The sequence below is a fragment of the Mustela lutreola genome, chromosome 6 (assembly GCF_030435805.1).
Source record: "Mustela lutreola isolate mMusLut2 chromosome 6, mMusLut2.pri, whole genome shotgun sequence".
Taxonomy (NCBI): domain Eukaryota; kingdom Metazoa; phylum Chordata; class Mammalia; order Carnivora; family Mustelidae; genus Mustela; species Mustela lutreola.
In genome coordinates this window covers 49,396,870-49,468,958 of record NC_081295.1, presented here as the reverse complement: position 1 = coordinate 49,468,958, position 72,089 = coordinate 49,396,870, and the positions used below count along the sequence as shown (strand labels likewise).

Sequence of the window (72,089 nt, the reverse complement as noted above, 5' to 3'; positions counted from 1 at the left end):
TTTCTTTCATACAGAAAGGTATTTACAAACAAAAATCCAGGCACCAGATACATTCCTCGCTACAGGGGGGTTTCAGCTCCCAGGCCCTCTCAGTGGACACAATGAGGGAATCTCTATGTACAAACATACACACACTCATGTGCGCACACACATATATGGTAACGTCACACTTTTTTTCTATAACGACGTCTATATACTAAATACCGCGAGTTCACACCAATATCCTCAACTCCAATCCAACACCACAGGGTTCATTCCAGTCTTCCTTCCCATTCTCCAAGACTCCCTTCCATTCTCCAAGACTGAGAATCCTGTCTCCTGTTATCCTTCATATATTGACTCATTTGATGTGGGGACACCCTCCTCACTCCATTAGGATGCTGGCCCTCTGTACTGAACTTCTGCTGGATTTTAGTGGCTTATTCTGGGCCACCTCTCTCCCGCTTTCTGCCCCCTTGTCCTACTTGGGCTCTGGAGCCCTGTGCCAAGCTGCCCCACACCATGCACATGTCTTCCTCGTCCTACTTGCCCGGAAGTGGATGGCTGTTACTGCCATCCACCCACTTAGATGCCCTCCTCACTCTCCTCGTGGGCTGCCACCCTATGCCTGTTCACCTTCTTGTGTGGGTGCCCTCTTTGCCTTGCTCAGGCTGCCCCAACTCCCTCTCCCCACCCTCATGCACTGAGACCTGCTTCACTCAGTCACACCTAATGCTACACAAATTTTTAATTTTGAAGTTTATCCCCAAATGCCATTCAGAAAGGCTCTTACCACCAATGTGGGAGCACCCGTCTCCCCGACATCTTCCACAATGGAGCGTGTTAGCCCACTTGCAGACCTTTGCTATTTCGAAAAGTGAAAAGTTAAATATCTTACTGTAAATTGAACTGTATTTCAAAAGAAGGTACTTTTACAAAAAACAATTAAAACTCATATTCTCATTAAAACTCAAATTTATGATTCCATTAGCATTCTTAGTCTTTGATAGTAAACATCAAACTCAGTAAAAGGCTGAAATCCCTTCAGTTATATAATAGCATATTTTCCTCTGTTTAATAACTAAATTGAGTGCCAGAAACATGTTAGTCCCAGATTTAATTGAAAGGAATAGTGAATTTTAATGTCTAATGGGACAAGAAAAATAACACATCAACAGTCTGTTTTGACTGAAAGAGTTGTCAAATCAATAGCTAATTGTACTTATGTCACTTTATCTGGGGGAAAAAATTGGATTTAGAAAGGAAAAAGGCCTTATCACATGATAATAATGGAAGGCCTAGGTCATTTGATTTCATGTCAAAGTTTTGGAGAAAGTCAGAGTGCTACAGCATGACCTTGATCTCAAAGCAGCTGCCAGCACACATCTCATACTAACCAGTTGTGGTCTTTAGGGAGCATCAACAGTTCATTAGAAACCGCATCATTCACAACGAAGCCCTTGGTACACAAGGCAGCTAATGCAAGCTGTATTCTGTTTACCCAGTTAGCAGCACTGAGAGATCTGCCAGATTTCCCTGTCCATTGTCCCGGGTCAGATCAGAGCCTCATGCCTTTACCAGGCCACTGTTTTCCTCTTTTAGGGCATGGTGGAGGTAGAAATGTGAATTTTAACAAGCTCTAAAAATGAAATGTAATATATACCAAGGAATGATGTCACTTATATTCATAGTTAGCAGAATCTTAAGGGGAAAAAAATCCCCCTTCATGATAGATTCAGTTTTGTATAATTTCCTAGATTTCACCAGGTAATGAAAAATTGTCCAAGGCTTTCCATTTGGGGAAGCAAGAGGACATTCTTTAGTCACACCCCTGCAACTCGGACTCAGGGTTTGTCAGAAGATATTCTGGGATTTTTATAAAAGTTCACTTGACCCACTCCTTAAGAAGAGGACATTCACAAGGTTAAATTAATTCGGCAGCTGCTTTGAGGAGACTGAGGACATCAGCACCTCATGTATCCAGCATTATCAGATAGAACAAGGTTTTCTCTATGGATACATTTTCAGGATAGCAGAACTTTCCAGATAATTGAGGGATTTAAATTTAAATATTTTGTTAATGCTTTTTTCTAAGTGTCATCATTCGAGGGATTCTAGAAGTAGAAAGTAGCATAAAGAGGATCCTGTTTAAAGTTCTTATTTTTTAGATGCGGATACTAAGGTGTCACGGGGTTAAGAAATATGCCCAAGGTCCCGCAGTGTCCTGTCGGGAGCAAACTGGGGTCGGAAGGTCATGACCAGCTATCATCAAGCAGGCTATAGCTTCATTCACCATGATGCAAGAAGTAGGGTTGCAGGGGTCACTGAGATTAATTATGGGAGGGGTACCTAGGTGGCATGATCAAGACTCAAGGGCGTAAGGGAGAGAGAGAGTTGGAAAACGGTAGCATTTATTGGAGAACTTCTACTTATCCTTTAGGTCTCTGTTCAAATGTCACCTGTGTGTGAAATCAAATGCATGGTCCAAAAGAGGAAACAATGGTGAAACAAGTATTTGTGTGCTCCGCGCATCCAGCATTGTCTGACATATGGTAGGCTCAAAAGATAGGTTAGTGGAGTAGTTCAATAAGTACTTGAGTGAATGATAAATGAAAAGCAAACACAAACTGTCATAACTTAGGGCCATCTTGCAGACAGTGGAGATTGGCTAAGGATGGACAGGCCTTGGGGCTGGTCTTTTCCCATTGGGACCCAACTTTCCTGAGCCTTTCCAATTGCTTCTGATTTGGTCTCATCTCTCACTCTCAGCTCAAACTTGCAGAAAGCTAAGCTTATTAAATCACTAAACATAATACTTGGAAAAACAGCAACAGGATTCATGGATTCCCTGGGGGTAGGGGTAGGGGGATGAACGATTCTGTTATTTATTTTTATCATATTTTTATTGAGGGTCTACCATGTGCTTTGTGCTGTTAGAGGATCTGTGAATTCAACAATGTTCTCACCCTTGTGGATCTTACATTAATGTAGGGCCAGAGACTAGATAGAAGGGAGTATAATAAACTATAAACTTGTGATGATGATTAAGACAAAGCAAGGTAGGAAACTTGAGAAACAGGGAGGGACTAGCACTTTTGACGTCTCTCAGAGGAGATGACTTTGAAGCAGAAACTTGTTTTGTCACACCTGCAGCTTCTAAGAACATCAGTGTCAAGGGAGACGTGATGGGCTCAGGCGACTGGTTGGATCTGATGAGTGGAAGCAAAGGACCCTTCGGAAAGCGTTGTCTTTCTCTTTCCCAATGTCTCAGCTCTGAAGAGTATGTCCTGGTTCACGGGATCCAGTTTACGTAACTTTGTTTGGAATTTTTATTAACCAACAAACAACGTCCCGGTCTATCCGAGCCATTAGGCAATGAATTTTTAAATCGAAGGAGCTTCAGAGGCCAGTTTTACATCACTGCTTTAATTTCTTGTTTGTCAAATTGTATAGATTTCCAATGCTTCAAAAAGGGAGGGCAATTGGACAAGGAACACAGGGATGCCTGTAATTCCCTCTAGGCCTTTCGATGAAGGTTTTGCAGCGACACGTAATAAACGGCTTTCCTTTTCCTACACAATAGAGGGTGTGGGAATTTGAGGCTCTAAGTACTGTTGCCCTCTTCTCTGTCCTCTGGCGCCCCCACCATACCCCTGTCTATTTCAGATACTCCTCTGGAAGGCAGCAATGTCTAAGGTGAAAAGCATTTTATGCATCAGACAAAAAAAAAAAAAAATGCAATTTAAAATACTCTGGACTTCTTTCAGAAGCAGGAGACCCTTGAATGAATCTAGACTTGTCTCTGTGTTTTTATTGCCAAATTATTCATTAAGGTAAATGAAGGAATCCAATAAATGTATGTTATCTCTTTTATCACCTGCATTTTGAAATTAAATGTGCAAAAGTGCTTACAGTAGATGTTAGAACTCCTTCCTGAGGAAGTCACGTGATCACCTCTACCTCCCACAAATGCTCCTTTTTATAACCAAGAGCCATTTGTTTGCTCTTACCAGCAAATAGCACACTCCATCCTCCAAATGGCCACCTGCTCAAGACTAGCGTTTAATAAGGACTAAAAAGCTTTAGTAGCCAGTGATAATACAAAGGTCTTCATGAGGCTGATGGAATTGGATGGTCTCAAGAAACCATCAGAGTGTCAGTTTCTTAAGTGGATCAGACTGGATCGAAGGCTGTATTGCAGGCTCTTTCTATTCTGGAGAGATCTAAATCATTACAATACCTTCCATGATAAAGTTTTCTATATAGATCCTTGAAAGGAAATAAAGCACTTATTAACCACAATGTACCAGCCATCAGTCAAAATCCTCCCGCAGCCATTCATGGCCCAAGATGCACTTTATAGGATGCTGGAGAGTCTCATCTCTCCCAGATGTCAGTGGCAGGTTCTGGGAGGAGATGTCTGAAAGTCGCCTGAGATGGAAGGGATGTGCTCTTCACTTTCATGGCTCATCCTTTGGAATTTTTCTTTCAGGCGGAAGAAAATGTGTTTGAGGCATGGCCCCCAACCAGTCTGTGTTGGGGCTGCCCACAGGAGGGGCACCTGCTTGAGCAGAAATGACGGGGTGGGAACACGGGTCTTCTTGCCATCTATTCCACTAGTGGTCCTCGGATTTTATTGTATATCAGAATCACTGGGAGGCCCCACCTCCAGAGTTCTGATTCAGTGGGTCTCAGAGACCAACGGCAGGATAGGGGGTGTGGGGAGAGGTGAGAATTTTCATGTCTAACAGATTTCCAGGAGATGCTGAAGCTGCTGGTCTGGGACAACACTTGGAGACTCACACCCCGAAAGCGTCCTTTCAGAACTCCTCAGGAGGAGGCTGGTGGCTAGCTGGGAATAGGACCTTGGCATCTGCTTCTCTACCACCTTGGGTACCATTTTTTCTGATTCTTATTCTGCGCTGGCTGGTTTCTCCCCGTCTGCAGTCCTCGGCAGTCATTGCCATCCCCAGGCTTGGGTTCCCCCAGCCCCTGCTGAATCCCTCTCCTTCTCTTTTCCGTCTCATCACCTTCCTCCCATTCTCTGAAGCTCCTACCATATCCCACTCTCCACAAAGACTGCCAGACCAGCTCATACCCTCATTTTTCTCTCCTTCTCTTTAATTCTTCTGGGGCTTGCGCCCTGCAAGTCTCACGTGTTTTCAGACGGATTCGTGGGTTTTTCACTCTTCAGCTAGATTGTAAGCTGCGGGCAGACAGGGCTTGTAAGTCACAGTGGTATTCTCCGTATCGAGTGTTTACTACGTGGGAGACATTGCACCAAGCAGTTTCCTTATATTAACCCACCCACTAGGTACCCCTTTTGCAAGTGAGGAAAACTGAAGAATAGAGAGAGTGAACAACTCATCTAAAGTAACCCCCACAGGTAGTACTTCCTGGGGCCAGGATGAAAGCCCTGGCTGCCTCAAGACCCAGTTTGTTCTGAGGGGCCTTTGGCACCTCCTAAAAAATCACTCAGCAGAGCACCAGGCCTCCCAGCACCATGAGCTTTCTTTAAGTACAGCCAAGGTCCCGGGGGTGAGGGAGTGGGGTATGGGGAGGAAGAGCTGACTCCCAGGTGTCACTGAGAGAGCTGAGCAGACACACAGCCTGACTTCTCTTGTGATCATTTTACCTCAGCCAAGGCCTTTTGCATTATCCTGAGCACACACAGGTGAGGGTCACAGACTGGGCATGCAGAGTGGCTTTCCAGAGTCGATTTTCTTTGCACCGTATTATTCACCATCTAGCATCCTTTTCTTGAATGGTGGCCCATATTTCAATGGGTGGGACAGACTTATGAGGGCGTCCCATGCTCACTAAACAATCTCTATGCTGTAAGATTCACCACTCATTTGGCCTCTTCCTACCCCTGGGACTTTGCACAGCAGGGCATGCAGTATATACCAATGGCCAAATGTGAAAGATCTGATGAAGAAGATGAAGATGAAATATTGCACCAAGATAACATATTTATGACCATTTTCATAATACTACCTTTAAAAAATTAAACCAATTATGTTAATACAAAGTATAAATAATTCCTATGAAAATAATTTGCTTTGAAAACTGTACAGTATGGCAGTTATTGTCTTGCTATTCTTTTGGTCCAAAGCAGATCTTTTATTTTCTTTTGGCAGATCTCTTAATTCCCCTTAAAGGAACATGTTATCAGTGCACTGCAAGGCTTGAGTATGTGGATAAGGTTCCTCTTTTAGTGTAAGAAGCCCTAACATTTGTAGTTCAGAGAATGACACACAAGATTCATTACATATCAAATTTCTGAATATACTATGTGGTCATGCTTGTCAATATACTAATTTTTCCTCATACCTAAATCAGACTTTTCCCCTCTTAAGCCCTGAAGGATATTCTTCCATGGACTCCTGTTTTCTACTATTTAAAAGGGAAAATAATCTCACAGGTAGAGAGCACTACACTGAAAACCCCAGAGAACCATTTCAATCCGCATCCCTTTGCTGTCCCTGGGAGCAGCCACATGCCAATGCCAGCAAGTAGGCGGTGCTGCCGATGGGGATGGTCGGCCGGGCAGACTGTGCTCAGCTCACCCGGCCAGGCGCATGGACGCCAGGGTAAGGGACAGTGGAGTCGCTGTGTAAGTGACATTAGGAAGATGACAGAAGATGGCACCCCTCAGGGAGAATGGGAGTGAAGGAGGAGGCAGCTGGCCCCAATCCTGGCTGTGGCTATCCAGACTAGGGTAGAAGGTACTGAGGTGAGTAGAAGTTCTTCTTTCTCAAAAGTGGAATGAGAGACGTGCCGCCAATGCCAGGCCCTGGGAAGCAAGGCTCCAGTCTGAGAGCTGGCTTGTGGGCAAAGCTGTTGCCTGTAGGACCATGTTTCTGGTCTCACTACATAGAATGTCATTAACAATATTTTAGCCTAGCCTGCCACCATACACACACACACACGCACACGCACGGATGGTACTTTCTCAATCACCTGTGCTAATGTGTGAGAGGGATAAGGAAAACAAGTACTTGCCCCCACACTTCCTTTTCTTTCATGCTCTCCCTGTCAGCTCCACACTATTTTACCAGAGCTTCCAGCAAGTCATCACCTTGCGGAGATACCCAAACTGGTTTCTCTGGACTTCTAACTTCTCAGGGCTTTTTTCTGTGTTGGCAGGCGATGCAGGAACCTAGAAAGTTTTGGAAACCCCTGCACCAAAGGGATTGCAGATTTCTCTCTGGTGGTTTCCCAGAGGCTGGGTCCATAACTGGGCCTCTCCTCTTAACCAAAGCATCAGGCTTCCTCTAGAAACACCACAGTCTTTGGTGCATAACACATTTTGTTTCTGGTCAATTAGCTGTTCTTTCCCCCTCCTCCCAGGCTCGTCTTAGAAAAGCAGGTTAGCTCTGTGATGATCATGAGGCGAAAAGTGCGTAGGTGTGAATGCGTGTGTAAATTTAGCAGCGTTGCCACTTTCCTCCAAAGCTCTTTCTTCCTACTGAAATCAAGAGGAGAAAGTTTGTTAATTTCTTGGTTGAAACCGTTTCTGTCATTTTACTGTGTACTTAGGTTCCTGAGAGCAAATGTGTAGCTTTTTAGCGAATTGTATCAGCTTTTAGAACTGCAGATTCAGAAAGCTGCTCCAGATCAAGCTTCTAAACAAAGTGTCAGTGAGATCGATGCTGCTATATCTGGCTGCAGCGTCAGATCCCAGGTGCCTGAGTGAGTTTTGAGCAAGAAATTATTTAATAGGAAAAAAAAGTCTTCGTTCTTACCCAATTCCCTGAATATCAAATGCTTTTGCTAGAATTCTCTTGTCGTTGGTATAAAGAGTCATTTATCAATTGCTCTTCACTTTTGTTTTGATTTTACTTCCTATTTACATATGGGTGGGGGTAGCTGGATGGTCCTTTTTTATTTTTAAGAAATAGATTCTTTCTTTTTAAAGATTTATTTATTTGATACACAGAGAGAGATCATAAGTAGGCAGAGAGGCAGGCAGAACGAAGGGGGAAACAGGCTCCCCACTGAGCAGAGAGACCAATGTGGGGCTCAATCCCAGGACCCTGAGATCATGACCTGAGTCCAAGGCAGAGACTTCACCCACTCAATCACCCAGGTGCCCCTGGGTGGTCTCTTGACAACTCGGCTTCGTTGTAATATCTATGCCCTCACCCACAATTCACCTCCATGTCTCAGAGGAAAACCGGGAACCTCATTCCTCAGGAGTTCTTTCTCTATGTTCCTCTGGTTTAGATCTGGCCAGTGAAGGCACCCCCCCACCCCGCCCCCATGAGATGACCAAGGCAGTAAGGATGGAGAAGCCAGTTTTCTTTGGCGCCAGGTACAGGCAGACAGGCAGTCACTGGGGTCTTTGGCAGCTGGGGTGCGTGGTGGTGGGGGGGTGCTGTCCGGAGAAACAGCTTAATCACTTTGGCAGCCCAGCCCAGATTTCCCTGGAGATTCCTGCACTTCCAGACGTTCCCGGAGCCTGTGTCTACCCCTTACCTACCCAGCCCCTCTAACGGTGTGCAAGCCTTACTTCCCCTCCCATGTCTTGGTGGAAAACCTACCACAGCTTCCGTTTTCCAGATTGAACCCGGACTGATACAGGGGCAAGGGGTTCATTGGGTCATGCAGCTCTTTTCTTATAATGCAAACAGGGAGGAATTCTAGTATTTCTTGAATGCACATAGCTTAAATTTCCATGTCTTAAATACTGGGAACACATGTCAAAGATAAAATCCTCACCTTTAAGTAGTTCCAGATAAAATAGAGATACAATGATGGCCATGAATACATGAAAGTGTGTGTGTCAGCACAGTAACCTAAAGTGTGTGCCTCGGGAAGACTAGATCAGGGACTCTGTTGGAAGCTTGGAAATTATGTGAGTTTGTCTTTCTTCCCAAAATCTTCTGCCAGAAATCCTCAGTGGCTATCCTTCCCAGACAAGTGCTGTCCTCCTGACTGCATTCCTGAGCGGCTCTGACAGACCGTCCTGCCAGGGGCAGTGCTGGCACTGTCACCATGTGCCTGGGGCACAGGGGGAGGGAGACGTGTGAACACAGAAATGCAGTGTTTAATATTCTACGACTTCCTGCACATTCACGGGGGACTCCTGGGAAGAATTGGAGGATGACAATGACCATGAATAGTTTCATAAAAGGGGCATCTGTCAGAAAGATTTGAGCTTCAGGAGACAGAAGACGCTGGCCCAAACTACAAGGAATGAAATGTATGCACAGAGGTGGTGATGCACCTGCCCAAGTTCCTCCCACCTGCTCTGCTGTCTTTAGCACCCATTCTATTTTCAGGATCTCTTCCTGATGGAAGCAAGATGGCCGCCGCCTTCCCAAGTGAGACATCCAGAAACAAAACACCATTGAGTGGCAAATGCGAGCATGGCTTCTGGTGTTTGTTTTCTTAGAAACAAGGACAACTTTCCCAAAGTCCCCTCAACACACCAACCCTCTTACATGTCCCACTGGCCAGAAATGGGTCACAAGCCAACTCTAAAATCTGTCACTGGAGAGAGAACAGTATCAGACAAACTGGCTTAGTTCAGTCAGGATTGAACTCTGGACCTGGGAATTGGTCTCCACCTTTGTGTCACACTGGAGTGAGCTAGCCTGATGCTGGAGATTTGGAAAGTAAGAAATGAGAAAACATACGTTGGCTTTTCTAGAAATGGGTTAAGGATAACTACTTAATGTAAAAAGAAGCCGGGAGGAACCCTAAGACTTGCCAGGAGTCTGTTGTTCATGATATTTACAGACCTTTCTGTAGGACGCACAATTTGTTTTGCGCCACCACATTCAAGTATCCTTTGATTATATTGTACGTCATATACATTTGCATTCAACTATTTCCGGAATTCCACTTTCAATTCTGATCTTAATGAAAGGAATACTTCTTTACCATGACGAAGTCACTGTCAGAAGAGCAACTCAACATGGTACTGAGGTCACAGAAACAGGAGTCCATCTTCAATAACCTCCACAAGTTGGTTTGGTCTATTTTCCACTCGTATCTCCTAATCCAGGTACCAGCTGCCAGGACGGGGACAGATGGAAGTGGGAATCTCTGGGTGGACCTGCTGGGGCTGATTCAGTCTATCACTGGAGCCTTTTTCTTGAACATTTGCGAGAAGGCTGGAGCTAGGTTTTCATCATCGCTATGGTTGGAGCAAGCTGAGCCCTTGAGTAGGAGTGTTTTAAGTTTCAAGACAGAGGGACAACCAGAAAATATTCCTATCATTAAGACTATGCATACAGAGAACTTTCCATATAAGGAGGTAATGCCAGTCCTGACAGACCTGGAGATGACCTGGTCCAGTGTTCACTGGATGGTATTAGGTGTTCTGCAAAAACAGAGGCCTCATAATTAATTGTGCTAGGGAAATGCTGGGTTAAGCAAGGTTAAACAAGATTTTTTATGTCACAGTCTCAGAGCTTTTGATATGGTTGGGGTTCTCTTAAAGGGGACAATATATTCAGTGTTTCCCAAACATATATTCAGTCACAGAATACAAAGAGGAATATAGTGAGACTGATGTGTGAAAATCACTTTGGAAAATGCTTCCTAGGCCCTTTATTTTACAGATAAATCAACCGAGGACCTGCTAGCTGAGAGCACTTGTCTAAAGTCACCCTATCAGCCAGATCCCTCAGGAAACCAAATCATTAGGAGGTCAAAATAAAAAATATAAAGTAATAAATTGAATGTGGGCGGAATTAAGGAAGCCAGCAGGTGTGGTACAACACCCAGGAACTAAGAGCAGCAAGAAGCCATTGCCACCCATCCCTGAAGGGGAAGGGAAGGAGTGAGGAGTGGGGTTATCGGGGTCCAGGTAAGAGCTGGAGCCACAGCAGAGGGGCTGCCTGTCAAAACTGCCACATGGCAGGAACGAGGAGGATCAACTTCGATTTCGTCCTGTCCTCCCTTTGGCCAACCCTGGCTGGAAGCTAGAGGGCGAGGAGCCTTGATGCCTCCTGTAGAAGTCAGGCTTCAGGCACAGAACCGAGCCGAGGAGAGCCAATGGTATATCCGTGTGACAAGTGAGGAATAAGCAGCACAAACACACAGCTGGGTTTTTTGTCTTTTTCATTTTTTAAAATGTTTACCTCAGGTGTTGTAAACTTATCTGAGTTTACTTAATACAATTTAATACAAGATGATGGGTCAATTATATCTCAATAGAAGTGGGAAAAACTCAATGCATGTAATACCAAACAAAGACAAAACTGAAAATGGAAAGCAGTGGTTCCCAAACTGTGTCCTGGGCCCTCTTAGTTCCACAAGGCCCAGTTAGAATAATCCTGATGTTCATTACCTTTTTACTTTCATTCTCTCACAAGTGAATAGTGAGGTTTCCCAGAGGCTTCCTGACCAGCGCTGATGTCATTGTTCTGATAGCTAATGGAATATGTGCTTGTGGAGTCTTAGGTTTTAAACTCACTCCATTTTAATTTCAATCCCAGTAGATGATAAATATGACCCATGTTAAAAAAAAAAAAAAAATCTCTTTGAGGTCTTCAGTAATTTTGGATGAAAGAGGTTCCGAAAATGAAATGTCAGAACGGCCAGTGTGGAGGTAGTAAAGGGACCAGATGTGCACAGGTCCTTGATATCCTCACTTTAACCACTAAATCTGCTCTCAGGTTCTCTGGTGGCAAAGCCTGTAGGAAATGAAGCTTACATAGAAGTCACCTCTAGAACCTGGGGTATGACTCAGGTACATTTTCCAGCAACAAAGAACAAGAAGATTTTGCATGTAGCCCATGTACAAAGGTGTATCTATTTAAATAGTGATAGGAGGAATACTAGGTGATAAAAACAACAAAATATTTTTATTACAAGGGTGGTGTATTAGTTTTCTGCTACTGCATAACAAATTACCTCATTCTTAGGAGCCTAAAACAACACCCACTTATTATCTCATACCTTCTATGAGTCAGGAATCTGGGCATGACCTAACTAGGTTTCCTGCTCAGGACCACACAAGGCTAAAATCAGTGTCAGGGGGGCTGTATTCTCATCTGGCGGCTCATTTAGGAAAGGATGTGCTTCTAAGCTTCCTCAGGCTGTTGGAAGAATCATTTCCTTGTGACAGAATTCGTGGCAGCTTGCCTCCTGAAAGCAGGCAATGGTGAGATGCTACTTCAAGTCTTTAACTTGAGGGAGGGCCCAGAGACTCTTTTAAAGGGCTCACTTACTTAGGCCAGGCCCACCCAAGATAAATTCCCTTTTGTTTAACTTTATAATCAACTGATAAAACTGCTGTTAACTCCACTGGCATGAAAATAAAAAATAAAAACAAAAACAGATAAAATATAAAATCAACTGATTAACAACCTTAATTATATCTGTAAAATCCCTTCACCTTTGCCACATAAAATGATCACAGGAGTGATATTTCATACTTTTGCCACATTCTATTGGGTAGAAGCAGATCACAGGTTCCGCCTACACTCGAGGGGAGGGAGTTAAGGGCATGACTCAGGGGTGGTTACCCTATAGTGTGTCTGCCACGGGTGGGAACGGATTCAACCATAATTAAAAGCGTCTTAAAACAGATACCTGGGAGTTAGTTCAGGGCATGACAGAACTGCTGAGCAGAGACCTTGGAGAGAGTACCTTTTCCAGCAAGATCCCACATATGTGAACAGACTCTGAAGCAAAACACTGGGATAAAAATTCAAACTCACTTCCCTGGGCAAATGAGAATAGTAGCAAAGATGATGTAAAAGACCATGACTCAGAATCAAAACTGCACCAGCATCCTACAGTTCTGCTACTCTAGTCTAATCATCATTGGCTAATACAAACCATTCTAGGAAAGCAAACTAGAATCAAGAACCATTATCCTGAAGGGTGAAGGGATGTACATGGGTTTTTTAACCCCTAATACACATCTTCAAATTTTTTTAGACTGTATTTTGGTAGTTTCCCAAACTCTTCCTGAAAACTGTTGAGAGAAAAGCTAACAGGACTTTTAAAGGAATAGCCTACAGCTGGGATGAACTATTGAAGGAATTTTCTAGAAATAGACTAGCCTGGGCCTGGGGATAAAAAAGACATATGGATGAGGCCACCTTTAAGGCCATGATACAGAAACAAAACCTGTAGAATTAAGGGGAGCTAGTCCATCAAGAAAGGGGACCCCTCCATTTGTGAAGCTGTAACTGCTAGAGGCTCCCCACGCTCTGTACGCTGTCTGCTCAAAAGTCTGGACTGAGGGGCGCCTGGGTGTAGGTTAAAGCCTCTGCCTTCAGCTCAGGTTATGACCCCAGGGTCCTGGGATCCAGCCCTACATCGGACTCTCTGCTCTGCGGGGAGCCTGTTTCTTCCTCTCTCTCTGCCTACCTCTCTGCCTACTTGTGATCTCTGTCTGTCAAATAAATAAATAAAATCTTAAAAAAAAAAAAAATCTTGACTGAAAAGGGTGATGCAGATAAAGATAGAACCCCCTGAAAGGGTCAAAATCCTAAATCTTGGTAGCTGTCTAGTTACTAGTTACCTATTTACCTGTCTAATTATCTAGTTACTCACTAGGGCCCTCTGAGATATGAGGCAGGCCTGGCCCCAGATGGGGAAGGGGGGAGAAGAGAGTATAGGGAACCCCTCCAAAGGGAGGCAGAGGCCCTCAGCAGCAGACTTTACTGACTTCAAATGTTTTCCACAGTGGTTGCTCATTTTTGTTCTAAATAATTTGCTGATGGCAAAGTGGATATTTTCCCAACAATGTTCAGGAAATAGAAAACACAAAATTCTGTCTCATTTTCATTATATCCTGTAATTTAAGTCAGTCTGGATGTATCTGTATTCTTCTCCTTGTCCACTTTTTCTGGTATGGCTTAAATGTAATCAAGCAAAACCAATATACAAGTACTTACCAAATTTTAACAGAGCCATTTATTAATAAACTCAGTGAAAAGATAAACCCTGGCAAAGATTTTTAAGCCTGAATTCCATTAATTACAATAGTCATTATTTGGAATTTGAATTCAGAGGCACATTACCATGATGTCTTGAAAGGAATTTACATTAATTGCTTGGCTATATTTAATATCAACAAAATGTATAAAATGCAGTAATAAGTGGGGACTATAGTACAATTCTGTAAAAGAATAAACCAAAACTTAAGAGTACAACAAAACAAAAGAATAAATAGGATGTTTTCCTGGCATTTCTCTACAGGGTTGAAGATAATCTGTTAATCTCTTTCTCAGTTCCACACACTTTTATTTCCCTCCATGCCTATCAAAAATTTCTAAAACTACTCTAAGATTGGTTATCTTAATGATTTTTGCGCTCTCTCCATTTAAATGCGTTTTTTTTTTTTTTTTTTCAAAACAGCAGCTATGGGGCTCATCAAGGTAGGTGAATTGGTTATAATAAGGCAGGTCCAGTAATTAAATTATTGTCCTGCCACCCCTAGAGCTGCGATTTGAAAGGATGAAAGCTTAATTTTTCCACCAACAACGTCGGTTTCATCCAAGCTGTTCTCCAGAGAGCCATATGCATTTAAAAATTACAAGTTTAGATTAATCAGAAGAAAATGGAGTTTAAGCCCCTCAACTAAGTAACATGGATGGATCTGAAATTTAGGGAGCATCTTCACTATAGAAAACGAAGTCCACTGGAAACAGATCTAGAAATCATCAGGTACACAGAGCGGTATAGATATAAAATCCCCACTGTGTGGGTGTAAAGCAGAAATGTCTCTAATAAATTAGAGTAAATAGCAGCTGAACTGTCCCCGCCGTGGCTTATCTGTTCAACCTACCAAGGAAAGAAAGTTAGCATTAATTGGTACCCTCAACGCTCTCTCAAAGGAACAGGCACTTAGAGCAATTAAGTCAGATGTGGAAAAACAGCTCTGCATTGAAAGCTGACAGCAGGACTCGGGCACAATATACATAATGAGTGGCTGAGGATTTTAATGGATGGAGGCTTGGAGACTAATGGACAATTAATGTAAAACAGATGACTTCCCTCGGAGATGACAGTCTTTTGAAAGGCGCTTCACCTGCTGCTCAAACAAATGCTGCTAAAATGAAATGATAAAAGGAACATGGTCTTATTTAGCTGGGCTGGAGCGAGTCTGTGTGTCCCTGCTTTGTCCTTGAATATTCTCGAAAACCAGGTCAGGAACATACCAGTTCCTGCAGCTGGCGGTTCCAGCCACCCAGCCACCCCCTGCCCCCAACTGGCTCCCCCACCTCCTCCCACACGACGCCCTGGGTGGTCCGAAATTGCGGGGCTCTGTTTTCCACAGACCTGCCCTGGGGGAAAACGACAGGGCACGTAACACTAACAGCCTCGCTTTTAAAATGACAACAAACCACCCCAGCTCCAGAATTGCAGCAAAGACCTGCTGAAGCATCTTAGAAATTTTAAATCGTGGTTTCCTCTTAGCTAAGCCATTTTAATTGTGCTTACTGAAGTCAGAGAGTCAGGGACCTTCAAGTTTGAGCTTTAAAACCACAGCCGGCATCCTCCTGAGAAGGGGTCGGGCACCAAAAGCATATACTTAAGTCAATCGTTTGGAAAAGAGAAATCCATTTCCTATAGAAATAATGCTGCAATGATATTTAAATTTCCATGTGATCCCCTGTGAAGTCTATTTAACTTGGAATGAGGCTTAACACACATCACCTGAGCCTTGGGTTGCAGGGAGGAGAAAGTGGGTGTTTTTCTTTCTTTTTTTTTTTTTTAAGAGGGAAATGGAATTGGGCTGAGCTATAATTTTGAGATACAAGCTAATCCTTGACAATTTTCTATCTTCAAACATTCTTCCCCTGCATTCAGCCCTCAGGAAATCAGTGCCTTTATGTAACAGAAGCCACTAGGCACTCCACCCCAATCCCCACTCCAAATGCACCTATTGTAGGACCTCTTCCCTCTAATTTTTCTTCCATTTGCTCAGAACAGTACCTTCCACCAGAAGTTAGAGGTGAGCAACCTGTGTGGGCTCATTTACACCCCGGCATGGTGGCCCGAACACTAAGATGTCTTTGCCTCTTACAAATAAAACAAATTGCTTCTAATACTACTTGTATCACTAATTGGCAGAATCTCTGTGAGAAAGGTCCAGTCAAAATTTCAGGCAGATGAGCCATTCCATTTCTAAGTAATTTTAAAGTATCTACACGTGCAGGAGAAAGGTGCAAGATACTTGTTATGATGGTGGAAATTAGAAACCACACGAAAGTTAACAGGAAAATGCCTCACAGGGCGTTCCATTACACACGAATGGTGTGTGTCCACCAGAAAATGAGACAAAGTCACCCTCTGTTCACAGCCTGCCTGACTTCGCCGCCAGGTGTTGCGCAAGAGGTGCACTGGGGTGCGAAGCCCCGCCCTCGCCTCCCAAGTGAAAGGAGCTGTAGCGGGACCGAACTTCCTTTGAAGCCTCAAATACTTAATACATGTGGATTATTTTTTGCACAAGCCAGAAGTCCGTTTCGCGGATGTGGCATTTTCTCGAAGTTGCAGAGGCAAGAAATATCTGTTTTCTCCAATCAAATTCTATCTGACTGCCATCCCCTACGCCACCGAATTGGCAAGAAATTCAGTTGTGCTCTCTCCTCCCAGGATTTACGTAAAACTCTGGGAGGCTTATTTGGGACCAGAAAATTAGTGAGTATCTCTGTGTCACCCATGCTTCGGATTGTCACTGTCCAAGGTCCATCTGAGTGGGCTCTGGGCCAAGCAGCTTTCCTTCAAGCCCCATCCTGAGCTCAGCCCTGCCCTGGGGCACGGGTAAGTCAAGAAGTATAGGACCTACAGCCCTCCAGATTTTCCCTGGGCATTGGAAAGTTCCCTTCCCTTAGTTGCAAGGGCTTCCCATGTTCTCTCAGCAGACACATTTGCTCATCCCTCCTCACACAAATACACACTCCACAGCATGTCTCGATAAGCTCAGTCAGGCTTCTGAAAGTGAAGGGAGCATTCCAGGCTGCCAGGAAGAAAAGTTAACCTCAACACAGTCGTTCTCACATGTGCGGTCCTGGCCTGCCCCGTAACAACTGAAGGTACCCTTATGGTTTGAAATGCCAATCCCTGGACCTTGCCCCAGACTTGCTGCATTAGAAACCGTGGGAGCAGAGCCCAGCAGGCCATGTTGTAAGCACTGTGAGGCCTTAAAGCAATGTGGGCTGTCTGCTTAGACCGCCCCCCCCCCCCCACCAACAATCACCAAGAGCAAAAGGGCTTCAAGTCCTGCCTACCTCCTTTAGGTGGGGGAGCAAAGGAGAGGTAAAAACAAAAGAGCTCTCATTCTTTCTCATGCTTCTACAACAATAAAATAGCAAAATAAATACCCTAATGATCTCTCGTCTTTTATAAGGCACTGTGTAAAGTACAGTCTGGATTTATAAAGGAAGAGGAAAGCTGAGAACTCATCACATCCTCACCTCTCCAACAAATCCTCACCCCCACCTTCCAGGTTTAAAAATTCAGGAGGCTTTATCCTGAAAAAAGAAGCATGCTGAGAAATAAAGGTCAAGTGTTCAGACTAGGCTGTTCCACATCACCATGGAATGTAGAAACGTGTGAACACCCTCAGAATTTCAATAGGCTCTCCTTTTGCAAGGACTTTTATGCTAACCAAGGTGGAACCAGCATCTAACTTCCTTGTGGTAAAGAACTCCCTACCCTCCCCCAATATATTATGCCAGATGATGATAATTTCTATTGCATCATCTTATTTCAACTTTGTTATAAGGTTGGATTCATGCAAAAATGGAGAGTCATTCTCATTCTTAAGCCCAATTAAATCGCCATTTCCTGATTCATCCTCCTGCTGCCCCAGATATTCCAATATATTTCAGACCTGAAATTTTCTGAACTGCTTCTTTTCCTAGTCATTTTAAGATCCTAGTATTAAAACATAATTACATGACTGAAAATACTTTTTGAAGCCTGCTCAGTGAGACTTTTTTTTTAATAGTGAGGTTTCCGAATTTCATGCCTCAGAGGACGATTTTCTGAGCTGTGTATAACTGGAGAGCATCTCTCTGAGCCCATTAGTCACCTTACAAAATTACATGAACTCCTTCAGGCCTCCCGGGGTAGCAACGATTTAGCAATAAATGAATGGATTATGCTTTATACAGTCAAATTTTAAAACAGCTTATATTAACAACCAAGACTGTTGAGGGTTTTTTTTTGTTTGTGTTTGTTTGTTTGGCTTCTGAGATTACAGTCACGGCTTTTACTATCAAATACAAGATTCACTTTTTATAGAATCAAAAAGATATTAAAAGCCAAATGGAGAATTGGTCTCTAAGTTTTACTTGAGGAAATCCAGGCCAGAGATCAATTCAGACCTTGATCAAGGTCACACAGCCCGCTTTCCGTGCAGCAGGAATTGGACGCACGCTTTCCTCCAACTGCCAATCCTCATTTCAGCCAATTCTTAATTTTCCACTAACGGAAAAGCCAGCCCATTACCTTCCAGCACACGACTGCCACCTCGTGGTGATAATGGTCATTGCTGCTTATGCTTAGATTCCAAAGCCGGGAAGGAAACAAAATAAGAATTAATTCATCTTTAAAATTTATCGAGAACCTACTGCTCTGTTACGCGCTTTATTTACGTTATCTTAGTTAATCGTTGTAATATTATGAACTAGGCATTTTTATCCATGAAGAAACGAGACTCAGTTGAAGAAATTTACCCAAGTTGAAGAGTCTTTGTCCCAGGAGTTGCATGGCATTGGTTCAGGGAGAGCCCGTAAGACCCATGTACGTTTTCCGGGAACAGGTAAGGGAGAGGCACCTGCAGTTTTCCATTCACACGGATTTGTAGTAAGAACAGTGTGCAGGTGCCTGGGTGGCTCGGTAGGTTAAGCACCTGCCTTGGGCTCCAGTCATGATCCCAGGGTCCTGAGAGGCCTCTGTCTGGCTCCCTGCTCGCTGCGGAGTCTGCTTCTCCCTCCCTCTGTCCCCCTCCAGCTCGTGCTCTCTCTCTCATTCACTCTCTCAAATAAATAATAAAAAGAGAAAAAAAAAAAAAAAAACCAGCGTGAAACCTGCAACTGCCCGTGTTCTGCGAAGTGGAGCTGAGAATCAAATCACCACAGCACAGGAAAACCTAAGAGATAAAGAGAAACTGAACCCAGTGACCCCCTGTGCCCCCAGTTCCAGCTGTGTTTGAAACTAGCTCTACTCCAGGCTCTCTAAGGATTAAGTCAGCGTGAGGTGGGGGTTTTGGTATCCTGGGCTGAGAAGTCCCGCTCCTTCTTCCTCAGTTTCTTCTCTTTTCCTACTTCCAACTGTCAACAAATCAATATTAGTGTTATCCCTAAGCTTGTAAGGCATGGGTCCGTTTTCCAGTACTTATCATTCTGTTCTCACAGGTACAGTACTTCCATGAAAACATAATATTGAACCGTAATTTTTGGATGAAATTTTCACATAAATTTTAAAGTACAAAATGCCTCGGAAATCTTTTCTTTTTCATCCTAAATACCAGCTTCTCAAGAGCAGCAAGGAAGTCTACGATCTAAAGTAATTAGTTCTTTCATTAAAGCAGAAGCTGAATAGAGCTTTGGGGCTGGTGAGGGAGTCTCACCATCTGTGCAAGATTCCTGTGTCATTATGGTTTAAAGGAATGTCAGAGTTTTTGTCAAACAACACAGAGTCCCTTGAGAAGATCACTCATTTATTTAAAGTAAGGTCATTCCTAGAAATCAATTTAAATGTTTTTAAATGTTGTTAATTTATTCTTGGATGATAGAGATTAACTCCTTTAATTATCATCTCATCTCTTAAAATTACATATCTCACTCTTAATTATATAATTTCTTTATTAATGTTCAGGTAAGAAATGTACTACATGCAATTTTCTAAACCAGAGAACTTCTTGGGAGGTGAATCATTACAATTTTAGTGGTAAAGTAAATAACTTGATCCCAAAAGGCAAAACCATCTTTATAATTTGCTTTTCCAATGTTACTATCAACTTTTGGAGGCTGTTTGCTGATTAGTTTGAGGGTTGGTGGTCTGGCTGATGGCTGCTCTAGGCAAGGTTCAAATGCTTACCACAGAATATCCAATGAAAATGTTTTGGCTGCAGCAAAGGGAAGTTTTGGTTTTTTGCTTTTTGCTATTTGAGGCCCCTGTATCAATGGGAGGAAAACATTTTGCAAGTAATATACGGAGCTATGAATAAACACTGGAGCTAAGTGCTACTTTCTTTTCTGAGTCATTTTAGTGATGTTTTAAAACTCTTTTTAAAATTGTAGACCAAGGGGCATCTGGGTGGCTCGGCTGGTTAAGCGTCAGACTCTTGATTTCGGCTCAGGTCATGATCTCAGGGTTGTGGGATGGAGGTCCATGTCAGGCTCCTGGCTCAGTGGGGAGTCTGCTTGAGATTCTCTCTCTCTCTCTCTCTCTCTCTCTCTCTCTCTCTCTCTGCTTGCCCCTCCCTCAACTCTCCCAAATAAATAAATCTTTAAAAAAATAAAAATAATGAATAAAATAAAAATGGTGACCAAGATATCTCCAGATTGCTGGCTCCTCCCCTCCCCACACCTTCCCTGGTTTTCACACTCGAGTTTCAGGAACAATTAGAAGAGAAGGTCAGGTAGGGATCAATCTATCATCACCACCACCCACTCCCACCCTCTGCTGCTGTTCAAGGAGATCATCTTTACTCTGAGCTCTTTTTTTATGTACTGGGATTCCTTGATTTTTTTCACTCATTGAACCATTGTCTCTTGAAAACCCAACTAATCTATCAAGCATGATGTTAAGGTATTATGATCTTCCCTGAAGAAAGTCAAACTACCCTACTTTTATGTTCTAGTGGAGAACAGACAATGACAAATATACAGGAGACTAGAAAAAGTAATACCAGTAGAATGGAGTACTGTGAAAAGAAGAGAGTGGTAGTATACTAGAGGGCTGCCAAAGGGGTCAGGCATCCTTAGAAAACAGGCTGAGGAAATGCCTCACTGAGAAAGGGATATTCGAGTGTTGTATTTGAGCCACCAGAAGGTTGTAAACAGGGGTAGGTGGGTGGCTCAGTTGCGCATCTGCCTTCAGCCGGGATCATGATGTCAGGATCCTGAGATCAAGCCCTGCATCCATCAGGCTGCCTGCTTCTCCCTCTTCCTCTGCCCCTCCTCCTGCTTATGTTTGTCTGTCAGATAAGATCTATATCATCTCTAGATATATACACATATATCTATAGATATGTTTTTAAAGAAGGTTGTAAACAGGTTTGATATGATCCAATTTTTTAAAAACTGTGTTTGTGTGTTTGGTGAGAGGAGACCAGGGAGAGTAACATGAGGGTCCATGGGAGGCAAGTGGGATCAGCCCGGCAAGCAACCATCTGGCTACGATTTAGATAGTAGAACACTGGCCATTAAGATAACAGAGAAATAGGGGCGCCTGGGTGGCTCAGTGGGTTAAAGCCTCTGCCTTTGGCTCAGGTCATGATCCCAGGGTCCTGGGATCGAGCCCCGCATCAGGCTCTCTGCTCAGCAGGGAGCCTGCTTCCCTCTCTCTCTGCCTGCCTCTCAGCCTACTTGTGATCTCTGTCTGTCAAATAAATAAATAAAATCTTTAAAAAAAAGATAACAGAGAAATGGACACACTGGGCATATTTTGGAGGCTGACAGAACTTGCTGTTGGTTTGCATAGGATAGAGGAAGTAGAGAAAACAAGAAGCACTCCCACTTTTTCCGGTTTTGAGCAGTTGGATGAGAGGTGAGGCTCTTCACTAGGATAGGAAAGACAAGAGAAACAAGTGGGGCTTGAGAATGTAGGAATAAATTTTTGTTTTGGGTAGTTCTGATTTAAAATGCCTCTTAGATATTTAAGCTGAGATGCAAAGTAAGCAGTTTTATAGAGAGTCAGAAGCTCAAAGGAGGCGGCCCTAGAGATCTAATTTTGAGAGTCAAAGAGCTAAAGCACTGGGGTGAAAGAGTGCCAGGAAGGGACCCAAGACCATGTTCTAAGCACTCAAGCGATTAAAATTTGATCAGAAGGGGAAAGAGCAAGATGAAAAGAAAACCTGGAAAAGGCAATGGATTTTTGCAAAACAAGCAAACTCCCACATTCCCCAAAAGACTAAAGAAATCTGGGGCATTGGGTGGCTGAGTGGGTTAAGCCTCTGCCTTCAGCTCAGGTCATGATCTCAAGGTCCTGGGATCAAGCCCTGCATAAGGCTCTCTGCTCAGCAGGGAGTCTGCTTCTCCCTCTTTTTCTGCCTCCCTCTCTGCCTACTTGTGATCTCTCTCCATGTCACATAAATAAAACCCTAAAAAAAAAAAAAAAAAAAAAAAAAAACCTGAAGCAATTACAATGGATATTCCCAGGATTAAGCCTCAGGAGTCCTTCAAATTTCCTTTGGGCAGAAGCAAGAAATCTTGGCCAGTGAGTCAAGAAGAAAACTAGGAAAATTCAATGAATTCTGCTGCTTTAAAAAAGCCCCAAAGTACTCTAACAGGTAATTTAGAGTGAGTAATCCCATTCCCTAAATGCTTTACTCTGGGGGACAATGCTGTAATCTTGGGAGCCACAGTCACAGATCTATTTTTTAAGATTTTAGTTATTTGAGAGAGAGTGAGCATGAGCAGGGGGAGGGACAAAGGGAGAGGGAAAAGCAGACTCCCTGCTGAGCAGGGACCACAATGCAGGGCTGTGGGGCTCATTCCCAGGACCCTGAGATCATGACCTGCGTCCAAAGCAGATGCTTAACTGACTGAACCACCCGGGTGCCCCATGACTCTGTGTATATTCACACGGCTATTGTTCCCAAAGTTGCCCCAATACCCGGGAGCCTAGATCAGAAGATGTCAGTTCGGCTACTCTTCCAAGCTGACTCCTCTGCCATGCCAAACAAGGATTTCTATACTGAGCACATACCCATTCAGAAGACCCTATGGTGAGTTCCCCTTCAAGAGTGCCTCTCAAATTTCCTGGCAAATAAGCTCAGTCAGCACCATTGGCCATCCATAAGATAAAATTTAATAATGTTGGACCACAGCAAGGAAAGAATGGGACTTCGCTCTTTTGTTCCTAGGAAGTTCTTTGGACCAAAAAAATTTACAAATATGCAAAACTTCACCAGACATCACATTACATCTCATAAAGGGGTCTCATAAAGGGAAGACTTGGTGAAGCCACACAGGATTTTACTGCACCCTTTCCTTAGGTCAGAGGGAACCTTCTTTCTTAGAAGAGTCGATCCTCAATATTTGCAGATTTTCTATTTGTGAATTGCTTACTCAATAAAAATCTACTTGTAACCCCAAAACCAGCATTCCTAGGGATTTCATTATCCTTCATGGACATGCATACAGCAGTAAAACAAAACAAAAAATTGAGTTGCCCTATGCACACATTTTCTGTTGAGGTCAACTCTGTCTTCTTGTTTCCACTCTTTTACTGTGAGCAAATATTCTTTGTGTGGTCTGTTACTGCCACATTTTCCGCATTTTGTTATTTGTTGGTGAGTTCCCTTTTTGTTGGTGGTTTAAAGGCCCCCGAGGAATATTGCTCAAGTTCTCTATAGTGTACCTAACCACAAGAAGACTGATGTGTCTTACAGAGAAACTATGTGTGTTGGACAAATTTCATTCAGGCACCAATTAAAGTGCTGTCTTCCATGAGCTGAATGTTAATGTATCAACAGTATATATTAAATATGTTGTCTTTAAATAGAAACACATAAAAAGAAAGCTGTGTATCGATCAGTTAACAAGATGTTGTGACTAGAGGCTCTTGGGAACCTAACCCTGAATTAGCCTCAGAAGCAGTGTTTCAGGATTCACTAACTCAGTGTTCATGGGGACTTTATTGGACTTAAGTATCATGAATCATGAACATCAACCGTATTTTCATTATCAACAGGACACCAGTCAATTGACTTTCCTAAAGGAAGACACCTACATCCAGGGGACCAAGATGTCCATCTAATGTGCACAGAAAAGTGCCTGGTAAGTTTTAAGTGGCAGAGGCTTTCCTTTTAAAAAGGCAAAAAACAAAACAAGAACAAAAAAAACAAAACAAACATTTCAAACATTGTTTAACCAGTCCCCCACCCACATTCCTCCCTCAGTAAATACGTATACACCTACATATGCATATAAATGTGTGTGTATATATAAGCCAATATAGATGTGTGTATGGGGAGATGAAAAAAAACTAAACACCAATTCTAGACTAAAATTGATATTAATGAAAGCATATGGAGTAAATCCTGGCAGAGGATACAAATTTTAGTGAAATATGCTCAAACAAGAAAATTGCACAGATACAAAGATGGTTATTTTGATACTACATGTTATTAAGAATTAGAATCAAACATAACCCAGATATTAAGAAATTACTTCACTCTTACCTCGCACAATTATGTGAAATATTTTTCTCAGCAGGAGAAAGAAAAGCTTATATTTTCTATTTCTCCTTTGGAAATATCAGTGGGTGATTATTAAATAATGATCCAAACACATGGTAAATTCTTAAGTAACTTCATAGCTGTGTTTTAGAAAAATACTTAACATGGGATGATACTGATCTACAATGAATCTTCAGAATTGTACACATAGCATGATCACAAGTTTCTAAAAATTATATAAATGCTACAAATACAGTGAGAAGAAAATACTACAATATTTGAAGTTGTAAACTTCAGCTATGATATTAAAGGTAGGCCTTCTTTTCTCTGTACTCTTCTGTATATCCTATGCTTTCTATAATAAGGATATTATTACCTTACATAATAAAAACTATTATCACTTGTGATTTCTATACCACTGCTTTTATTGTTCAAACCTAAAAATTATTCACTTTTGCTTTTATATTAAAAAGCTACAGGGCGCCTGGGTGGCTCAGTGGTTTAAGCCGCTGCCTTCGGCTCAGGTCATGATCTCAGGGTCCTGGGATCGAGTCCCGCATCGGGCTCTCTGCTCAGCAGGGAGCCTGCTTCCCTCTCTCTCTGCCTGCCTCTCAGCCTACTTGTGATTTCTCTCTGTCAAATAAATAAAATCTTTTAAAAAAATGTTAAAAAAAAAAAAAGCTACATTTTTATCATTTACATCTCAAATAATTAACATTTCTTTAAACTTTCCAAAACCTGAGCGAAGTGCAACAAGTTCTAGTCAGGTCTTCACTCTTCCAATAATGAATGGCAACGTGAACAAGCCCGTGCAGATATTACAAAGGCTCTTTGGGGTTTGGAAATGTGATGCAATTTTCATGCAGAAAATACATCTTTCCGATGCTGAATGTCAAATGAGGCTGTCTTCCTGGGGTAGGTACCTTCCCTCCAGCAGGCAGAGGGAAGAGGCTGTGAGGTTTCCAAGTGACAGAGGAATGCTGGGAATAACTTGCAAAGTAGATAACCTTCTTAGCATATACCAGAAATCATGTTATAAATTGAAAGGAATGAAAAATAAGTATCTTTAGAGAAAATGGTCTTAGACCCACTGGCAGGAAGACAGATACAAGCACCCAGTTACATAATATCTCGATCCCCAGAGCACACTCAGCAGCAAACTGCCTTCAGCAGTTGTCTGACTGATGTAAATAGGCTGAACAATGTTCTTTTTAATGGTGCATATTTTGGCATCTGTTCGGAACTCAGAGTCAAGCCTTATGTAGAGCATTACAAAGAAGTCATTGTGAAGATTGGGCTCTTTTTTATATTAATCATTAAATCCATGAATTTCTAATGGATATTTAGAAACTATATACTTCAAGATGCTCTGGGTTCATTCTGAAACACTTAAAATAGGCATGGGCTAGTTTCCTCTTGCTCTATTTGTAAAAACTCATTGAACAGTTGTAAACCCATCAGTTCTTGGCCATTGACTTCTATTTCTCTGCTACTGTTTTTTCCTATATGTGCTATTTTTGTCCTCTTAGATGATCTGTTTGGGTTGTGCTTGTTTACCCCTTCAGGGCTGGTTGAGCCTGAGGGACATCCTGGAGAAAATTCTGACTCAACAAGCCTCTCGTACTCTGGGGTTACAGAGGATGACTGGTTACCCACACAGACTTTGAGGACAGATAGAATGTGAAACTTTGAGGTGCTACTTGGCAGTACCCAGCCCCAACCTGAAATGAGATCTTAAGGCCAGAGAACATAGAAACTGTCACACAGCTTCAGGCTGTGACCAGAGACCTATCCCTGACATGGCTCTATCTTCCACAGTCCCAGGTTTTCTCTCAGATCCAGAATCAAGGGTAAAAGAACAGGTATCACTGAACTGGATCAATTCTTTCCCCTCATATTCAAGTTCTAGCTCTTTGGGAAAAGGCGATTCTCTTCTAGAGCTCTCTCCACGAGTGTAAAGTCCTAGAAATAAGTCTCTCAGTTGGAAGTGTCTGTGCTGACCCTGTGGGATCAATCGGTTGGGTGATAAACATCAGCCTGTGTCCTGATTTTGTATCCAGCCTCGGGCTGCCCAATAGTCTGGAGCTAAGGTGAGTGATTTCCCTGGAGAACTCAGAGTACTGGTACTTAAAATCTCAGCTAGGCAGAAGACAATTGCTCCATAAGGCACTACATGTGCTAAATGTTCAGATTCCCTTGGAAAAACTTTTTCTAAGCTTATATAAATGACCACGTGGACCTAAGTTTCTTCTAAGTTCAAGGATGACGTCAGAAGTTTTTTTTCTTTTTGCTTTTAAATTGTGTGATGTTTTATTTGTTCCTGATGTTACGGAACCTGGACTGGATCCTGACAGAAGAACCAAGCAGCACTTGGAGACTTTCAAGGATCAGAGGTTCATGTAACACCAGGGGGCTCAGAGGAGACGTTTCTCCAAGGATCTGAGCCCCACCCCTTTAGCATAAGCAGGGAAGGTCATTTGTACCCTTCTACTTCCACATAGTTAGTACTTATCCCACATGTGGGAAACGAGGTAAGGAAAGAAGAACCTGGAAGGGCTTTGAGACAGTGATTGGAATTCCCTTGATTTGGTCGGCCATCTTAGGGTACAGTTTCTCCCTTATCACTGACATTTGATTATGAGTTGTTAGAGTTACCCTAAAGAAAATCTGTTTAGATTTCAAATACTAGTACTATGATGCCACTTGCTTCATTAACTTTTGGGCACTTGAACGCCACAGCAAAACAGATGGAGACCACCAGCTCTACCCCAATGACATGTAGTCTCTGCTGAGGTGATAAGCAATGCCTGTTTATATTAGAAGAGTCATCGATCATGCAGGTCCCAGAAACGCTGAAAAGGGGAAAAGGCATGGTTTCTTTAGAAGGAATGAAGTAATGGTTGAAAAGATGGCTCAGGGAAAGAAATTATTTTAAGACGTGAAGTTACTGCAGAGTTTTGCTGAATGCCAGGAGCTTCGGAACTGGCAAACCATTTTTACTTCTGTGTAAGACACCCTCTGGGAGAAAAAAGACATTTTGTTGGGAAGCTGCAGGACAGTTTGATTAACTTTCTTTTCTAGGACAAAGGCTACCATTTAACGCAAAATCCTCAGGAGCCTACTCCAAATTGAGCGACTCAGGCAGTGATATTTATTCCATTTGAATTCCATTTGAGTGTATTGATTCCTTCATCTGGGAAATAAACAATCAAGAAGGAAGCAGGGGCAGTTGTGGAGGCAGTAACCCTAGTCTTCCAGGTCTTCGCTGTAAACCTTAGCTGCCATTCACAAATGCTTCTAGGCTGTTTCTTAGGTAAAAAATTACTTCTCTTCTAACTCCTTTTTCTGCCTTTCATTAAGCTACAGCAGCCTAGTGGCTAACAATAAAGAAAATTATACTAAACAATTGGAAAAAATTTTCCCAGGGGACTAGCTAAATGAAAATATGTTGGGTTTTCTAATCAGCATGAGCTGAGAATGGTGTTATTATCTGCGCGGTGGTCTTTTGGACCATGCAGACCTGGAATGCCAGCACTTACTGGGAACCCCGAGCTGTAGGGAAGACAGCTGTGATTAATGATTCACAGCACCCCAGGTACACGGAACAAGAAGTTCACTTGCATTTCCGTTTACAAAACAAAATATATCTGGTGATAAATAATGCCTTCAACCTTGATTTTTTTTTCCAACTAATCCGATTCATTAATCAAACTAAGCCATTATTCTAAACCCCAAGGCTTAATATGCTACAAAAAAGTTTCCACGCATAGTGAGGGAGGATTGATTTGTGGTTGGGGTGGGAAAAAAGAGTAGTCATTTCTTTCCTTTGTTTCTCCAAAGTTCACTATTTAAAACACATATAACATGTATTGTTTAAAACCCCCGGTTTCTTGAACTAGGAACACCTGATTGCCTATCAGTATCTATTTGAATAACATAGGCCACAGCTCTGGTCTGAACGTGTCCCCTCTCCCCCAAATTCATACATAAAAACCCTAACTCCTTAGGTGATGGTGTTAGGAGGGGAGACCCTTGAGTGATCAGGTCATGAGAGCTCTGCTCTCAGGAATGGGATCGGTGCCCTATGAAAAGGTTATAAAGCTAGCTCTCCAGAGAGCTAGCTCACGTCCTTCTACCATGTGAGGAAACAAGGAGAGATCTGTATCCCGAAGTCTCCGACTCAACCCACTGGCATCCTGATCTGGGACTTCCAGTCTCCAGAATTCTGAGAAATAAATTTTTGTTGTTTATAAGCATCCCAGTCAACGGTATTTTGTTATAATAGCCTGAACAGATTAAGACAGCTACACTCAGAGAAACTATAGAGAAAGCCAGTGTTTCCATTTGTAAGTGTGTGAAGACATGAAGAGGAGGAGAAGCCCACCTGAGAATAGAAGAGCTTAACATAGGACACCTGGGAAATCTCACTCCGGCTGAAGTGAAAAGGACTCTTGGAAATCCTATTCATAAACAATGATAGTCTCATGTTTGTAAAGCCCTTTATAGTTTACACCATATATTCAGGTTTTAAAAGTTGTTCCTCCTAGGGCGCATGGGTGGCTCAGTTAAGCAACGGCCTCGGGCTTAGGTCCTGATACTGGAGCCCTGGGATGGAAACTCGCATCAGGATCCCTGCTCGGCAGGGAGTCTGCTTCTCTCTCTGACCCTCCGCACTCTCATGCTCTTGCTCTCATTCTCTTTCAAATAAATAAAATCTTAAAAAAAAAAAAAAAAAAAAAAAAAAAAAAAAAGCATAGGAGGGGCGCCTGGGTGGCTCAGTGGGTTAAAGTCTCTGCCTTCAGCTTGGGTCGTGATCCCAGGGTCCTGGGATCAAGCCCCGCACTGCCCCGCACTTTGCTTGGTGGGGAGCCTGCTTCCCCTCTTTCTCTGCCTGCCTCTCTGTCTGCTTGTGATCTGTCAAATGAAAAAATAAAATCTTAAAAGAAAAAAAAAAAGACACATCACTGTGAAGTATCTGGAATTATTAAAAAAAAAAAAGGCAGAGGAAGACCTACACTTCATGCTGCCTACTATTTATAAAATTATATAGAGGTTTTTCATTCTTCTTCTTTTACTAAGAAATTTAACTGTTTAAGGGCTTTCAGTTTTCCTAATATAGTTTCAGCTTTCTCCTCTGGAATAGATATTGAGGGTAATAGATTTCCATCCCTGAATTTAAATGAAACATCAAAAATAAAGTAAAACCCAAAACATGTCACTAGAGTTAAGAAACTAAGACATTAAAAAAGATTACATCTCAGTAAGTTAGGAATAGAGTGGAACTTTCTCAACTTGAAAAATAACCACAAAAAGCCTACAGCTAACATACTTCATGGCAAAAATTGAGAAGCTTTCCTGCTAAGATCAAGAACAAAGATTTGGATGGAACTAGAGAGTAAAATGCTAAGTGAAATAAGTCAGAGAAAGACAAATACCATATGATTTCATTCATATGTGGAATTTAAAAAACAAAACAAATATGCAAAGAGAAGAAGAAAGAGAAGCAAACCAAGAAACAAACTCTTAACTGTAGAGACAAACTGATGGTTACCGGAAGAGAGGGGAGTAAGGAGATGGGTTATATATAGGTGATGGGGATTAAGGCGAGCACTTACTGCGATGAGTAACAGGTGTTGTCTGAAAGTGTTGACTCACTAAATTGTACACCTGAATCTAGTATTACACTGTATGTAAACTACCTGGGATTTAAATAAAAACCAAAAAAAAAAAGAGAACAAGACAAGGATGTCCCCTCTCACCAATCCTTTCCTTTTTTCCGAATGTTTATTTAAATTCTAGTTAGTTAACATACAGTGTAATATTGGTTTCAGGAGTAGAATTGACTGCTTCATCGCTTGCATATAACACCTAGTGCTGGGGCGCTTGGGTGGCACAGTGGGTTAAGCCTCTGCCTTCGGCTCAGGTCATGATCTCGGGGTCCTGGGATCAAGCCCCTCATCGGGCTCTCTGCTCAGCAAGGAGCCTGCTTCCCACTCTCTCTGCCTAGTTGTGATCTCTGTCAAATAAATAAATAAAATCTTAAAAAAAAAATAACACTCAGTGCTAATCACAGCAAGGCCCTCCTTAATACTGATCACCTATTTCTCCCATCCTCCACCCACCTCCCTCCATCAAACCTTGGTTTGTTCTCTATTGTTAAGTCTCTTTGGGGGGCGCCTGGGTGGCTCAGTGAGTTAATCCCCTGCCTTCAGCTCATGTAATGATCTCAGGGTCCTGGGATAGAGCCCTGCATCGGGCTCTCTGCTCAGCAGGGGGCCTGCTTCCTCCTCTCTGACTCCTCTCTGCCTGTGTCTCTGCCTACTTGTGATCTCTGTCTGTCAAATAAATAAATAAAACCTTTAAAAAAAAAAAGTCTCTTTGAGTTTGCTTCTCTCTCTCTCTCTCCTTTATTTTTCTTTACCATATGTTCATTATTTCGTTTCCTGAATTCCACGTATGAGTGTAATCATATGATATTTGTCTTTCTCTAACTGATTTATTTTGCTTAGCATCATACAGACTAGCTCCTCCCATGTTGTTGCCAATGACAAGACTTCATTTTTCTTGATGGCTGAGTATTATTCCATGTATATATAGCACACCTTCTCTATCCTTATCAGTCAGTCAATGCACACGTGGGCTCTTTCCATATGTTCAGCTATTGTTGATAATGCTGCTATAAGCATTGGGGTGCATGTATACCTTCAAATCCATATTTTTGTATCCTTTCACCCCTCCTTTTCAACATTATACTGTAAGTCATTGAAAATTCAAGAAGACAAGAAAAGCATAAAAGGCAGTTTGGGAAAAGGAAATGAAACTGTCTTTTTAATAAAAAGATTGTCTTTGTAAAAAATCCAAAAGAATCAACAAAAGGACTGGAGCTAATGGGAGATTATTCCAAGTTTGCAGGATACAAGGTTAATATACAAAAGTTAATCACATTCCTACATACACCAGTGATGAGCAAATGGAATTTGAAGTTAAAAACATATACCATTTACATTAGTACCCCTAAAATGAAATACATAACTATAAATCTGACAAAATATATACATGATCTATATGAAGAAAACTATAAAACTCTGATGAAAGAAATGAAAGTATAAATAGAAAGATAGTGCATGTTCATGGATAGGAAGATTCAAATTTGTCAAGATGTCAGTTCTTCCTAATTTGATCTGTAGATTTGATACAATCTCAACTGAAACCCCAGCAAATTATTTTGTTGATATTGACAAACTCATTTTAAGGTTTATATGGAGAAACTAAGACCCAGAATAGCCAACACAATATTGTAAAAGAAGGACAAAGTTGAAAGACTGACACCAACCAATTCCAAAATTTACTAACAAGCTACCATAATCAAATGCGATATTAGCAAAAGCATAGACAAATATATCATGAAACACAATAGAGGGCCCAGAAATAGACCCACATGAATATTGTCAACTTATCTTTGACAAAGGAGAGAAGGCAATACAATGTAGAAAAATACTCTTTACAACAAATGGTGGTGAAACAACTGGATATGCACATCTGAAAACTTGGATCTAGATACAGACTTCTAGCCTTCACAAGAATTAACTGAAAATAGGTCATAGACCTGAATGCAAAACACAAAAGAATGTAACAGAGAAGAAAATCTAGATGACCTCAGATTTGGTGATGACTTTTCAGTTACACCATGGAAGACATAATTGATAGGGTGGACTTCACTAAAATTTCAAACTTCTACTCTATAAGAGACACTTCTACTCTGTAAAAGACTGAGAAGACAAGCTACATATTAGAAGAAGATATTTGCAAAAGACATATTTGATAAGGAATTGTTATCTAAAATATAAAATTAGTTCTTAAAACTAAAATAAGAAAACAAAGAACCCAATTTTTAAAATGGGCAAAAGAACTGCTAGATATACAGATATACAGATATACAGGAAGATATACAGATGACAAATAAGCAATGAAAAGATACTCAATATTATATGTCATTAGGGATTTGCAAATTCAAACAACTATAAGATACCACTACACACCTATTAGAATGGCCAAAATCCAAAGCACTGATAACACCAAACATTGGCAAAGATGTGAAACAATAGGAACTCATTCATTGGTAGTGGGAATGCAAAATGATACAGCCACTGTGGAAGACAGTTTGGTAATTTTTTACAAATGAGTTGGAAGCATATTCTCACAAAAACCTGCACACAGATGTGTAGAGCCACTTTTATTCATAATTGCCAAAACCTGGAAGTAATTAAGGTGTTTTTCAGTGGGTGATTGGATAAATAAACTGCAGATTATTTACTAGTGTTTTGCTAAGGATTTTTACATCTGTATTCATCAAGGATATTGGCCTATAGCTTTCCTTTCTTTTGGAGTCTTTGTCTAACTTTGGTATCAGGGTAATACTGGGCCTTGTGAAATGAATGTGTTAGTATTTCCTCTTCTTCGGTTTTTTGGAAGAATTGGAGAAGGAGCAGTGTTAATACTTATTTAAGTATTTGGGACACCTGGATGGCACAGTTTGTTGGGAATCTGACTCTTGGTTTCAGTTTGGGTCATGGTCTCAGGGTGGTGGTCTCGAGGTCCTGGGGTGGAGCCCCATAGTGGGCTCTCTCCTCAGTGCAGAGTCTGCTTGAGACTCTCCCCCCTTCTCCGTCTGCCCCTCCTCCCAGCTCTCTCTCTGAAATAAATAAAAATAAATCTTTAAAAAAAAAATACTTCTTCGTATATTTGGTAAAATTCACCAGTGAAACCATCTGGGCATAAACTTTGCTGGAAGATTTCTTGATTATCTACTCAATCTCCATACTAGTATGAGTCTGTGTAGGCTTTCTATTTCTCCATGATTCAGTTTGGATAAGCTGTATGTTTCCAGGAATTTACTCATTTCTTTTTTGTTATCCAGGTTGTTGGGGTATAATTGTTCACAGTACTCTTTTGTGATAGCTTTTATTTCTGTATCATCAGTTGTAATGTCTCTTCTTTCATTTCTCATTTTATTTATTTGACTCTTTTTTCTCTTTTTCTTAGTACAGCTTAGAGTTTGTCAACTTTGTTTATTTTTTTCAAAAAACCACAACTCTTCATTTTGTTGATTTTTCTCTACTTTTTATTAATTTTATTTATTTATGGTCTAATCTTTGTTATTTCTTCCTCTGCCAACTTTGGGCTTGGTTTATTCTTCTTTCTCTAGCTCTTTAAGGTATAAAGTTAATGAAGAGGAAGCCACTAGAACCCCTCTAACTACCAAAATGGTAAACTCAAAGTCATGTTGCATTACTGGAAGAGGAAAGGTGCAAAGTATCCTCACCAAACAGAAATAGGAATTGTGTGTGTGTATAATCTCCTAATTCAAGATACTGAGTTTAGGGGTGCCTAGCTTCTGTCTTTGGCTCGGGTCATGATTTCAGGATCCTGGGATTGAGCCCCACATGGGGCTTTCTGCTCAGCGGGAGCCTCCTCCCCCACCCCTTTCTCTGCCTGCCTCTCTGCCTACTTGTGATCTCTCTGTCAAATAAATAAATAAAATCTTTAAAAAAAAAAAAAAGATACTGAGTTTATTTTTCAAAAGAAGAGCAACTTGGGGGCCAAGCACAAGAATTTGTGGCCCTCACCCTGCTCGAAGGCCTGCACTGTTCAGCCACGGCACGAGGTTCTTTGCAAAATCTCAGAATACAGTTTGTATTTCTACACTCTTTTTTCCATGTCCATTCCAAGTTTTTGTAATTTACTGCTTTAGCTGGTAGCACATCGCTTAGCACTATGCTTATCCCTGAGTAGGTGTTTAGTAAATATCGGTGGTTGAATACATAAAGTCAGGTGTGTCATATTTTCTGAGTTAGAGGCAGAGCCTGAGCTCTACCATAGGATGCTTTCAGGGGTTGAAATGAGAAAAGATAACCACACAGCAACATTGAACCGTTTACCACAGGTGATAATTTAAGCGGGGTAATCTATCTTTAAAAATATATTAATTTTCCCTCTGGTTACTCTTTGTTAGTCAAGTATCATATCAACCTAGGAGTAAAGAAATGCAGAGACCTAAAGTGCTGATCAAAATCTGTAATTAACAGTCACAAACATTTCACCCAATGCACATGACCCACTTTAACCTCAGCTGTATGAACTTCGTAACTGCTCTCTAAAACCACAAAGCCAGCTAATTCAACCACTTTTGCCCCATGTATCTTGCGGTCCCCAAATCCATATTGTTAACAGGAAACCTCCCAACCTCAGAAATGTAGCTCCAGTACTCAGGCTGTAGACAATATAAGTTTCTGTCAGCCCAGGAGACATTATTTTGCTGGTTTCCATCAACTTCATTTTGTCTGTTTTGTTTCTCTTTTAAATTTTTATTCATATGTTTCATACTTCCAGCGAACAAAGGGTCATATCAAATGACTGAAATGGAATTTCCAGAAATTCCAGTAAACTGGCTTGATGAACATCTTCCTGTTCTGATTTTTGAGCTCTGTGGATATGTCCCTCAGTATCACTGGAATTCATAAATATTGTGCCTACCACTGGCCTTTTAGACAAGGAAAATGGGGTAGGCTCGCCTCCTCTCCATCCCCTCACTCCTGTGCCCAGAGGTCTGGGTCTCTGCTATTGTCATTTGCGATTCAGTCTGTTCTGTTTCTTCCATCCAAGCCTGTGATCAGGCCCTTCTGGAGTTTTGCCAGGCACCTCAGTAGTTTTGGGCTTCCAGTGTCTATCCCCTAAGGCAGCAAACTCAATCTATTTAGAGAGCTGTTAATTAAGTGAATTATGTTTGGTCAGGTATTTATGAGCAAAGAAAATCAGAATGGAAATGATAAGTGTGCCCTTACAAAAAGACTGAGTAAGCTATATGTAAATTTAAAAGAAAAAAAAAAGGCAATCCAACCAAAAGAATCTCTCTAAAAGGGTTTTTCCTCTAGTCTAGTTTAGTTTTTCCCCTTAACCATTTGAGAGAAAACACTTACTCTTCAGTGACATCATTCTCATCCCAAATACGCTTGTAAATTTGGGCAAAATGCAAAGAAGAACTGAGAGGAATGTAAATACTGTATGTTCTCTCTACAGAATTGTTCAGGGAAATGCCATTCACTTAGAAATAGAGTTCTAGGAAGTAGGTCTGCCATCTGTAGCCCAGATGATGATGATCGTGGCGATGAATTAAACATTTAGAAATAAAACCTAATGGTTGTTACTGTTTTCAAGGATAAAGCAACTGAAATATTGTTTCATTACTCATAACGCACAGAATAGCTAGAATTTGTTTATGCATCATGTATTCATAACTTAGGAAATACATTTAAAAAGATACAACGACTGTGGCTTTTTGAGTGTGTCTTGGCACAATCTCCTTAGAGGCCGTGGGGCATGCATAATGTGCTAGGACATGGGAACCATGCCAGAAGCACGAAAGCATTAGGATCATCATGATGACTTCTCTTTAATGAAGAATTGCGCTCTAAGATTGATTATTTCCTATATTGTTGCCCCTGAGTATGGTTCTACACCTATCAATCAGTTCCTCGTGAAGACCCCCATCCCCTGCAGCTAGGAAAAGACATTTGTAAAACTGCTCATGATTTTTTCTGGAGGAAGGCGTGAAGAAAATTAAATGGGTGTGATCAAGAACATCAGGCTGAAGTAGACCTATAAAAGGGCAATGAAAATATTCAGTATAGTCATGAGTTAGTCGCAAAGCAAAGGCCCATAGAGGGCTGTTGGCGGGGCGGGGTGGTGGTGGTGATGCTGTGGTTAAGAAAATAAAAAAAGCAAATCTGGTTTGGTCGGTGGGGCAGTAGGAGCAAGTAATGGTGGTGGAATCCTCATTTCCTGCACAAGTCAAGACACAATTCTAGTTTCAAGTGGGATTTTAAAGCTTGTTTGTACATTCTAGAGGGTCGAGAAGGCGATCTACAGTCCAGAAAATAAAGCTGGATAGAAAGTGAGTGATTGAAATCAACCAGGATTTGGGAGGTGGTGAGGCACTGACATGCCTTGTGGTGCCCAAATATAAAAATAGTAAGTTGAAGCGGGTTACTCACCTACAACTTAATACTTGATTAAAGGTTCCAGGTTTTGAAAAGTTCAAGAATGTCCCAATCTTCTTTCCAGTCTATCTGGTTTTTTGTTGTTGTTTGTTTGTTTTGTTTGTTTTTTTTTTTGTTTTTTTTTTTTACAAATCTGTGTACTTCTCTGCCACTAACCAAAGCAACGGGTTTTTTCAATCAAAGAGCAGATATTTGTGGTTGAAAATGCTAGCAAGGGAGAAGGTAGAGTGATCCTTGAGTGGGTTCAAGGTTGGTACTGAAGGTCTGGGGAAGGTTTGGTACTGAAGGCCAGTTGAGAAGAGTCCTATCCAGTGGTTTCTGAAACCACTTTCATGAGAGAAAATTATTACATTATCAGGAATTTTGCCTGCCAGCTGTTACATAGGGCAATTATTAAAAATTCTATTCACCCTAAAATGAAATAAATTATATGAAAAACTAAGATGATAAACACTCAAACTCTTCCACTTCTTAATTATTTCACAACATTTTACTCTTGTCTGTGCTTTGGGGGTAATTTTGTTACGTTGTAGCTGTATGATAGAATACTCTAGAATGAGCTGCTGCGGATGCTGTCCTCAGTGACATGAAGCTGGTGGCCTGAAACTCTGCTACACTGAAGACCAGTTCCCAGGACAGTCCCTGGCCTCACTGTAGCATACTTTCTCCAAGAGTGGGCCTGCTCTTTTTATGTCAGAGCTGACGTTAGAGGCAAAATAGAATCCCATTAGAAAATAGATGCCAGGGGCACCTGGGTGGCTCAGTGGATTAAAGCCTCTGCTTTCGGCTCAGGTCATGATCCCAGGGTCCTGGGATCGAGCCCCACATCGGGCTCTCTGCTCAGCAGGGAGCCTGCTTCCTCCTCTCTCTGTCTGCTCTCTGCCTACTTGTGATCTCTGTCTGTCAAATAAATAAATAAAAATCTTTAAAAAAAAAAAAAAAAAAGAAAAGAAAATAGATGCCAGAAATCTAGAAACGTAGAAAAGAAGTACCCAAGTCAACATTTATGATATTGCTGTCTGTGATTTTTGAATATTCATCCATTCATTTATTGGTATTTATTGAGCACTTTCTACCACTACACCAGGCTTTCTGGATACAATGAAGTAGACAATGGTGTACCTTCCCTCAGGGAGCCCACGGCCCAAGATGCCACCCGAGGAGTATACAGAGGATTACAATAGAGGTTGGTAAGGGAGGGAAACACAAGATCCATGGAAGTAGGGAAAAGGGCAAACTCGTAAGGCAGGTGTGGGACTAACACCACAAACCAAGCAATACTTGGTGCTAGCTAACGTGGGTTCTTGGGGAATCTTCCAGGAAGAGAGCTTTAAAGTGTGTGCTGTCCCTTAACTCTTCCCAAGGCTCTGAGAAGCATGGCTGGTACTTTGGGAGAGGCCTGCCTGTAGCTTAAACTGGGGAAAGTTGGGAGAGGCTGGTGGCACCTAGCAATGGCATCGCAATGGGATTTCCGGGTCTCAGAAGACAGAGGGAATTTTTAGAAGAAGGAGGCCTGATCTGAATTTTCCAGTGTGTGAGGATGGGTGAAGGGACTGGACAAAAAACCACATTAGGTGACAACCACCCTACCATTGTGGTTAGTTCCCATCTGAAGGAGGACTATTTCTGGAAGAGTTCGAAATAAACTTGGAAGGGAAAAGAGAGAAGAGATAATAGTGTAGGAAAGGGATGAGAAGCATTGCCTCCCTGCTGCTGATAAGATTTTTTTGTTGGTCCCTGGGCCAGGAGCTCTGAAATAATGATTAAATTCTCTTCCAATTCCTGGACAAATACTTCTAATATCAGACAACTGAGAAGTAAATTGAAATGACATTATTAGAAATAAGTGTCTATGTATAATAATTTTCAGTCTCTTTGCCTCAAAGAAGAAATTTCATCATCTGTATTCATTGCTTTTGAAACTGCTAAACTGAATCCTATATTTCTTCATGTTAAATTGAAGCCTGTAGTTATCAAAATGCTGACAAGTTGAGTTATTGGTTATTCTCAGGGCCCATGCAAAGACTTTACCATTAATAACATTCACTGTGTACATTGATAGAAGAGAATTATTTAGAGCTACCAAATGTGTTATTACAACTTATCCTGTATGCCCTAAAAGAAGTCATTTTTGACTTATGGGAGGAAAAAAAGGATATTTGCACGGGCTGACAAATGACAAAATACCACTACCAATAAAAGAGGGAGAAATGTAGCAACGCAATTCTATAATAACTCAGTTAAAATCTGCTACTCTGTCTTCTTGTTTTTTCAGCAAAGTTTAACATGCTCATCTCACAAGAAATAAGAGGTGAAACCAGGAAAGGAGAACTCAGATCAAGAAATATGTTGCAAAAGCTAATTTATCATGTGAGCTTAAAAATCCTTGTCAAGAAAAGAAATCATCCATCTATTTCCTTTATTTCATACTAAAAATATCTCAAACTACCAGGCTACGTATATAAGACTGTGTCATGGGCTTTTAAGGGGGGAAAAAAAAAGAAAATGTTTTAAAAAGTTCTAATTTAAAATACAAAAGGAGTGGCTCAGGGGTGAATATGGGGTTACTACTACAGGATATGGGAAGCCTTATTTGGCAAATAAGAACTTCAAGCTTCCTTTTTAGGATGTGGTTGCCTACCTAAGTCATTTTCAAACTTTTGTATATATCAATCCATGAACTATATTGAGAGGTTCAATGGGGACTATTCTGAACACATCCTTTTAGATGTGATGCTACACAGACTATATCTATAACCATATATATATATATATATATATATATATATAACCATTTTTATATCTGTACATTAAATAACTATATCCCACAGCCCCACAGGACAGAAACATAAAATGCATGATCCAAGAATAAATTGGGGAAATAATGATATCATTAATGTCACCTATCCATGCAGGTGATTTCTACTGCAAGGCTCCTTTATCCCAAGTACTGCGCTAGGCAGAAAAAAGACTTAATTCCTGTCCTCAGGAAGATATCTTATAGAAAATCACAATATAATAAGGTAAATGATTTTGTCAAAAAGGCATGGAGGGTAGTGCCACAGAATTACTCAGAATGGACGAATTCACTTTGCTTAGACCCAGGGAAGCCTTCACAGAGAAACTGACACTTAATGTAGTAGGATTTTGCCAGACAAGGTAAGAGGAAATGTCTGAAAGTAATAAATTTCAATTAATTCTGAAAACTAAACACTACAGAAGCATGATCAGAAGATGTCCTGAATGCCAGTAACAGACCATATGAATGAACTATGAGTGACTTTCTGAGGTCTTAGGTTGTTTGTTGCTATAGCAGAGCCTGTTGTATTCTTTCTAATACAATTGTGTGATTGTCTTGTGGGGCCATAGGGTCAGAACACGGTACATGCAGACGAGGATTCAGTTTCCTTGAAAGGAGCAGATACTCTCAGAATGATCAGGCCTGAGATAAGAAATAAGGATTTTGTAAGCAAGTTGGGAAAGAGAAAACTTTCCTTCCCATTGGGGCCATTGGTCTAAGGCAGGGAGATTCCTCTAGCATTTCTGCTGCTGGGAGTAGTGTAAGGATTGGAGAATGTAACAGGCATAGAAGCTTCCAACACATCTGGAGAGACGGGAAGAGCCAAGAGCTCCTGTAACAGGCTTGCGTTTGGTCGGCAATGTAAGTTGTTCTTAGGGTCGCATTCCCTTCCATTGTCCCCAAATCCTCAATAAAGCCTTGCTTAGAGGTACAGGTTGGTTCCAGCTGTGCTGTGGGCAATTAGAGACAGCTCCGTCTTGTTTCCATCACACCAGTGAAGGAGAGAGCAGTGCCCCTACCCACCGAGGTCACAGGTAAAGAACCATCTGGCCCAGCTGAGGGCTGGAGAGTAGGGAGTAGGAAGAAAATATCACAAGCAGCACAGTAATTGATTTGATATAGTTCCTTCCTGTCTGAGGCACAAGCAAAACTCAAGTGCTAAGCACTAAAAATAGCCTCTGTCCCTGGCCTACCTTCCAGATCTCAGTGAGTTGCAAGCTGCAATTTCATGGTGCAAATGGAAATTTTCCACAAGGGTTACTCAGTAGGAAACATGTCATTCTGTCTTCCTCATTATCAGCTCCTGTGCTATAACAACATTATGCTGCAGTAACAAGTAAGAATCTCAGTGGCGTAAAATAAGAAAGGTTTATTCTTTGTTTATCTCTGCGTCTAATGAAAGTCAGATGTATCCTCTGCTCAAAGCCATGCTCCTTCCTGGACCTCAGTGGAGAGGGCAGCCACCTTCAGAAACGTGGCCAGTCATGATGGCTGCGGGAAAGAGGGCCTGGCCAAGTGTGCTTAAAGCTACCACCTGGAAGTGATAGATGTTACTTTCCGCAAGTTCCACACGCAGGGAAAGGGAGTGGTGTGAGAATGGATGTAGAGCTTGACAGTTCCTACACACCCCACACCTTTCCCAAGAAATCCCTTGAGTCCCTCTCTGAAGAGTATGTTGCTTTAAGCGAGCAAACAATCATCACATTTTTAAATGTACTGAATACACTGTTATCTTTCCCGACAAGAGAAATTGTGTAAGGAGGCATTGGTCACAGGGAAGATGAAGAAAGAGACAAGAGAGTTAAGTGGAGAAGAGATGATGCATGAATTGTAAGAAGATGATAGAGAAAGAGAGAAGGAGCATCAAGACAGTTGTAGCCAACCCCTTAAATGGCTTGGCTACAACTTTCTACCTCTCCAATTCTCCATGGCTGTTCATTTCTTGAAGTCCTAACTCTTTAATCAAACAAAGAAAACCTCTAAGAAAAAAGGAAGCAGAAAGGCAGGGCAGGAGGATGTGGGCAAATCAAAGACATCAGAGTGTGGGCGACTAAAGAAGGCTCGATGGGAGGGGAAAAGAGCCAGGAACAATAAGGAGCTAAAGCAAATGGCGGCCACCCAGGTAGAGTCTAAATTTCAAAAACCACTCGACCTGGGGGAAATGCCACACAAGATGAAGTGATACAGTTCGTTATCGCAGCCCTTGAAATGTCAGATTTTCCCCTGGCTGCATTCGGCCTGATAATGTTTGCAGACCTTGTACTCGACATCGCATATGTGACCTAGGGAAAAAGACAGCCAGTAGAGAATGGATTATCTCAGAGTTAATACCTGGGGGGCTTTGTGTCATGACTTGAGGCGTGTGGCCTGCCCTGAAACAGGGCCTGGCTGGTCAAGCTCCTAGGTCTAGCCTTTTGCCACCCTTTTAAAACACATGCTGTCTCAGCACTTACACACAGCCCTCAGCTTTGAGCCTACTTGGTAAAGGTGGTGTGACTGTCTTCCAACGAAAATCTTGCTCTGACCCATGAGAATTGTTTTGGTTTTAAAGTTTTAAATTTTTTGCTGCTCCAGTGCTAAAAATATCAAATGTAACCAGAGCTGCTTTCAGTAGCACTCTGCTAGCCAAGACTATCAGACTATCAGTATCTCTATTAAATGTCAGACTGTCTTTTCTCATAAAAACCATGAAATTGTTTAATTGGAATCCACTGCGAGAGAGCTTCTGCCGCCTTGAAGAGACCATGTGTAATGCCTGGGGGGGGGGGGGTGTCACAAGCCGCCCCTCCTCCCATGTGCTATTAGATCTTGAAAGGGCACATTTTAGCTCCTATTTGCCATTTTTTCATGACTTCATTGTGACACTGTTTTTTAAAAATTTACAAGAAGTAGAAATAGTTTTCTCAGGAGAATTCACTCACTGTTTGTTACTAAGCAAGAAACCTTTTGGTACAGCAAGCAGCTTAAATTCCCTTTCAGTGTTCTGTTGAGCAGCTCCTCTTTTTCTGAAATTGATACTTCTTTTTTTTTTCATTTTTATTTTTTATAAACATATAATATATTTTTATCCCCAGGGGTACAGGTCTGTGAATCGCCAGGTTTACACACTTCACAGCACTCACCATAACACATACCCTCCCCAATGTCCATCACCCCACTCCCCTTTTCTTCCTCCATCTACAAATATATTATTTCCTCAGAAACTGTCATATTTTACATGGAACAGCCACAAACCTAATCAATATCTCTGTGTGAAAAGAAAATTGGGGTTGGGGATGTTCATTCATAGATACAAAGGACAGATTGGTGGTTGCCAGAAATAGGGGACTGGGAGTGAAATGAGTGAAGGGAGTCAAAGGTACAGATTTCTTAGTTATAAAAATAAGTCATGCAGATGTTACAAACAGCATGATGTCTGTGGTTAGTATTATTGTATTGTGTATTTAAAAGTTGTTAAGACAGTAGATCTTAGAAGTTCCTGTGATAAGAAAAAATTATTTTCATGACTATGTATCATGACAGATGTTAACTAGACTTATGAGGTAATCGTTTTGCAATATATACAAATATTCTATCATTACATTTCACCCCTGAAACTAGTATAAAGTTTCATGTCAATTATACCTGTTTTAAAAAGGGCTCAGCCCCATGGGTGCCCAGTGTGGCAAGCCCCACGGTCTGAGAGAAGCAAAAGGCATTCCTTCCCCCAGGATGATGCCTATTGCAGGCTGTACGTCTTGGTGAGCAGAGTCTGGGCTTCATCCCAATCCCCACATGCCCTGTGGCTGGGCACCTTTGTCAAGCACACAAACCGCACAGGTGTACATGTCAACTCTAGCAGGTTCATGTGTGACAGAACTGGTCCAGAGGTGGCTTCTTCTATAAGCCAGGCTAGTCAGAGCCCTTGTGGGGATTTTGTTCCAACTAGACCCAAGAAAGTTAGACTCTCTGTTGGTGAAAGTCAGAAAATGAATTGCATGAGCTATCAGTGATGGAGATTTCTACTATTTGGAGGAAAAAAAAAGCCATTGGTAGTGACAAAGAACGATGCCAACATACACAAAGAAGTCAGAGCAAGAGATAGCAAGCATTCCATCAGCACTGAAGCTTCTGGTTCCAGCAGTGTCTACGACCAGCAGCTTCCCTGCCCTTCTCATGGGTGCATGGTTTGGTTGTTCAGCCCTCCCTTGGATTCGATGAGTCAATAGACATCCTTTTTGCTTTAGCTTCTTTGAATTAGATTTGCATCTTGGCAACTTGAGGGTCATGCAAAGACGCAAAGACACTACAGTGAGCAGCCATTATCATGGCAGCCAGTGCTTCCAGAGGTGGCTCTGTCTTACAGAGACCGTCTCCCTGAGCAGCTCCAGCACAGAGGAGGGAACTGCGACCTAGACAGAAAGAGGTATGTGCTTGTTAAATGATTAAGGAATGACAATTCCCCATTTCTGTCTGTATGACCTTAAGTAAGTCTCTAGACCTCTGCTGGTCTAGGGAACTTTAGTATTTCATATTTAATATTTAATAACTTTAACATTTTGTATTACATAGATTTGTTGAAAAAATGAAAGGAAAAGGAAACAATGCATGTCAGTATTTGGTATAGTAACTGGCATCTAGGGCTCAGTAACTGTTTGAGATAATTATTATTCTTTTATTATTTTCAGTGTCAGATGGTGCTTTACATAGGATAGGTATTTGTAAGAATTACAATGGGTATAAAAATCTCATTTTAGCCCTGACTTCATACCTGATATTCTTTGACCTTAAATAAGATGTTTTTTTTAAACCTCAATTTTCTCATCTGTATATGGAAAAAATAAATTTTTTTGTAGGTTAATTGAAAGATAACATGAAATAGTGTGTATGAGCAAGTTTTATAAACTCTAAAATTCTAGCCAACCATAAAAGATAAAAGATTAGAAAGATGAATTTAAGTTTGCTTCTTTTCAAAGATGTTGAGATATCAATATTTTAATAACTAAAAAAGAAGTGAAAATTTGAAAACTGACATTCATCTATTGGATACAATAAGTAGTGCATGCCCTAAAAATAGAGTTTTTTTTCTACATTGGAATCAATAAAATTCTTTTCATTTTGATTTTTTAAAAATGCCTCTTTTAAATATTCTTGTTTTTGTTGAATTAGCCCACATGCAAAAAAATCTTGCTTTCCCTTCATGAGAGACTGAGAATTTTGAGAATACCCCAAGCTTAGCCTGGGAAAATAGCAATTTTAAAATTACAAATCAAATTTTGGCATGATGTTTAAAACATTAGCCTGCATACAACAAAAAGAAACCTTGGATCAAACCATCTGTTTTCTTCACATGCTAGTATTTGATAAATGGAGATTTTAAAAATAAAACTGAATACAATCATCTCTTGACTGTTTCAGTGAACGAGTAGCCTGAACTAAAAAAAATTTTTTTTAATTGTATTGCTTGCTTTTTCTAGCAAGTTTGAAGATATTATTGAAGAAGATGTTCAGCAGAATAAATTCAAGTTAAAGAATAAAAATGTGAGACAAATTTTGAGAATGACAAGTTGAACATAGCTCTACAACATCCCATTTCTCTTTTAATTTAGAACATCACCATTTGTTCTCTGACCCACCCCCCTCCCCTCTTGGAAACTGGAGGCTTCAAGATCAATGTCTTCTTTAATTTTTCTATGAATTTTTCTATGGTCAGACCTTAAGTAAAATTTTCCACAAATGTCATATAAGATAGCGAATGCATTTTTCCGAGTTCCTTCCAGAAACACACAATGAGAGAAGTTCCCCCAGCAGGCATGAAGCTCTGGCTTCACCATAACCTGTGATGTGGCTGTTAGACCCTGCTCTGGTCATTGGCAAAGGGGAGGTTACTAAGTTCATATAACCCCTTGAAAGAGGTATTTAAACAAACAAACAAACAAACAAACCAAAGAGCTAAAATAATACTATCAGGGTGCCCAAAAAGCAGTCTTCAAAGCAATAAATATTTTCTGCACTTCTGCAATCCCTTTCTTCCATAGCATGGAGATGCAACCTAACTAATGAAGTCATCTGAGGTGTTGCCTGTAAGAATTTTCTTGAAATTTTGACAATTAGTTCTCCCATTTTTTTTGCCTCAAACCTTTATAAAAATGAAGATTATTTTGATCAGAAAGATGGAACTAGAAGGTGTTATGCTAAGTAAAATAAGTCAATCAGAGAAAGACATATGATCTCACTCGTGTGTGGAATTTAGGAAGCAAAACAGAGGGTCATAGGGGGAAAGAGGAAAAAGCAAAACAAGACAAACCATAAGAGATTCTTAAGCATAAGATACAAACTGAGGATTGCTGGAGGGGAGGGAGGTAGGGGTGATGGAGTCACGGGGTGATGGACACTAAGAAGGGCACGTGATGTAATGAGCACTGGGTGTTATATAAGACTGATGAATCACTGACCTCTACCTCTGAAACCAATAACACATTAGATGTTAATTAACTGAATTTAAATAAATAAATAAAAAGAGAAAAGCCAGTTTAGGTGGGTGTGGGCAGGTAGTTAAGAGAACAATTTTAGACATAGTATGAAATTATAAGAAAATCCCTCTTGAAGTGGGTGTTTATTGTAAATTTGCCCTTTAGACTCTGCTTCTCTCAAAAAAAAAACAAAAACAAAAAACAAATCAAAACCATAAAACAGGAAAGGCCTGGTTAAGATTATCTCATATACCTTTATGAGGCCTCAGAGACTTGGGGGCCACTGCCCCTATCACTATCAGAGATGGTGGTGAGGTGGGGGACATGTGTTCTTAGCGTTCGGCAACAGTACAACACCCAGGAAAAGGAGATTGTGGTGAAGTAAAACAAAGTGATTGTCAGGCACTATAGTAACCCTGGAATGTCAAGACCAGCTACATAGGTTGGGGAGACAGGAAAGGAAACCAACCCAGAGAGCACCTCACATTGGATTCTATCATATTTGTATTTAATAATGTATACTTTTCTCATGCTACTGTTGATGTCCTGAGGCAGCTTCTGAAAACATGGCCATGATTGGAAGCCCTGACTGAGAAGATGTCCTCGCCGGCTCCTGGAACAACATTACCTTTTGGCAAGTAAGACAGAAGGGCGCCCCTAGAAACTGGTCTTCAGGGATATGCTCAAGTTAAAATGAGGTGAAGTTTTAGGAGCAAAGAAACCACGAATTGAAGATGAAGACTGTGTGGACCTTGATAAAGATAGATCAGCTGCTGGTTTGGAGGGGCCCACCCAAGGAAGGGGTTGTACAAATGGAACAGATTAGTCTTTGTCTGAAGCCAAGGCAGTGGGAAAAATTGCTGCAATCAAATTTAAGGCTAAGAAAAGATGTGCAGTCAAGCCTGATCTAGAAGAGGATATAACTTCCCTGAAAGCGAGGCTTTGGGGAGATGTTGAGATAACCATGACCTAAGATATCATCAGCAGAGTTGAGGTGAGGATCGGAAGTACAGTAAACTATTTCACAAGAATATTTTTGCAATTCTTCAGTCTGTAAAGGCCAGAGAAGACTGGAATGCACCTGGATTGTGACTGGCCCTGTGGATCCCACGTTGTATACACAATTTCCCATCCCAGCTGCCTACAACAGATATGATCAGGAACCATTCAAAGGAGAAGAAATGGACTTCTTCAAAACTGACATGATGGTTTTACCTATCAGGGTAAGACACCAAAATCTGTAACAGGATGACGCAGCTTTCCATAAGACTCAGACTCCTGAACAGCTAGTTCTGAGACCAGTTTCTCAAGCCAGGTTTTCACCAAACCAGACAAAAGCATCTTTAGCCCCCATTATCATAAGTTAAGCAGCTATCACCTCTTTAATAACCAGGCTCAATGCAAAAGACCTTCTCCAGGCTCTGAAATTTGTCCCATCAAGTGAAAAGCAGAAACAAGACTGTCAATGAGAAAATGAAGCTGTGATTCAGAGTAGGAAAGAGCAGATGTAGCCAGAAGTCACTACAGTTCATGTCTGGGTTCCTTATGGAGTAGAAGACCAGCCTGGTGAATGCATGCCTCAGACACCAGCCTCATTTCTACGTGCCCTGGGGCTGGGGCAGGGGCAGGTTGTAAGAGTTTCGGTCAGGGTCCTGTCTAGCAGTTCAAAGATTGGCCATGGCTTTTGTCTGATGGGTCACCAGTTGATGTATTTGCTAAATTTGAAGAATTTTTTTCAAATACGACGAAGTTTGCCTAGATCTAATTTGTCTAGAATTAGGACGGAACAGTATGAGAACTCAGTTATCACAGAATTCCTCTGGACAGATCAGTTTTCTTAGAGTTGTGAGAAACCTTTATGGTTACATAATGAAACAGACATCCCTCTTGAGATTCTGAATTTCCACTAAAACTTACAACAAGGTCCCAGATAGATCTTTTTTTTTTTAAGATTTTATTTATTTATTTGACAGACAGAGATCACAAGTAGGCAGAGAGGCAGGCAGAGAGAGAGGGGGAAGCAAGGCTCCCTGCTGAGCAGAGAGCCCCAACGTGGGGCTCGATCCCAGGACCCTGGGATCATGACCTGAGCCGAAGGCAGAGGCTTTAACCCACTGAGCCACCCAGGTGCCCCCCAGATAGATCTTTTAACAAGACCTTATTTAATGCTTTGAGGAGAAGCCTGACTCATATACTTATGTTCTGTGGCTTTTATCTTTTCCAGATGTCTCCTCCCAACTCCTGACTTTCTACTCTGTCTTCATCTGCCCAGAAGCTCTTCCCCTCCTCCGCACTCCCGTGTTCAGGGAGTGGCATAGAGTAGAAACTCCTCCCACGCTTTCAAATCTGGAATGCTCCTGCTAATTGAGGTGCAGTTTGAAAAACAAGATTATTGTTTGTTATTCTTATTGAGAGTTTTGTAATTACGACAATTGCTGTTTAGCACACGTTGGGATTGCTACTAGTCCAAAGCCTCACCTCTGAATGATCTGTGTCTCATCGCAGAATGGAGCGGCGGTGTCGTAAATGTCACCCCACTCTACAGCTCTGATATATGCCCTCGTTAAGGTCGAGGACAAGAAATTTAAATATCAGGGTTGAGCTCCTGAGCAATCATGCCCTTTCTGTTGATCACCTAATGAAAATGTATGGCACGTAACAGTGACGAGATAAGTTTGCCCAGGGACACGAGCTCCCAGGACTGTGTTCACACCCTTCCTGGGGAAGGCTCCCACCATGCCTGCGCTTATGGTGCATCTGAAGATCCTCCCAACTGCAGAAAGCATGGCAGGACTGAAGAGAGGCTGGGCATGTTAGTTCTGTAATTTTATTACCGAGGGATAGACATATAATTTAGATACTGGTAAGCAGCAAGAGAAGCCTGAAAGTTGAAATGTGGAGGCCAAAGGAAATGGAAATGGAAGTCTTGGAAACTTCGCTTGATTGATTCGGGTAGACTATGTCTATTTTTCCTGGGGTCCTACAAATGCCATGTTTAAAGACAATTACAAAAAAAAAAAAAAAATAAGGAGCATAAATATGAGCACAGAAATAGCCACATAGCGATAAGCCATTAACACCTTAAAAAGAAGCAGAGATGTGTGTTGCCTATTTGAGATGGGTGAGAATTACGTTGTCTACAAAATCTAATAGATCATTTTGAGAGGAAATAAGAATTCCCAAGAAGCCATGGCAACTGGTCTTGGCAGGGTGACTGACGACACCGCTCCTGGCAACGGTGGCCTTGCAGTGGTTTAAAAAGATTGACATCACTTGCTAGAAACTCCTTATTTCCATTAAAATTGATCATGAGACTGGAAAGGGAAAAAACTCTCCTCCCCCTGTGCTATTGTACAGAGAACTTTGAGCTCCAAAGCACACACAGAGCTCTCTGGGCATGGCATTTTCTCTGAGATGCTCCCCTGACTTTCCTTTCTAAAATGGCATGCCCCTCCCCCAACCTGACATCCAGCCCCTCACTCTGTGAGGCGCCCCTGAGGAGGGCAGGCTGGCAGCTGATGGACGGCAGCCTGAGTGCACAGCCTACATCTGCCCCTTGCCAGCTAGGGGGGCTTGGGCAGTTCCCAAATTTTTCTCTGCCTCTGTTTCCTCTTCTGAAAAAGAGAAATGCTAATAGCGCTGACTTGAGAGGAATGTTGGGAAGATTGAGTTACTATTTAAAGTTCTCAGAATGGAATGTGGCACATAGTCATTGTATGTTTGTGAAATAAAACAGGTAAGTAAAATGTGTTTTGCTTTTTTATTATGCCCCTTACTAAAACATAAGCTCAATGAGGAGAGGCTTGGCTTTGCCGTCTATTGTGTCCACAGAGTTAAGGAGGGTACCCTGCACACTGCAGGCTCTCAGTAAAAGGTTTTGCTGATGGGGTAGTGCCCTGAGCTTCCTCCGTGCCTTTTCCTGGGTTTCTGTCTGTGATTTCACTCCTTTCTTTTTTGAATGACCTTATTCGGATGATCTGACTTATGTGTTTCATTCAAGACTCACAGAGTTATTTTATGCCAACAAATTCTCTGGGATTCTCATCTTGTTAATTCAGGCATTAGTTCATTAAGATCTTATAGCATAAGGCCCATAGTTTTCTCCTGGTCCAAATATATGGTCCAGAAATACTACTCAGCATGTATTTTAACTATGAGGTAATGAAACGTTGTTAAATAAGAACTATAGGCTAAGTCAGGAGGCACGAAGACCAGTAGGGAACAGGGTAAGGTAGGTTCATGCAGGCAGGACCAGGGAACAACTCAACCAACATACATACTTTGGAAGGGGCAGCCCACTTTCTCAATTGTGGAATGAAAGGAGTCCAGCCAAGCTGGCAGATTTGTCCAAGGCTAGCGAACAGATAGCCATAGAACAATCTGCAAACAGAGATAATAGTCATGGTCAGATGGAGGTCCTCTTCTGGCAAAACGGAGGGGCAGGACGAGTCATCTGAACTGAAGTTGGTCCTTAGCAACTGAGCTACAGAGGCAGGGTCCAGCTCCAAGACGGAAGAGCCTGGGAAAGCATTCACATGCTGTCCAAACCAGACATAAGGCCTGCATTTTAGAAGAGACTCCTGGCCAGAGCCTAGGCCCACCGGGTTGTACTGGTTGCTCGAATAGTCTGTGTGAAGTCTTGGTCATGGACTTTTTTCATGCCTCACCTACACTGTATTTCCTCCTTTCTATCTTCTCTTTTCTCTTTCAGAAATTCTTGTTATTTAAATTTATCTCCTGGTTTAACCTTCCAATTTCTAAGAGTTTCTTTTCTGTTTTTCTATTAGAACTCATTAGGGATTTACTTTGCTTTGTTTTTATTTCATTTCACTTCCTGATCTCTTCCCTTAAATTTATCCCTTAGCGATTTTATTGACTTTTTCAATTTCAGTTTTCCTGAATTTTATCTGACATGAGTCGCCCAAGCTCTTGTTTCATGGCCATAATGTATTCTCTTATCTCTTCCTGAGGAATTCAATTATAAGATGTTTAGGCATTTTTTTTTTTTTGTTCTCTATACAGTTTTTGAATCCTTTGAATTCCTTTCAGTTTTTACTTTTTTTCTGTTTTTCATGTTAGCAGGTCCCCCTCAACATCACCCATCCTTGGCTGTTCTTACTCATTGGTAAGTGATGATGACAAGTAGAGACAGTTTGTGATGACAGGAATGGTGGTACTTGTGTGGTTAAACTTCGAGAAATGTCTAGGTATTACCTTACTGAAGATGTGCCTTGAACGCTGTTGAGCCACAGCAAAAAAACCTTCCAGTCAGCATGTGTGAAAACTGCGAGCTAGCATCACTCCTAGGACCATTCTGATCATCCTCACTGGGTGCCACAGAGGTGGTTTTCCTGCAGCAACTAAGCAGAGGCTTGCTTCTTGTGACTGGACCTCTCGCCCCCAGCGGAGTTCCCCTGTGTAGAACACACCAGAAATTCATCATTGCACTTCTGCTAAAATTGTTATCAGCAGCGTGAAAATCCCCAAACATCTCACTAATGGTTACTTCAGGAAGAAGAAGCTGCGTAAGTCCAGACACAAGGAGGGTGAGATTTTTGATACCAAGAAAGAGAAATACGATATTACAGAATAGCACAAGGTTGATCAGAAAGCTGTGGACTCACAGATTCTGTCAAAAATCGAAGCTGTTCCTCAGCTTCAAGGCTACCTCCACTCTGTGTTTTCTTCCACAAATGGAGTTTGCCCTCACAAATTGGTGTTCTAAATTTCTTACAAAGAACTTAATTAAATAACTGATCCATTAAAAAAAAAAAATGTGGTGGGGTTGGGAGGCTTTCCAGGGAGGGCAAGCCTGGGTGGCTCAGTGGTTAAGCATCTGCCTTCCGTTCAGGTCATGATCCCGAGGTCCTGAGATCCAGCCTCCAGCCCTACATTGGGCTCCCTGCTCAGCGGGAAGCCTGCTTTTCCCTCTCCCACTCCCCCTGCTTGTGTTCCCTCTCTTGCTGTGTCTCTTGTCAAATAAAAAATGAAAGCATTTAAAAAAAAAAAAAAAAGCCCCCATAGCTGAGGGGAGCTGTGAGCAGCACAAATCCTTGTTTCCTGGTGAACCTCGTGGCCATTTATACGCAGAGATGGCTAATTTGTCAAGTCACTCTCAAACATTGGTGTCTATGCATTTGTTTTGGCCCCATCTATTTCTCCAGAGAGGAGTCCTCTGCTTCCCTAGCAGGAGAGGGTAAGTGATTTCCCATGTTCTGGAGAAAAACATTCAGCCTAGGGTTGAAGAGGGGCCTCCCCACTGGATGTGCGGGTTTTCACTGAATCCTCCTGCTTCTAGCCTCTGCTCTCACCCTACCCACCTCCCCCAACCTGTAGTTCTTGAGTAGGTCTCTTCTTTGGGAACTTCAGAAAGTTAGTGAAGTCTTCCCAGCAAATTCCAGAATTCCCAGTGAATAACTTCCTCAGCGGGATCACCTTCAAAAGGTTGCCAATCAGACCTGAAGAATATGTTCCCCTTTGGAGGACAGTGAAGAAAAGGGCTACAAAGTCACAAAGGGCTTGGTTGCGGAGCTGGGTTATGCGAGATGGAATTTCTACTCTATGCTCATGAGGCACTTTGCAGAGCAGGACAGAGGGGGCCTGAGCGGGAACGGGGAGCCCAGGGACTCCGTGTGAGCTTTTGTCCTGAGCCACTAAGGATAGGCTGTTTCGGTAAGCTTCCTTCACCAGGAAAATATGGCGGCTGAGGATGGGATCTTGTGTCTCTACAGCTCAAACATCATGTATTCCATTCCAGAATTGATCTGCGCATCTCCTTTTGTCCCTGTAGAAAGCTAGGATGAGTCATACACAGATGTCATAAATTCTTCGGCAGGACATGAAGGAGACAGGACGTGAATACACAAACCACAAGTAGCAGCCGCATCTCCCACCTTATGTGGTTTTGGGCTGACAAAGGAATATGCAGCCTTACCGTGCTCTGCTTCTGCAGTTTTTCAAGCTTTCCTTTCAGGCATGAAAATGAAATATCTATAAAAATATTTCTTTTAACGCTTGTTAAGGTTGGAGTTTCACATTTCAAAATCTCCATTATATAGCTAAGAAATAAGAATGAGACAAGCCAGTTTGCGTGGTTGGGGATGAATTTAAATGTGTAATTATATACATCACTTACAGAGGGCAGCTGCAGAAAGCCTGCTAATACAGTGTGCCAGGGGTCTGTGAGGTGTGTTGTTAAGTTTGCCTTATATGCACACTTATACACACACGCACACACACACACACATACACAAAATCTTACAACCCGTCCTTGCAAAGTCCTGACGATGAAGGACAGCACTACCTTTGCATATAGGGAAATGTCCTTGTAGTCACTCTTACGAGATACTGGGAACTATTTCGGCTAAAGATCAAACCATAAGCAGAATGTATCATTCCTCTGAAAAAATCTGTGTCCTTCAAGCATAAGCCCTTTCCCCCACGCCACACTGGAATGAGAACTCTTTCAGTTAGAAAGGCTTTTATCTGCAATTTGTAGGAGACCGGCTCCAGTATGACTTCCTGACACCCTTATAGGTCTCCACTTCGGGGCCACTGAGGCAAGGCCCAGCTGCAGTCTGCCTTGTCTTGGTGACTGCTCTGTCATCCTCGCAGGTACTCAGTGGAGGGACAGTTTGGTAAGGAGCAGTCACAGAGCTGTTTCCCACCCATTGCCCTATGTTGTGGGAGGTGGCCACGAGGCAGTTTCTCACCTGTTTCCCTGATTCTTATGAGATAGGATTTCTTTATGAAATCTCTCACAGAGTCCCCAAAGTTAGTCAAGCCATCTGTAATCTTATTGTCCTTTCTCACATCTCTAATTGATATCCTCACAGTGACACACGAATTATCATTATTATATTGTTATTATATTTTTAAAGATTTTAATTATTTATTTGGGAGAGAGAGAGCAGGAAGACGGGAGAGGGTCAGAGGGAGAAGAAGGCCCCCCGCTGACTAGGGAGCCCAGTGCAGGACTTGATTCCAGGACTCCAGGATCATGACCCGAGCCTAAGGCAGTTGCTTAATCAACTAAGCCACTCAGGTGCCTCTGACGCGCAAATTATTTACTTACCACTTACCGACTAGGTTAGGAACTTACACAGAGGAGGGCAACCTTCTCCATTGTGCTGGGGGAAGGTGGCCAGAACAGATGGCTCAGTAGAAAGGCAAAGCTCAGGACAATGAACACAATACAAAGCCTGTGGTGTCATAAAGGGGAGGTTTATTTTTGTTTATAATTGCATAAGGTACTGAAAGTGCATCTATAGTTCGAAGGGAGAGCAGAGATGGGGAAACGGTGGGGAGAGCGGAAGCAGAACTTCTCACTGCATACCATTCCTCATTTTAAAATCTGTAAATCGTTGCCTACTCCAAAAATTAAGTGAAATTTTTAAAATTTCACATCTTGCACATAATTTTTAGAGCCAGATTATATGTCTCTGTACCTCTGCCTCACTTCCAGAGCCAGATTATACATCTCTGTACCTCTGCCTCACTTCTTACTACATCAGTGAATTGGGGCAAGTTTCTTAACCTCTCTGAAAAAGATTTTGATGAGCTGATAAATGCAAAGGAATGGAGCCTAAAACAGAGTAAGTTCTGGCTATTATTAATATTGCATTTAATAAAAATAATGTGGAAGAACTCTAGGTATCTATTTAGCGAAAAGATTTCCAGAATGTTTCCAATATTCCTATGTGATAGCTATGATCTGCTTCTCTTTTCAAAGATAATAAAAGAGTACCAAGAGAAATAAAGCAAGAAGTCCAAGATAACACTGAGTCAGAGCCAGGAGGAACGCAGGAGCGGACAGGATCTGGCATTGCCAGATCATTCCATGTCACACATATGGGGACACTACAAGAAAAGTGCATTGATTGTATTCCTTTCTAGAAAATCAGAAACATCACAGATCTGATTTTGAGGTATTAGGAATGTACAAACTGTTTCAAGATGTGCAAGACATCTGCAAAACACAGTCCCTGGAAGTAACTGCTGCAATTCTGGATGAAATCAGTAGATGAAATCTTCCCACTTGTTTTCTAGTTGCTGAGAAAACAAGGGTCACCATCAGGCTAGGGGTTTCTAGGAGAAACTTTAAATACCTACAGGCAACAGGTTCAGCTATAGTGCGTGAATTTAACGTCCCGATCACGCCTACCTTATGATTGCTTATTTTTTAAAAATAGAGAATTACTAATGCAGAAATGTTACAATTAGCTGTGCCTGTCAGTTTATTTCTCAACCCCTTTTGGATGGGTTGGGTTGGCTTTTTCTGTGGGAAACGAGTATGTGCATGACATTTCGATATTTGGATGATCAGATATAATGGGTAACACTGATTCAAAATGGTCCAAGGAAACAGTTTCCCTGTTTTTCTTTCTAATCAAAAAAAAAAAAAAAACAAAGCCTAACACATTGTGAAGAAATTGTGCCCCCTGCTGCTTTAATTTGATATTAATGTCATCGACTTTAAAAAAAAAATTTTTTTTTAAACCAGGCCCGCAGGAGACTGCTGTGTCCTCAAGGTCAGTAATTTAAGTGTTCTCTCGGATACAAAAGCAGCCTCTCCTAGTCATTAGGAACCCTCTGCTTGATATCGACCTTGGAGAAAACGGATCTAAAAGAAGAATGCTTCCTTTTCTGAGTCTTATAAGATATTTGTTCTAAGAACCTTCTCAGTGTTCCTTGTATCTTTGTCTACTCTGAATGGGAGAAACAAGCAAGATAAAAAGCTTAGAGAAATGTATGGCCTGATGGTGAGCACAGCCCCTTGTGATTACCTTCAGCTTTATTGGACACGAAGGACATTAGAACTCTGTTCCAACTATCAGGAGAAATAAAAATGCTCCTTGCGATTGATTGAGTTTATTCAGTCCGAGAATACTATTATTGCCATGAATAGCAATCACGGTCACACGTTCCAGGTGCCAGGAAGTCATTTTTTAACTGGATATGAGCCAACTCTTCAGACTTTAAATGCGTTCTCTAAAAAGGGCTCCAGCCCTGAACAAAATTGTTAACTAGAAACATAGCAACTGCAACTCAGTCCCCCTCTTCCGGGATCCTGTTTGTCTTGATGCCTTGATCCCTTCCTTGCCTACTGCCTCTCAACCCAAGCTTTGGTTTCATTTCTTTTTCTGGTCTGGTACTAATTTCCAACAAGTAGCCAAGCAGTCTTTCAGTAAGTTTTCATTGACAGAGATTCTGTTCTTCTTGTCTGCACTGAACCAAATATTTGTGTCCTCCCAAAATCTGTACGATGAAGCCCCAACCCCACTGTGATGACGATATTTGGAGGTGAGGCCTTGGAAGGCTAATCAGGTTTAGATGAGATCATGAGAATACACCCCGAGTTATGTGACTTGCTCCTTGACAAGGACATGTAGATAACAGAGCGTGTTCCCTCTGCCATGTGAGGCCACAGCGAGAAGGTGGCCTTCTGCAAATCAGGGAGAAGGTCCAAGAACCCAACCATTCTGCCAACCTGCTCTTGGACTTCCAGCATCCTGAACTGTGAGTCTGGGTGTGTGTGTGACTTCTGTTTAAGCCTCCCACTCTGTGGTATTTTGTTATTTCAGCCTGAGCTAAGACTTTCCCTCAAAGGAATACTTACCTCTTTAAGAGAAATTCCTGAATGTAGAAAGGACTTCAGTGGCACATTTAGGAGGTGTTTGGAATAGAGGGCCGCTCCTCAGGCCTCTCCTAGCCAAGGCCACAGGCCACAGGCCACATCACTGCTCCTCAGTATCTGTGAAAAGATCAATCTTTTCCAGTCTGAAGGATACAAAATTTTGTTCCAGATTCAAGTAACAGGCAGGTTGGAAAAATTCTTTTCCCCCACCCCTTAGAAGGACTTTGTCTTCTACCCAGAATCCCTTTGTTGTTTTTTTTTTTTTTTTTAACTTTATCTGACAGACAGAGATCATAAGTAGGCAGAGGGGAAGCAGGCTTCCTGCTGAGCAGAGACACCCCCCCCCGCCGCCCCCGCCATGCAGGGCTCGATCCCAGGACCCAGAGACCATGACCTGAGCCAAAGGCAGGGGCTCAACCCACTGAGCCACCCAGGTGCCCCTCCCTTTGTTCTTTAATTAGAGTTGCCAAGATTTAGGAAGAAGAGTACAGGGCACCCAGTTACATCTTGATTAAGATCATTTAAGATCTGATATTAGTTGTTTATCTGAAATTTAAATTCAATTGAACTGGAGTCCAGCATTTCCTTTGATTTCACTGCTTTCACGCTTTGTTTTCCAGGACGTTCTAAATCCACCCAGAGCAGCTACTAAGCCAGATGAGGAAGGCGGCCGAGGTCACCACAGGCCCGCCTCACGTTCACCGCTGTCTCAGGCGCTCATCTCCCTCTAGCGGCCGCCAGCGACATCACAGTCGCCGAGGAGCGTGGGCGGCCTCCTGGAGAGGACACTGGGCCTGGGAGAGGAAACAGGGACCTCACACCCTCAGGGGTGCTCTCGAAACATTGGGGAAGGAGCCTGAGTAGTTCAAAGCCGGTTAAACCTAGATTCATTCCACTCCCCACTCCCACCCCAGGTCTTTGCACAGGAAAGTTCAGATTAACAGAAATGGCATTTTTGTTTCAGTTAAAAATCTCTAACAACCTAAGCCAGTGGTTCATGTCTAAGCCGGGGTTGCACTCCATCACTAATGACTGGCTGATAGCTGTTGTCATTCCACGCTGGAAAGAAATTTAAGCCCTTCTCCCTACTTGACCCCAGATGATCTGTCCGTATTCATTTAGACAGCAAGGTCTGGGAAGAGCTAATAAGCAAGACATTCAGCTCTCTTCTGTATGTGCCTGGCACCCAGTAAATATGTTTAAACGAAGTGTTGTTGAGATACACCAGGCGGTTGAATTGAAAATAAAGAAGAAATCTATTCTTATCCTCACATAATGATTACTTCATGAGGAGAGAAGGTCTTGGCTGAGATGCTTATCCTCAACAACGACTGTGGACTTGGGTCTTAGACTTGCACTTCCACTCTTAACCTAGTAGACTGATGGCTGGAGTCAGGACCAGCACTGAGGGATCCATAAGTCTGAGATGGCTTTACAGGACACAACTTAAAGTGCAGATAAAACACACGGGTCACGTCTAGGCTCATGGAATGGAGCCCGAGCATGGGTTCTAGAATCCAGAGGGGACTCCTAGATTGCACTTCGAGTTCCTGGAAGGACAGTTCCTTCACAGAGATGTTCCATGTTGCTTCCTTGCTGAATTAATGAATGAATGAATGAAAGAAACTGTATCACAACTGTTTCCACACCAAAGTTTACCTGTCATGGAGCAGCATTAGAGGAATGAAGGCATGGCAGGTAGAGAACTTAGTGACAGAACTTTGGTGTTAGGAGCCCCGCTGCCATCAGTAGCCAACTAATGAGTGATTAGGAGCTGGGGTAAGGGAAGCCTTTAGTCTGCATCAGTCTCCTTAAAGCCACCCAAAGAACACAGAATTTAAGCAAAAGCAATCATTTTGCTTTGCATTTTCAAGACAAATCTCCCAGAAGTTGCATCTTTTAACCAGATTGTCTCTGGAAGCCTTGTTTCACAGATACACTGGACCTCCATGCCCTAGTACCCATCTTAGTCCTGATCTGTCATCTCACAGACTGGGTGGCAGGTATTTGCACAGGAAATTGAGACATCTGGTACTCACCCTTTTAAGAAATTACTCATAAGGAAGAACATAATAATTACTGAGCATCTAATATGTGGCAGGCACTATCTCTTATTACCTCATGTGGTCTTCATGGCATGGTAGTCAGCATGGGCTGCTGCAGCAAAAACATCATAGACTGGTGGCTTAAACAGGAGACTTCTTTTCTCACAGTGAAAGAAACTGGAAGTCTGAGAGTGTCAGCGCGGTTGGATTCTCGGTCACGGTTTTTTTCGGACTTGAATATGGCTGCCTTCTTCTCATGCCCTCACGTGGAGAGAAAAAGAGCTCTATTCTCTTCCTCCCTTTATAAGGACACCAGTCCCATCATGGGGGATGTCTGTTCTCATAACCTAATATAAACCTAACTACTGCCCAAAGGCCCTATCATCAAATTCCATCCTATGGGGGTTAAGATTTAAATATTGGGGGGAGGGGTGGGCCACAAACATTCAGTCCTTAATACAGACTAACACATTGAGGTTGTCATTACTGTCCACACCTCTACCGATGTGGAAATGGCAGGTTAAAGGAGGGAAGTAACTCGGCCAGGGTCATGTAGAGGGTGCCAAGGTACAAACCCACTTCTGCCTGATCTCTGCAACTTACCAGAATGGTACTTGAGTATACGTGAGGAAGCCATTTGTATGCTAAGAAGAAGGATCAAACAATTGGAGAATGTACGCTGAAAGTCAAAAAGCAAGCAGCAAGGGAAACCGTGAAGGGAGGGTGGAGCCGTGAGTGGGAGGCAGACAAGGGTCCTGTCATTCTTCTGCTGGAATTCTGCTCTGCCACCTGGGTCTCATCAGCTAATCCCTCTAGACCTAAGGTTCTTTAGATAACAAAGGACAGTACTGTGGTTTCGGAAATGATTCTTAGTTTTTAAATTTGCAGGCTGCGCCTCCTGAGTATTCTGATCTAGTAGGTCTAAAGAGGGGCCCAGGAATCTGCATTGATAGGAAGCATGGTAGATTTGAAACTCAGAGGATCTGATGTGTTCTAATGTTCGTTCCTCCTCTAAATCTGTAAATCAACCGCTGAGGCTACGTTCTTAAGAGAACTTTTTAGGAGATTTTAATTTTTTTATATATATATAATTATTTTAGGAAAGGAGAAGTTGAGGCATATCATGATTGACCTGGTGTACTTCTAGAGGGCAAGACTGCTATGCTAGGTGGAAGTTTCTCACAGTGTTTTCTATGTCATTTCCCCGGCATGTGACAATTTGTCGTACAACCTCAGGAGAGATGTAAGCTCCTTAAATTTAGTAATTCCACTTGATATTAGATTATAAAAAGTTACGTGGGGTAGAACGTGCAGACCTTCCAAGGAGCAGCTAATCACAAAAAGAACAATTTGGGAAAGAAAATATACTCATGACTGTTTTAGCCAGACTTTCTTTTAGATGTTTTGATCCTCTGTTTATTCCTTGAACACGTACTTTTTAAAGTGCTTACGACGCTAGGAACTGTGACTAGGATGAAGAGTTGCTTGGTTTCACTAACCTAAGTGTGTATCACACCTCCTCAAATCTTGTTCGTAAAGAGTGAGGGTAAAATAAAGTCAGGCAGTCAAAATGAATCAGATTCCAAAATGTTCTCATGACAGACGGTATCACCGCGCACACTTAGGCTGATGGGCACGTGGCCGCGAATGGTGTCTGCAGCACGCTCTTTGACTATCATCAGTTATGAGAAGTCCAAATTTCCTTGAAAGGACAGGAGGAAGCTGTTAAAACCTCAACTTGAAGTAATTTTTGAAACCCACTTTGTTGAATTGCAGAGTCACCCAGCTAAGCTTACCATTAAACCAAAAATGAATAGTTTTAAGTCTTTTAACTAAATGTTCCCTCGTTCCCTCTTTCTGGCTTTTTCCGATAACTTAATTCTTGGGCCCCTCAGTTCTGTCCTTCCATGGCTATTTGCACTGTTCATACTCCTAGATAATTACTATTCCCTTCTTTAGTCATCACCCACAGTCCATACATTTCATTACCATTATCTTATCTCGGTGTAAGAAACTCATCTAATTACACCTACGCACTTCCCTTTGAAGATGGTATCATAACGTTAATAATTTGTCTCTCTTATAATTGAATAAGTTACCTAAAAATGATTTCTATATATTATTTCTATTTTTCTCTTTATAAAAGCTCTGTCTCTATTACTGATTTGTCACCTGCTCAGATGCCTAAGATGAAATCTACTGGTCAGGCAGGCAAGTAGTTAACACATGACTAACAGGCACTTCTCCTTTAGGACACTCGAGATTGTGTAAGTTCACCTGATTCATGCATCTGCAGCTCGTGTGTACTAAGAGCACGACAACAGAGAGCGACTGATGACAAGCCTGTCAAGGCGACTGGTTCTTTAACTCCATAAGCCAACAGGGAAATTACAGCTCGGTAAACCAAATAGCTCCCAAAATCATTCTGGAAATTCCAAGGACTGATGGTATGTTTCTTCCCGTGCTTGCAGTGAAGAGACTATGTTCTTTAATTGATGCTTTTCTTCAAGTTTGCTCCATTGTTTCTAGACTTCCCTCAAAGGCTCTTTACCATCAGTTCAATCTCTCTTCACCAAAGCGTCCTTAAGCCTCTTCTACATGCTAGACCCTGTGCGAGGAGCTGGGCATCAGCCAGAAACACCGTCCAGTGGACCCAGACACTAGTCTCTGCTGCTGGATTCTTCTGTTCATTGAATCAGATTCACCTACCTTTGAATATTTTGGTAATGAGTCAGAATGTACGAGTATGGGTTGAGAGCATGGGTTGTATCAGACCTGAGTATGAAACGGACGCTCGTCACGGCCACCTGCATGTTCAAGGACAGGAGGGCACCTCTGAGCCTTCGGATTCCCATTTCTAAAACAGAGATCCCATTGTTACCTTTTCCTCCAGGGTGAGTATGAGGATTCAAAGAGACAGTTCTTATAAAAGTATTTGCACCAGTGCCTTACATTGAGCAAGTGTTCAAAAAGTGCAAGCTCTTATCACTTAATAATATAATTTTCCCTGGTATGTGTACACAAACCCAGCTGGTTTTCTGCCAGAAGGCAGGGGTCTCCTTGAGCCATCAGCTGGGCTAAGCTTAAGAAAAAATTTCAGCAAAGGCTGAATATGATGTGTGACTCATTCCATAACCAGCCTGTGGCTGAGGAGTCAGCCAGGGGAATGCTCAAGTGAAGATTTCTCCTGGCAAGTGAAATTAAGAGAGTAAGAACTAGAGCTGTGATCTAGAGTTCCCTCTCTCCAGCATGACATATCCTCAGACTCATTCTGGAGAAAATAGGTCCTGAGAGAAGGTGTGAAGCAATTGTTCTCCAGCCAAAAACCTTTGGAAAATGAAATATCACATATTTTGTGCCTTGCATAGTCACAGTGCATAGTAGCATATTCACGATCCGCATTCTAGCAGCAACAAAATATTTAAACTTTCTATCATCATCAGAAGCCATATTCATATCTGTAGAGAAATTTTGTTTAAAAGATTTTATTCATTTATTTGACAGAGAGGGATCACAAGCAGGCAGAGGGGCAGGCAGAGAGAGAGAGAGAGATGGGGAAGCAGACTCCCCTCTGTGCAGAGATCCTGATGTGGGGCTCGATCCCAGGACCCTGAGATCATGACCTGAGCCGAAGGCAGAGGCTTAACCCACTGAGCCACCCAGGCGCCCCGAGAATTTTTTTTTTTAATAGCACCAATTAACATCTCAAGAAACATCCTTTGGGAAATGCAGCTAAAAGAAGCTGGAGCAAATTGACCACACGATCATCAAGCAATGAAAAAGATGTATACTCGGGGAGCAGGCCAATTATTTTTCTGGCCTTAACCCTTACCTGTAGTGTCATCTTGAGCAAGTTACTTGATGTGTCCACATATCAAACGAAATGATAACACATCCTCCTCAGATAGCCAAAGATAGTAGAATCATTATGAAAGTTCATGTAAGGGAGAAATGGAAGGTACCAAATAAAAGTTAATTTTGTTACAGTGTGCATCCTAACTTTTACCAGGATAAATGCCAGGAAGCATTTCTTAAGAGTAAGAAGACTTTTGATACTAGATGGCTGGGAGGAGGTTGAGGTATGTTTAGGACATAGCCATTGACAAAAACTTAGGGTTAGTGTTGGAGATGAGTAGGAATGAACCCCGGGAAGGTGGAGAGAAGAAGGAAGATAAGTCAGTGCTGGCATGCTGAGGTCATCAACAGAAATGTTGGGAAAAAACAAGTCGGAATCGCAAAGAGACAGAGTGGCACTCTTCTTTTTTTTTTTTTTTTTTAAGATTTTATTTATTTATTTGACAGAGAGAGATCACAAGCAGGCAGAGAGGCAGGCAGAGAGAGAGGAGGAAGCAGGCTCCCCGCTGAGCAGAAAGCCCAATGCGGGGCTCAATCCCAGGACCCTGAGATCATGACCTGAGCCGAAGGTAGAGGCTTAACCCACTGAGCCACCCAGGCACCCCGACACTCTTCTTTTGATGGGCTAGTTTTGAAGCTAACAAACCACCCAGTTGGCGATTTCATCTATCTTGTCTTAGAAAAGTGATCAGAGCTTAAGAAATAAACTGGGGAGTCTTTAGCATATTATTGTGACTGTTTTGAGAAAAATACATCTTCTTCAAAAATAATGTCTTCCTCAGCTCTTTATCGTCTGTGTTCAACTATGTGTCTGGTACATGGTAGAAGCTTTTAAATTGTTTTGAAAACAAATGAACAGTTTAATACTCTTCAAATCTAATCAAGTAGATTCCATGTCAGATGGCCAGAGTAGGGCAAGATAGCAAGGGAATAAATAAAATGACAGTTGAAATAACAGAATTAGGAAGACCAACAATGAAAGGTGTGTAAGGAAAAAGAAGAAGACCAAGGTCTAAGACAGGAACTACAACCAGCAAAAACAGAGGGAATCAGAGAGGCTGATGGGAGAAATCAGTGTTTTTGTAATTTAATAGGAAAGAAAAGAGAAAGTGGGTAGTCACTGATATCAAATGCTCTGGGAGGTCAAGCAAGATGAGAATTCACTTTCAGTCATTTTAGGAAGAGCCTCAGGACAATAAATCCAAAATCCTGATGTCCGGGAGGTGGTGATGTAGTCCATGCAGAAGGAAGTTCCCTCTTCGTGCACACATGGTTAGAACATGAACATAAAACAAGCTCACTAATAGGAGGAAAGCCGACACCTAACTCTTTTTGTTGTTTCTAACACAGGATAATTCTTTTTAAACTTTAAAGTACAGAAAATTTGGAACATGCAAAGATAGAAAAGTATAATGAACTCCCAGGGACCCAGCACCCATCTTGAACCCTGTCAACGCTATCAACTTTGTTTTGTCTATACCTCCACCCACTCTCCCCCATACACACTGGATTAGTGCAAGACGGGCACAAGATACCATGTTATTCCAATCACAGATATTTTTGTTTCAGACTGAAGGGTATAAGGGCAAGCAGTGAGAAAACCAAAAATCTGATGTGTTAGGCCTCCTTCTGGAGCAGATGACCACAACAAACAAGAATCCAACACCAAGGAAGAGCCTCCGCCCTTCCTCTCCTAGAGCATGTGGCTATAAACAGCAGAAAACCATCGGAATTGGCCTTTTTCTCTGAATGAGAAAGTAGAGAAAAACTGCTAGCTTTATTAAAGAAGAGAATGCCTTTGAATAAAGTTGAAATGCCTTTTTTAAAGATTTTATTTATTTATTTATTTATATGTTTATTTATTTATGAGAGATTGACAGAGAGAACATGAGCAGTGGGAGAAGCAGAGGGAGAGGGACAAGCAGACTGTGCTGAGTGTGGAACCTGTCGTAGGGCTTGATCCCACAACCTTGAGATCATGATCTGAGCTGAAATCAAGAGTTAGACACTTAACTGACGGAGCCACCCAGAGGCCCTGAAATGCCTTTCTCCTAGGTAGATTTATTGTGTGGGGGGGACAATTTTAGTACATGAATTTGAAATAAAATTGTGTCTATGAAATTCAGGTGAACAGTCTTCAAAAAAAAAAACAATCTGAAATCAAAAAAGTTTGGTGCTTGAACTTAAAAACATTTAATGATTGAGTATGGAGAGGTATAGAACATGGATCAGATGATTCAATATTGTTTCGGTGTCAACTGACATTCTCCTAAATTTACCTCTTGCCCTCGCCCTGCTCATGCTCTCTTCCTTGCTTGCTCTCTCTCTCAAATAAATACATAAAATCTTTAAAAAAATAAAAAATAAATGAAAGGCTTTCAGATTAGATCAGAATATCAAATCTAAGTAAATGTCATGTCTTTAAGACATTCTTAAAATAAATACAATGCTTAAACATTATAGGATGCGTAAAGAAAAACCAAGACGGGAAAAAGAAAGGAATAGGTAGCAACACCAGTAGGAAATAAAACAGGATTCAACAACTATAAACACTGAATAGGATCTTAGGAGGTAGAAAGTGATAAGGATCTGTAAATTTTGAATAGTATAGTTAATAAATACACAATTTTATACACTAGAGAAAATACATCATTTTGAAACAGCATTACAATTTTACAAAAAAATACCAGTGCAAGTTGTTCATACTACATTCTCTGATTATAGTCAGAAATTAACAAAATATTTAATAATAATAGAAAAACATTCATATAGATCTAAAGTCACTCAAATAAATTGGGATCGAAATAGAGATTGTCACTATAATTGAACCTTGTTTGGAACAACGGATATAATGAAAAACACTGAGTACTGAAATTTGTGAGATTACATGCTAAATGAGCAAAGAGGAGCCAATATATTTTTTTATAGCAAGAGGGATCTACATTTTATGACATTAAACATTAGAAAGCCATAATAATTAAATCAGCTTTCCTCTAATTCTTTTATACAAAATACCTGATCAAACTCAATCTGGCCTACAAAATACCTGATCAAACTCAATCTGGCCTATTGACCTTTTTCCTCCTTTTGATTTCCATCCTCGGTAGCAACATCGCACCCCCTTCTGGATAGTTGATCCTCTCAGTCAGACCTGATTCCCTCTAAAAGATTAGAGAGGTAAATCGTGGAAGGATGGCCAGGGAAAACGACAAAATGAAAAATGGCTAAATCCGTATATGCTCTAGGAAAGTTCCCTGGCCATGGGGGTGACTTTCCAAACACCTACTACTTAAAGTGCGTTATCCTGACTGGAAGCATCAACATGGTCAGGAAACTTGTCAAAAATGCAAATTCACAGACTTCACCCAGACCTACTGACTGACTCTGGAGGTAGAGCCCAACATGGACTCAACTATCTCTCCAGATCATTCTTACACATGCTGACGTTTGAGAACCACTGCTCTAAACTTTAGAACCTCGCTTTGGAATCCTGCTTTGTCGAGTACCTACCCAGGCTGGGTTTCCCTTACTGAGCCAACGTTCTCTTCAGATAAGCAACAGGTTGTGTGGGGTTTGAGTGTTAAGTGTAAGGAACGGCGAAGCGAGAGGTGGGGAGGCTGAGGAGGAGGGGTGATTACATATTTTTCCTAAGAGATAACACTTTATACTTCCTACTCCATACGAATAGAGAAGCTAAACAATTGTTTTAAACCAAATTTAAGCCCAGCATTGGGCTGGATAAGCAGGCAACAAAAAGAATCTTGGGAGATTATCTCTCAGTTGCACCTTTCCTTCTTCTCACTCTGGCGTCTAAAGATAACTATCATCAACAGCATTGTACTGTGGCTTAAGTATTTCTTCCAAGGAGCGGCAATTTTCTTGCATCAGAGTCCCAGTTCTCAGGAAAAGTAGGCGGCCATCTGTTACACTGGGGGTCCTCTATCCATATGCTGTATTGCACCATCGCAACCATGTGAATTCACTTGCCTAGAACGCAGATACTACAGTTGTCTCATGTGCATTTCCTGCAATATTATCACCTTAAAAAATACCCATCATAAGACTGAAGAAGAAGCACACATCTCTTTTAAAGTTTGGAGAGACTGTGAACCACTCGGCACAGGGGGATAGATCCTAACTAACACTTCCCTTCAAAGGGGACAGACCCACCCTTCCCGGGAATGAAGAGTAGTTGCTGCTAATCTGTGACAAAACAATCCACGTAGGATTCCTAATCTTTTCACAAGGAGTAGCCAGGCTTTAGGAAACTTGGCGTTGCTCATGGGATGTAGTAATTTTGCTGGAGGCTTAGCATAATTATTTCAAACAGGTCACCAGAATTTGCCTTTTGGGCGGAGTCCAGCAGAAACATGAAGTGTTTACACTAACCAAAAAAACAGTTTGAGCACTTTTCAGCATGTTGTAAATACTTTCAAGGAACAATAAGATTTTAGAAATGACTTGGAGAAGATGCAGATCATTTTGTTCCCCTCAAGATCATTGCTCACAATAGAGTCAGGATGCCATTTACCTTAAATTTTTTAGTCAGTTATTTGTGTGCTGTGTGTCATGATAATTAAACCAAATTTAGATTCTCTTGCTCTTACCTTTCATAATTTTTTTTCCCATTTGAGACTAAGGACAATAAAAACTGTCTCACCCTCTATGTCGTGAGAGCACATGTTGTACAAGGTAAAAGCTAAGGATTAGGTTGATGAGTCAGGTGTAGCAATGAAGAATTGGGTGGAGCTTAGCAAAATTTTGAATTTCATGAGGAGAAATTTTATTGCCAAAAAAATTTTTTTCCAGATGCTTTTCTTTAGGTTCAAAGGTAGATTGCTATTATATAAGAGCCATAGCATTTTGATGGAAATGTCTTTTCAAAGACAGTTTATTTGCAAACATAAATGACTAACTCTTACATCATGGTTTTCCTGTTTTCATCCTTGCCTCTTTGTTAAGCTTGTGTCTGTGCACCAGAGGCAAAACCAACCAGAACTGAAAAACCTGGTAACTATAACTCACTGTGGTTTGCCCGGGTGGCCACACCTCACGATAGGAGCCTGGAAATGCCAGTTTTGCTCGTCCCAGTAAAAAATGTTCCACACCTCAGAAACTGGTCCTCTCCATTTCCCATCTCGTCCCTCTCTCCTTATGCACCACTTAATTTCCTCCAAGGACATGAATCTGCCGCTCCTTTTCTAGAAGGACCTGTGCTGCTTCTATCCTGAGTCTGATGCTTTGAGATCATAATTAAGAGAAAGAGTCCGGGACGTGGTGTCCTCTCAGGAGGCCTGTGTCTAGCTCCACCTCTGCGTTGTTTATCCGTCTGAGGTGGCTGAGAGGCACAAGCTCCCCTAGCCCTCACTTTCCTCACCGGCAGGATGAGAGGGCTGGCATGGATTCTGGCCAAAATTCTGTGATTCTGGTTCTTCTCTACACTGTCCCCAGCTGACCTCCTCAATACATACTTTAGAGTTTGCAAAGCTCCTTCTTACTTTTACAATTTAAAAAGCCTTTTACACAGCTGATCTCCTTAGATCTGTATAGCCATTCTGGGGAATAGGCAAAGCAGTTTTTATTACCTTCATTTCGGGAGGCAAAAAAACAGACCAGCAGAGGATCTGCGACATGCTCAGTGGCTCATGGACTCTAAAGAGTGAGTCCAGGACAGGAGCCCTGCTGTTAGTACCCCGTCCCCTATCCCACGGATACGTCTCATGGCATGTCAGCATGTAACAACGTACAGGCTGCATCCTTCTACTCTCATTTCCAATAGCTGAAAACACAAACTCCAATTTATTCGGTTTTTTGTTTCTGAAATATCTTCCCTCATCTGAAGCTCAGAAAACTTAAAAGTAATTCAAGGGATACATTCCAAAACTGATCAGTATAAATGGGTTGGACAAGGATTGCTGCAGGAATTGGAATAGGCAGGGACAAGACTGGAATAAAGCAAATGAGGCCTTTGCTTTAGGCATAAAGTTTAAGAGAATATAAAAAAATCAATAATCCAGATAATATTAGAACGCAATATTTTTATAAATCAAAATCAATGGAAAAGATGCATCACAAACAAAATATCAACATCTTAAATTTGGAACCAGTAGAAAAAAGGGGATAAAAATTATTTGAAGTCAATACTCCTGGCTAAATCAGTAGTTTTGAGTCTCATTGGCTGAACATACCTATTCCCTAGGACAACATCTTATACCAAGGAGATGCACAATAAATTTTTATTGATCTGAAAGAAATTTGTATTTAATTGAGGATATTTATAAAATAAAATGTTAAGTTATGGGAATAATTTGAAATTTCTGGGGTAGACAGACTCGAGAAGCAGTGTTGAAAGGGCCATAGCAAGTATTCAATCAATAGAAGTATTAATGGTGATGCTTACTATTGATTATGTTTCAGGGAATGTTGACTTTATTTCCAAAGCTTCTAAAAATGGGATACCCATCTTCTTTTTGTTCATGGATGTAGTCCAAGTTATCAGTTGGGATACCCATCTTCTTTTTGTTCATGGATGTAGTCCAAGTTATCAGTTTAGTCCTGAGGTCAATTCTATATTAATGACTTTAGCCACTGTTAAGACTAATCACAGCAGGTACTTTGACACACCTGCTTTTGCCAAACCCTAAGGCCTGACACATCTATTCAAAGACAAATAAGATATTGCTCAGCCCTCAGAGAACTCACCATCTGATAAGAGGCTTATAACTGGGTGGGATAGAGCTGTCAGAAATGCTGTGTGGCTCCATGGATTCTTGCTTCCAGTGTGGTGGGGACGTCAGCGATGGAATGGGCACCTCAAGTTAGAGCTCTGAAACCTGTTTCCTAGATAAATACTGTTGAGTTACTTGATGGTTAAGTTTCAAGTACAACTTTTTATTCCAGATTAACTCTGAATTCAGTAGTCCCTGTGGGTAAGCCTGAGGTTTGATAACTACATATGACCCTTTTAGCTGGAGTGCCAAACAAATGAATAATTAATACATTTTTTGAAACACAACTCAACAATAACTGGGAAACTACTGATACAGATGTTTGGTGGATTGTGTAATATCAGCATGCCCAGAGAACATTCCCATAGTACCAACTTAAACTAGTAACAATGAATCCAAACTTGCTTAGCAAGGCAAACTCTGTCATCATCCTTTATGGATAATAAACACCTGGTTAGTTACTATTGCATAAATTAATAATTACAAAATGACCTGGATCAACTTGGTCTCGACTAACTCTTATTTTAAAATGTTTAAAATTTTTCTTAACGTTCACAAGCACTTATTACGTATACTCTTCTAGCAATATGTTAGCACTTGGCCATTTTCCACAACTACATATTAAAGGAATGGATTAAAATAGAGTGCATTTCCAGCACCATATTAACAATCTTATTTCTGCAACATTAACTCTAGAAATTTGTAACTAATAGTAAAAATCCACTGTACTGGTTTTAGAGGTTCTTTTTTATTTTTTTTTATTTAATTTTATTTTTTTCAGTGTTCCAAAATTTATTGTTTATGCACCACACCCAGTGCTCCATGCAATACATGCCTTCCTTAATACCCTAGAGGTTCTTTTTTAAATTGTACCATGTTCTTATATTAAACCATAATCTTATTTCCAGTAGGTATGAAACAAGCTGACAAATTACCTGCTTCTTTGAGCTGATTTTATTCACCTCTTTCCCATGTAGTAATGACCTCTAATCTAATTATTTAAGGTGACAGTACAGATCAGGAAAGAGGATTCTGAGATTCTGTCTGGCTAAAGAGCTTGGTCAAATTTTTCTCATTTGTACTGTATTTTTTTTTAACATAGCCAAAATAAAGTGATTCTTAAAAATTAAATGTCTTCCCAGATTCATGTTTCCATTAACAAGTTTCAGTCAATGAATTCTTCAATTAATTTATAGAAAAGTAGCGTGTTTCATTAATGTTGCGTCAACAGCTTCCATTCTATCTGTCACATATGAGACTTCAATGGCTACGCTAAATGTTAAATGCAAATCTCTTCGTGTCTAAGGTATGAAAATATTATTCCCAAAAGCTCTTCACAAATTGGAAACAAGCTTTCCTGAAGTGGTTAAAACTCTCATCTTTGTCCAGACCTCTATGTTAGCACGTTTTATAATATAATTGTTTCTTTGCCCATCTTTTCCACAGTGGCTTCTTCATAAGCGTGGGATGTATATTATTATCTGCCTCCGCCTAGTACAATAATTGGTACATAAAATTTGTTTAAAAAAATAATGAATTTGTTAAGTATTTGTGAAATGAATATATGCAACAATAATGTTAGTGTATAAAGTGAAATTACCATAGAAATGATAGCCGAAGTTCTCTTTATATATATATATTACAGGTTCTGACATAACCACACTACTTCTTGACAAGGAAATGTTTCCAGAATTACATTGTTGTCTCTGCCCCAAATGCTTATATAAATTATGGTTATAATTTGGAAATCTCTGACTTAAATCTGAATATGAAAGGGTAAAATTTGCATAAATTGTTGCAATTTTAACCTTTAAACAACCTTTACAACCTTTTTAAGTTGTAATTTGTTTAAAAGATTGTATTTATTTATTTGTTAGAGAGCATAAACGGAAAGCAGCAGGCAGAGCAGGCAGAAGGAATGCAGTCTCCCCACTGAGCAGGGAGCCCAATGTGGGACTTGATCCCAGGACCCTGGGATCACGACCTGAGCCAAAGGCAGACACTTAACTGACTGAGCCACCCAGGCATCCCTTAAGTTGTAATTTTAATAATCTCTGAAGATGTTAAAAATTAAGTCTTTGAAAGATGGTTAATTTCAGGTGGTAATAGAATTCCATAGCCATACCTAGTTATCTTAAGAAGCACTTAATACCATAATATATATATATATATATATATATATATATATATCACACATATATGTGACACTTCCAGATTAAAATGTTATATATAAATAAACTTCAAAAAACTAAAACAATATATTGCTTTATACTAAATATTTAACAAATCTATGAGAAAAATATTAAATGACATGCATATCTGCTTTGCTTTTTATACTCTTCCCCATGTTACTATTGCCCCTTTCTCCTTATTATAAAATATTTAACATTGTACACCTGCAATGGTAAGACGTCCCATTAGGGACTTCTTCCATGAATAGAAAGATCAAACTTTCCTCCAGTTGTATATGATATGCTTATTAGTCATCCTTGAGGCTACTGCCTTAAATAGGCTCCCAATCTAGGGTATGTTGAAGGCAATCCCTTTCCTGAACTGAGCTGGTCATATGGGGCTGTGAACATTACAGCAGATGAGCACTGCTGCCCAAGGTGATTTATGTTGATATTTATTTATGTTTGTCCCAAGTATAGTTATATTGATAAATATAAATCAAAATGAAATAAGTTATAAGTCAAAATAGTTATTAATTGGGTTTATAATTATATGACACTAATCATAAGGATTACTATGATAACAATATTACGGAAACCGTATGATAAAATTAACTATTTTTTGAGCATTTCATATGTGCCAAGCCCTAAGCTAAATGCTTTTCAAACATCTCATGAATCCTCATCAAAACCAGAGCCACTCCTGGGGTGCCTGGGTGGCTTAGTTGGTTGAGCCGCTGCCTTTGGCTCAGGTCATGATCCCAGGGTCCTGGGATTGAGCCCTGCATCGGGATTTCTGCTCAGCAGGGAGCCTGCTTCCCTTCCTCTCTCTCTGCCTGCCTCTCTGCCTACTTGTGATCTCTGTCTGTCCAACAAATAAATACAATCTTTGGGAGGAAAAAAAGGGCCACTCAGTTATGATAGAGAAGTAGAAAAACCAACATGAATTTTTTTTAACATTTTATTTATTTATTTGACAGAGAGAGAGATCAAAAGTAGGCAGAGAGGCAGGCAGAGAGAGAGGAGGAAGCAG

At 41.3% G+C, this 72,089-nt stretch overlaps 2 pseudogenes; both read left to right on the top strand.

Moving 5' to 3' along the window:
- Positions 1 to 39,445: 39,445 nt before the first annotated feature.
- On the top strand, positions 39,446 to 47,380 carry LOC131834584 (parafibromin-like; annotated as a pseudogene).
- A 3,395-nt stretch (positions 47,381 to 50,775) lies between these two features.
- Positions 50,776 to 51,346, top strand: LOC131833130 (large ribosomal subunit protein eL6-like; annotated as a pseudogene).
- The last annotated feature ends 20,743 nt before the right edge of the window (positions 51,347 to 72,089 follow it).